General features: G+C 39.1%; 2 protein-coding genes across 4 annotated transcripts in view; both read right to left on the bottom strand.

Moving 5' to 3' along the window:
• Nucleotides 1-3107: 3107 nt before the first annotated feature.
• On the bottom strand, nt 3108-26620 carry BIRC2 (baculoviral IAP repeat containing 2). Its single transcript, XM_061143360.1, has 9 exons — nt 26462-26620; nt 22966-25111; nt 22776-22875; nt 18585-18663; nt 17929-17977; nt 10407-10661; nt 6146-6400; nt 5402-5440; nt 3108-4944 (listed from the first exon to the last, which is right to left on the bottom strand). Exons 2-9 carry the CDS (start codon nt 23864-23866, stop codon nt 4751-4753), a joined length of 1872 nt encoding a protein of 623 aa, XP_060999343.1. The 5' UTR covers nt 23867-25111; nt 26462-26620; the 3' UTR covers nt 3108-4750.
• Nucleotides 26621-63802: 37182 nt separating this feature from the next.
• Nucleotides 63803-72089, bottom strand: part of BIRC3 (baculoviral IAP repeat containing 3) — a 17611-nt gene continuing 9324 nt past the window's right edge. For all 3 annotated transcript variants that reach the window (XM_061143393.1, XM_061143373.1, XM_061143383.1), the window contains exons 5-9: nt 71641-71689; nt 69832-70074; nt 64894-65148; nt 64596-64637; nt 63803-64482 (exon numbers count right to left, since the gene is read on the bottom strand). In XM_061143393.1, the coding sequence (XP_060999376.1) occupies nt 64289-64482; nt 64596-64637; nt 64894-65148; nt 69832-70074; nt 71641-71689 (783 nt within the window). In that variant the 3' untranslated portion in view covers nt 63803-64288. The remainder of the gene's footprint in view (nt 64483-64595; nt 64638-64893; nt 65149-69831; nt 70075-71640; nt 71690-72089) is intronic.

A 72089-nucleotide genomic window follows, 5' to 3' on the forward strand; every position in this document is an offset into this window, starting at 1 on the left:
TGTGCTTGAATCACCTGGAAATCACCCCCCACCCCCCAGGCCACAGAAAAATTGTCTCCCATGAAACCAGTTGCTGGTGCCAAACCTCTTTGGCATACAAACACTGCCATACAAAGTAAACCCAAGGGGGAATGTGCCAAGACACGTATCTATGGCACTTGCATTTCACTAAACCTAAATTTCCACATTTACAATAAAGGGATAACAAGTGTCTTAAGATGTTAAATAAGGCAATAAATAAACCTAAGAAAGCATCTGATATCTGTTTGCTCAACCTAACAAGTCCTGTAATGATACTGATTTATCATTAGAAGGGAACAAGGGACTTATCCAGACAGGGTAAAGCCTACTCTCCGGTCTAGGTACATGTGAGGATTCAGCCAAGTGATAATATAGTAATTAATTACCACTTATACTTTATGCAGTATTTTTACTAAACAAGAAAATATGCAAGTTTTTCTATGTTAAAATGGACTGGCTGAATAACGCCAAATAAGATAAACTCTTAAACAGAACTCAGAAAGTTAATTTTCATGCTGGACAGCAGCACCTGAAATTTTCAAGAATATTGATACAGCTTAATAGGACAATTGCCTAAAAAGCACAAGCTAAGGAGTCAGACAGACCCATATTCAAATTTTACTTTACAGTCATTGAAAGGTACATGGTCTGGCCCTCAAGATGGCTGTTTTCTTGCTCTCTATACATGCCCAGCTTGACCAGGGCCTGCTTCACCTCCACCCTTCTCACCTAACCTTACATACTTGCACCATGCCCCAGCTAATGACTGTTCCAACTTTATACATAGGACATCTCCATTAAGATAGCTTATCAGCTATCAAGTGGCAGTGAGGGGCATGTCCCTCTCTTGGTTTCCCTAGTAACCAGAGAGCTAACCAGACTTCAATTCCCCCTATAAATGCTAACTGCTGCCGTGTCTCTCCCCCTTCTGCCAAACGCGTGGGGTGTCACTCCAGGTCCTTACTTCAGACATGTAATATCCCCCTATCTATTAAACCACTGATGTCTGTGTCACTGAAGTGAAGTGAAAGTCGCTCAGTCGTGTCCGACTCTGCAACCACATGGACTATACAGTCCTTGGAATTCTCCAGGCCAGAATACTGGAGTAGCTCTTCCCTTCTCCGGGGATCTTCCCGAACCCAGGTCTCCTGCACTGCAGGCAGACTCTTTGCCCTCTGAGCCATCAGGAAAGCCCCCTCTGTCACTGACTAGGGCTCTTTGTTCAGTCTTGGTCTCCTGGAGGGGCAATTACAAGGCTTGTGGGCCTGCAGGGTACAGCCAAACAAGAGAGGTAAGGTGCTTCAAGGTATTTAGCACCTTGAATTAGTTTGCTAGGGCTGCCACAACAAAGTATCGAGACTGGGTGGCTTAAACGACAGAAATTTATTTTTTCACAGTCCTGGTGTCTGGAAGCCCGAGATCAAGATGCTGGAAGATGTGGTTGCTTTTGAAGCTTTTTTACCTTGGCTTGTTGACAACCATCTTCCTCGAGTATCTTCACATGGTCTACTGCCTGGGTGTCTGTGCCTTAATCTCTTAGAAGACCAGTCATACAGGCCTGGATCAGGGTCCATATCATCTCATTTTACCTTATGTACTTCATGCGTAGTTGCTCAGTTGTATGCAGCTCTTTGCAAACCCATGGACTGCAGCCCGGCAAGCTCTTCCGTCCATGGGGATCCTCCAGGCAAGAAGACAGGAGTGGGTTGCCCTCCTCCAGGGTAACTTCCCAACCCAGGAGTCGAACCCAGGTCTCCCTCGTTACAGGTGGATTCTTTACCATCTGAGTCACCAGGGAAGTCCCCTTTAAAGGCCCAATCTTGAAATACAGTCATATTTTGGGATACTGGGGATTAAGACTTTATCGTTCATATTTGCGGGACACAACTCAGCTCATAACAAATCTTAATCATTAAAAGAATCTAGTAGCACTGTGCCTGGTACACAGTGGATACTATGTTTCACTATAGTAGAGTTTCAAAAATGATCTAATTCCCTCTTTGAATTCCTTCTGTAATGGCAGGGAGAATCTTTCTCTTACTAACATGGGTCTTGCACCTAAAAGTATGCATTCAGACCTACACCAGTGCATCAGCACATCACGACGAAGGCCAGAGCCAGCTGGTGGCCCGCACTCTCACACACCCCTGCTCCTGGCCTTGCCACACCCATTCCCACCAGCCACGCCCTCTCCTACCTGATGGAACACTTGCTGCAGCGCCCTGCAATACACGGAGCCTCAGATTCCTCACAGGGCCAGACCTGGGCCCACAGAAATATCAGGGAGCTTGCAGGGCTGCTCTCTGCCCAGCAGAGGACTCGGGCTTTCTGGAGACCCAGGCCCAGGCCAAGTGGTGAGTCCCACAACTCACAGAAGAGAGGGGCTGTGCCGCGGGCACCCTGGAACAGGACCTGCCTCCACGGCCCTTAGAGTGCATGCCAGGGCCCTGCAGATACCGCTTCCTATAGAATTCCTGCCCATTTTCACTTAGCCATCATTAAACAGCACCTGTGAAGTCTGACTAAAGAAAAAAAAAGGACAGAGAAATTTTCTTTCTTCCTACTATACTCTTTACTTGAAAGAATCTAATGGAGTTTGGGGATAAGAATTTTTAATACTACACCTCCTTTTCACCTGGCCTCAGAAGTCTGTCAAAGACCCAGCCAGATCTGGGAAAGGTCAAATATGACTGAGCCCCAAAGAAGATACTTACCATTGCCTGTATTCAACCCCCCACCAACACCTCTACAACAAAATGATGACACTATGTTCTTAAATCCCAATGAAGATTTACATAATTTTGTTAAGAATGTTTGATATGGATTTTTAATTCAAACAGTATCTACAATATACAAAGCAACTAGACAGATACTGTCATCTAAAAGAAATTCTCATAAATTCCATTATTATTTAAAAAACAATTTTTGGTAATTTGTTTTATGAATTCAATTTTTTAATAATTAGCATTTGAACTGCTTACAATGTGACAAGTTATTATGCTTATGTACATTATCTCATTCTTATATAACCCTATGAAAGTTTATTATAAGGCAGAACAAAAAAAAAACTGGTGTGAATTGATGTAGTCTTTCTAAAGACCTTTTATTAAGGGAAAACCTTTTATACCACTAAGAGAAAAATCCTTATCTTACAACACAACTGAAAAAGAACCAATGAGAATTTGGCAATATACCTGTGATAAACTTCAGAGTTCCTGGTTTCCAATTCTTTTCAACAATACTCTAAAGTAGTACTCAATGCTTTCAGAAAGAATACCAGATCCAGTCACTTCTAAAATGATACATAACAGCATTAACACTGCTTCTTTAACTTCTCCCGTGTACACACATGTACACTAACACAGCTCAAACATAAATCTTACTTTTCATATAAACAGAGATTAAGATTAAATATCATATGACACCATTTTATTTTTTTTGCTGACAAAGCAGATTTTATCGGGAACAGGTGCCCGGGTGGAGAGCAATAGGGTTATGGAACCCAGGAGAAGAGGTCTGGCAGTCTCGGGTTTATGAGGATGGGATTAGTTTCCAGGTTGTCTTTAGCCAATCATTCTGACTCAGAGCCCTTCCTGGTGGTGCATGCCTTGTTCAGCCAAGATGGATGCTAGAGGTGAGGATACTGGGAGGTGGTCAGACATGTGGTGTCTCCTTTTGACCTTTCCTGAACTCTTCCGGTTGGTGGTGGCTTATTAGTTCCATGTTCCTTACCAGGACCTCCTGTCGTAAAACAACTCATGCAAATGGTTACTGTGGTGCCTGGCCAGGGTGGGCGGTTTCAATCAGCGTGCTTCCCCTAACAACTCCCCACTGAGACTTCATACTCAAGATACTTCTTGGGAATTGGGGCGAAGGTCTCTTTCTTCTGAAACTTCTTCCTGCTGTGCATGAGCGTAGGCCTGCCTAGCAGAGCAGAAGTCTCTCTCTAAATGATCTAAGTGGAGGTATTATGTGCCTGAAACCCTTGTAATAACAGCAATTTAGCTTGAAACTGTTGGCTCCTCTCAGAGATGAAATAGACAGGGGCCAAACAGGTGACCTAACAGGATGGTCATCACTGGTCCCCAGAAACAGAAGGTAACATTTGGGATGAGGGCTTCAGGATGTGTGACTTTTTTCTGATTGGTTGCTGGTGAGGCAACAGAGCAGTGCTCCAGGAATCTTGTATTCAGCCTGAAGTTACCTCCCTCCACCTGGGTGGAGGCCCCAGTTCTGTGGAACTCAAAGACATTGTTATGCATATTTTTTTTTGAGTAGGAACCAGGACCCTGTCTCAATGCTGTACCACTATTTGAAAAAGAACCAATGAGAATTTGGCAATATAACAGTGATAAACTCCAGAGTTCCTGGTTTCCAGTTCTTTTCAACTGTACTCTAAAGTAGTACTCAATGCTTTCAGAAAGAATACCAGATCCAGTCACTCCTAAAATGATACATAACAGTATTAACACTGCTCCTTTAACTTCTTCTGTGTGCACGTAGGTACACTAACACAGCTCAAACATAAACCTTACTTTTCATATAGAGATTAATATTAAATATTATGTATGACACCACTTTTTGGAAACACGAGTACTAGTGCCAAAGAAAGCAGAGAATGTAAATGTTACTAATTAAGGAGTCAGTAATTCATTTTTTTACTTGAAACAACTTCAGACAATATTTTAAAGATTTTTATACATAAGCTAACATACAGCCTATTTTTCTTTTATGAGAGAAATGTACGAACAGTACCCTTAATTATACCTCTGCAAATAGGGCATCTTCTTAGAGAAGGGGCACATTCTTGGCATACTACCAGATGACCACAAGGAATGAATACAATAGAAACTTCTTTGTCCATACACACTTTACAAGTTCTTTCTTCTTGCAGCCTTCTCAACTGTTCTTCCAGGGACAGACCTACAACAACAAAAACCTCAGTGAAATTCAGTTTCTACTTTACCTTCCATTTAAAAATTAAAAGGGTAGGGGCTTCCCTGGTGGGTCCGTGGTGAAGAATCTGCCTGCCAATGCAGGAGACCCAAGTTCAATCCCTGGTCCAGGAAGATCCCACACGCTGTGGAGCAACTAAACCCGTGCACCGCAGCTGCTGAGCCTGTGCTCTGGAGCCTGGGAGCCGCAGCTGCTGAGCCCACGCGCTGTGCTGCTGAAGCCTGTGCACCCTAGAACCTGTGCGCGGCAACCGAAGCCGCCACAGTGAAAAGCCTGTGCCCTGCAATCAGGAGCAGCCTCCACGAGCCCCAACTATAGGAAGCCTGCACAGGAACAAAGACCCAGCACAGCCAAAAGTAATAAATAAATAATTTTTTTAAAGGGTAATATTTTATGTTGGTCCCAAGCCTTAATTTTGTTTTACCTGAGACATCTGCTGGAATATACTTCATATTCTTTTCCACTGAGGAAAGAAAAACATACAAAACACATCACTCTAACACTCAGCCATAAAAACAAAATTCTGTCACATGCAACAACACAGATGGACCAGGAGTATATTGTGCTTAGTGAAATAAGTCAGAGAAACACTACGCTATCAGGTATATGTGGAATCTAAAAAATAAAACAAGCGAATGTGACATAAAAGACACAGACACAGAGAACAAACTAGTGGCCACCCAGTGGGAGTGGGGGTGGGCAAAACAGGGATAGGAAGATTAAGAGGTACAAACTACTATGTATAAAATAAATAAGCTACAAGGTCCGTTGTACAGTACACAGAAAATAGTTTTATAACTATATAAACCAATGTTTTATAACTATAAATGGAATATAATCTTTGAAATTTTTAAATAACTGTTGTACCCCTGGAACTAACACAATACAGTGAACCACCTACACCTCAATTAAAAAAACTTTTTAAAACATTACTCTACCAAATACAAGACTGCTTTGCCTACTACATATTATTTTTCCCCTACTATGTATTGGACACATAGATTTTAGCTATATATCATCGGATATTATTTAGCCAAGCTACTTGGGCAATGAAAGACTTCACTTTTTTAGAACAAGTTAAATGTACACAGTTTGCTAACTGGATTCAATCTGTTTATCAAACACAAAGATGAACACAATTCTAAAAATAACTGTACAACAAACTCACCAAACAAGTTCTTATATAATGTAGGGTCAATTTCCTTAAGACAGTTTTTGAAGATGTTGGCGGCACTATTTCCTTTAACTAGAACAGTATCAATCAGTTCTCTTGCTTGTAAAGGTATCTGTGTTTTTTGCTTAATAATATCATGTTCCTGTTTATTAATTACATTGGCCTTTAAAAGATTATCCAGGATAGGAAGCACACACGTCAACTGTTGAAAGAGAGCCATTCTATTCCTCCGAAGTAATGACAAATCATCTTCAATGTTAAAAAAAAAGAAAAAATGTATTAGATTATAAACTGTTCCAACCACACTCATAGTCACTAACAACCAATCCTATGAACAACTCAGACACTAAATAGGAGCAAGAAAAAAAGAACAAAATTACCTGTCAGCATCTTAATGTCTGTCATTTGGAAAACCTTCAGAAGATTCAGCTAAGGCATAGTATGTAGCACACACATGGCCTCTGCTTTTGTAACCTACTTAAGTCTGTATATTGGGTTGGCCAAAAAGTTCGTTTGGGTTTTTCTGTAAAATGCTACAGAAAAACCTGAATAAACTTTTTTGGTCAACCCAATATTTACCTATCTTAGAATCCTGCTTTATCCTGCATAAAGTAGGAAGAGAATTTTAGAGGATAGTATAAATGTGCCACCTCTATACTTTGCCCCAATGAAATACTGACTTCTCTTTGCATTATATCACATTACGTTTATAAGCATTTTCATATGAATTATCTCATTAGATAGAAAGATCCTATCAATTAAACAAGTCGGTTATGACTGTTTCTTATTTTCATACAGGGTAAGAGAGACTCAGGAGGAATGAGTGACCTGTCCAATGTCACAGGAAGAATCAGTTGCAGAATCAAGTCTCTGAGATTAGTATCTTCAACTTCATGTTTAAGAAGTAGTGAGCAGGATTTCCCTGGTGGTCCACTGGTTAAGAATCCGCCTGCCAATGCAGGGGACAGGGTTTGATCCCTGGTCCAAGAAGGTTCCACATGTTGCAGGGCAACTAAGCCTGTACTCCCCAGCTGCTGAGCCTGCACCCCACAGCCCTGCAGCTACTGAGCCCATGCAGCACAACTTCTGAAGCCCATGGCCTACAGCCAGTGTTCTGCGGCAAGAGAAGACAGCGCAGTGAGAGGCCCGCACTCTGCAAGAGAGAGCAGCTCCCACTTGCTGCACCTAGAGAACGCCGGCGCTCAGCAACAAAGACCTGGGGCGGTGGGGGGCTAGCTGTCCACACAGGCACAGCCACTTAGTAGCTATGTGCCATAACCTTCACACACCTCAGTTTCCTCATCTGTAAAATGTAGACAATAACAGTACCTTTCTCAAAGAGTTGTTAAGGATTAAATGAGACATATGTGAAGTATTTATCACAGTATCTGGCACATAGTTGGCTACCAATATCTTATAAATGTTTAGGTCTATAGCAATTTTAAAAGACTGCATATGAATCAAGCCTAGTCTTTTTTTTAAAGTAATGTTTTACCCTTTAACCTTAAACCACACAAAATCCATTGTTAAATAGACTATGGGCATAAATTCCTGAAATATTTTTCAAAATCTTCCTCTTTTGATGCCCCAATCACTAATATTTAATTGCCTGCTTTCAGCCTTAGAAAAAAAAAGTTGTTGTTCAGTCCTTCCAATAAGTATTCAGGGTTGATTTCTCTTCGGACTAAATGCTTTGATCTCCCTGCTGACCAAGGGGACTCTCAGGAGTCTTCTCCAGCACCACAGTTCAAAGGCATCAATTCTTTGGTGCTCTGCCTTCTTTACAGTCCAGCTCTCACAACCAAACATGACCACCATAGCTTTGACTATACGGACCTTTGTCAGCAGACTGCTGTCTCTGTTTTCAACACACTGTCTAGGTTTGTCATAGCTTTCCTGACAAGAAGCAATCGTCCTCTGATTTCATGGCTACAGTTACCACTCGCAATGATTTCAGAGCCCAAGAAGAGGAAATCTGTCACTATTTTCACCTATTCCCTTTCTATTTGGCATGAAGTAATGCGGCCAGATGCTATGATCTTAGTTTTTTTAATATTTAGTCTTAAGCCAACTTTTTCACTCTCTTTCATCGTCATCAAGAGGTTCTTTAGTTCCTCTTTTCTTTCTGCCATTAGAGTGGTTTCAGCCACAAATCTGAGGTTGCTGATGCTTCTCCCGCCTATCTTGACTCCAGCTTGTAACTCATCCAACCCGGCATGTCTCACGATGTGCTCAGTGTATAGGTTAAATAAACAGGGTGACAACAGACAGCCCTGTCATACTCCATTCTCAATCCTGAACCAATCATTCTATACAGGGTTCTAACTATTGCTTCTTAACCCTCATACAGTTTTCTAGGTAGGCAGGTAAGATGGTCTGGTAGTCCCCTCTCTTTAAAAGTTTTTCACAGCTTGCTATGATCCACACAGTCAAAGGCTTTAGCATTTTGTACATCTATATATTTACAAGTTTAATGAAAAATAAAGAAGTCTATTGTAAAGTTGTTTTAAAAAAAAAAAAAAAAGACCATTTCCTTGGGGTCGCAAAGAGTCAGACATGATTGAACAACCACGAAGTGAAACACACTATTCATCTCAAAATTATCAAAGTCCCTTCTCTGACCACAGCTTAGATCCTTCTACCTTAATAATTCACCTTACTACTAACAGATTTGTTCTTCACCTGATGCTGTATCTCCATGTCATTTCCAACCCTACTAACACAAGAGCTGTCTCCTGGCTTTGCTTATGTCCCTTTCTAAACTATGTATCAGTCAGGTGTTTTAATGATCTTCTCTTATTAGCATTCTAAACTCTTCCTCTCTCTTTTTTTTTTTTTATTAAGAAACAATTTCAAAGCTGTAATTCAAGACTATTCTCTGAACCTTACAAAGTCCAAGAAAGTCACAAAACTATGGTGCCCAGATTTATTAGAGTGATTTCACTTAATCTGTATTTTATTGTTGTTGTTGTTCAGATGGTCAGTCAGGTCCGACTCTTTGTGACCCCATGAACTCCAGCACTCCAGAGGTCCTTCACTATCTCCTGGAATTTGCTCAAACTCATGTCTATTGAGTCAGTGATGCCATCCAACCATCTCATCTTCTGTTGTCCCTTTCTCCTCCTGCCCTCTGGTTAACAATCTCACTATGCCTGGTCCCTTTCTTGCATGAAGACCCTCTCACTTCCCAAGGAAATCTACTTAAAAAAATTTTTGATGTGCTAGGTAAAGGCACTAAACTGTTTTACTTGTAACATCTCATTTAATTCCTATAGCTGCCCCATGCAATTTGTACTACTATCATCCTTGTTTTACAGATGAGAAAACAGAGTTCTGGTTAAATTAATCGCCAAGCTGGTAACTGACAAGAGCCAGGATTTAAACACAAATTTGTCTCAACTACAAATCAGACCTTAAACATTTTGCTACATGGCCAAATGATACAGTTCTCAAACTATTCCTATCATTACTTACAAGCTTAACAGAAAAAGTGTTTTCCAACCCCAACAGCCAAATTTACACTATGTATGTAACCTTCAACCTCTACTGGCCCTGTAACCGTCTTTTTGCATACTAGTTTCCACAGCTAGTCTCTAAGCTCCTTGAAAGTAAGCACCATGAGGAGCACAGTACTTGGTACAGGTGATCATTTTCAGTTAGTATTTGTTAAAGGAATGATTACTCAAAAGACTTGTGGAAGTCTGAAGCTTAACACAATCTGGAAGAATGCCAAAATCAATTCTCTATGATCTTTGGGTTGGGGAGGTGCTTCTTATCAAATCCTAGAATTTCATCATGGGTTCTATTTTTTCTATAAGGATCACTAAGCTAGGATTAGACAGCCAAATACCATATTAAGAATATGACTGAAAGCAACTTTAAAAAAATAAGTAGAAATAAGACAGGCTCCCAGCTTTAAAATCTTGCTTTTTCAAAACAGTTTAAATCTGTTAATATATGAGGGAGAAAGGTAATATAGCTCAAGAAAGAAATTATGACAAAATCCTCTGATTAGCATAAATTAGGGATCTTCCTGGGGAGAAAAAAAACATTCAAAAAGAAAAAACAACTGTAGTCAGTGATACTCAATTAGTGTAATACATTGCTCACAGTGACGGGGATGGAGGTTTGGAATGACCGGTGGCTGTCACCAGCAGTCAGTGGAGAGACATGGATACTCACTGTCCTGCAACACATGAGACAGTCCTATGAGACCTCAGTGAAAATAATGCAGGGGACTAACATTCCCAAATACCTGATGCTGTTTCTTCAGTCTGTCTTTCTTTCTCTTCCTCCTTTTCTTCTTCTCTTTTCTCATCTTCAGCATTGAGAAGTGCTGACACAATATCATTAACTGTTTTGTAATTCTCTCCAGTTGTTAGGATTTTACTCTGAACTGTCCGCTTTACCAGGCTTCTACTAAAGCCCATTTCCAAGGCAGCTTTAACCACAGGTGTATTCATCATGACTGCATCGTCTGAAGAACTTTCTCCAGGTCCAAAATGAACAACTATTTTAAAAGATACATATTTGGGTAAATTCCATAAACATAAAAATACGGGGAACAATAATGACTCTGATAAAATCTTTACTCTAGGGGTGATTATATCCTGGTAATGGAGACGAGCCGTATGCACAAGTTACCTATAACTCCAACCAAAGTTTGAACCTCGTAAGGGTCAAATGAGAGTGCAGCAACAGGCTGCTGTTATTGTTGTTTAGTTGCTAAGTTGTGTCTGACTCTCTCATGACCCCATGGACCACAGCCCGCCAAGCTCCTCTGCCCATAGGAATTCCCAGGCAAGAATGCTGGAGAGGGCTGCCATTTCCTTCTCCAGGGGATATTCCCGACCCAGGGATCGCACCCATGTCTCCTGAATTGCAGGCAGGTTCTTTACCACTGAGCCACCAGGGAAGCCCAGTGATAGGCTGTACTTTAAAAAAATACCAATTCCCACATCTTAGACCTACTCAGAGATTCTTTAGGGAAGGAACATAAAAATATCCTAACAATTCCTCAAATGACTCTGTTGTACACTTATTTTTGGAAACTGAGATGCTACACGAATTCAGAAGTGAGAATAATCTCAATTCAGCTAGGAAAGTGGGAGAAATCAACAAAGACTTAATGAAGAAGATCACACTAGAGTTTGAACCTGAAGGATAGACAGGACCTGAAGAGGTGGACAGATGAAGCAGAAAAAAACAAAGATGGGAAGAACAGTAAAGTGGAAGACTAAGTCACATTGAATACATCTAAAAATGTGGTTTAAAAAAAATGTGATTAAAGAATTAAAGTAATACGACTTCAGATAGCAACACATATTCTGAAGAAAATAAAGCAGAATAAGGTGGTTAAGACAAACTAGGAAGCAGCAGGAGGACAATCAGGATAGGGTGATCAGAGAGGCATTTTCTGCTAACAGGGCCAGTGCTAGCCAATACGGCACTTTTGTGAAAATTATAAAAAGACATCATTCTTCAAGATACTTTACTGCCATCTGCTGGAAAACTGCTTTATAATAAACATAAATATACAATGTGTAAGTGCGCCCTTGCTCAAACACATGTGGAAAACCCTGTCTGAATGGGTAACAGCAGAGCAAACACCTGAATGATAGGGAATGAATGTGGGAATATCTGAAAGAAGTCTTTCAGGCAAAGAGAACAGCCAGTATAAAAGTCTCAAGTCAAGAGGAAAGCTTGATATATTCAAGAAACAGTAAGGTGGTGCAGAGTCAAGAGAGGAGGGTGAGGCCTCGATCATGTAGACCCTTGTGAGGAGTTTATATTTTAAGTCTGCTAGAATATTCTACAACTGCTAAAACTTGATTTGTTTTTTCAAAAGATGATTCTGGCAGCTCTGTGATAAACTTTAGTGAGGTAAAATGGAATCAGGGAGACCTGTTAGGATTTTATGACAAAAGGTGATGGAAGCTTGAATCAGATTAACAGTGGTGATGATGAAGAGAAGTGGTAAGATTTGGGACATATTATAAAGGTAGAGATGAAAGGACTTTTAATAGCTTAAAAATACAAAGTAAAAGGAGGAATCATTTAATAGCTTAAATATACAAAGTAAAAGGAGGAATCAGGGACGATGTCTAACTTAAGTCAATCTCAGCAAGTGGGGACAATTAACTGAGCAGGGGACATCATAGAAGAAGCACATCTGAGGTACGAAGGGCAGGGAGAAAATGTTTGCTCTGGTCCTATTAACTCTGAGAAACCCATTATAAACAAGCAGAGATTTAAACAGGTGGTTGAACATGCTAGTCTGCAGCTTAGGAAATGGATAACTACCTTTGGGCTGAATGCTGAGGGGCAATGCATCACTTAACAAGTCTGAAAAAGGAGTAACCAGCAAAGGAAACTGTTCATGATCAACCAGGGAAACAGAGGAAATCAACCATGTGGTGTCCAGGAAGCCAAGTGAGGACAATACCTTAAGAAGGATACAAGAGAGTAATGATAGCAAGACTGCCAAGTAAGATGCCCCCCATTTGTATCCCCACTCAACAACAATTTGGAATCCATCCAAGGACCAAAGTGCCTTTGTGAGAGGCTCTGTGATTGAGATGTAAGATTTTGAAAGCCTAGTGTATTCCAAAACCAAGGACAGCAATTTTGAGAAGACTGGCTTGTACCCAGGTGCCTGAATCCCTGACTATGGTCCCAGCAATAGATCCCAAAACAGCTCTGTATCCATCAAAATTGACAGAAGAAGGTCCTCACCTAGCAAGACCAATCAGTAAAAACTGGAAATGGCGTTTGCTCCTTCAAATGCACAGATACTATGGCCAGGCTTCATACAGCATATAAATCAGGCACATAGAACACCATCAAAAGAAACTAATAAACATCCAGACTGACCCCAAAGAAATGAAGATCTATGATTTGTCTGACAATGAACTCAACAGTCACCTTAAAGAAACTCAACAGAATTCAAGAGAACAACAGTAAACAACTAAATGAAATGAAAATAACAATGCATGAACAAAATCAGAAGTTTAAACAAGAAAAATAAAAAAGAATCAAACAGAAAACCTGGAGCTGAAGAATAAAAGGACAGAACTGAAAATCAGTAGAAAACTTCAACAGACTTGATCATGCAGAAAAAAAGAATGAGAGAACCCAAACCAAGATCATTTGAAATTAGCCAGTTATAGGAACAAAAAGAGAATAAAGAGTGAAGGAAGACCATGTGAATTATAGGGCACCATCAAGCAGATGAACAGTTACATCACAGGAACCCCAGAAGACAGAAAAAAAGGGTAGAAAGCTTACTTCAAGAAATAATAGCTTAAAACTTCAGTTCCCAAATCTTGGGAGAGATACGGATATCCAGAAATAGCAAGCACAGAAAACCCCAAGCAAGATCAGGCCAGAGAGTATTCCAAGATACATTATAGTCAAAATATTAAAAACAAAGACAAAGAAAGCATTTTGAAAGCAGCAAGAAAAAAACGAATCATTACATACAATGGAACCCCCCTAAGGCTATCCGCACATTTCTCTGCAGAAACCTTGCCGGCTAGGAGAGAAAAACTTAATGTATCAAAGTGCTAAAAGAAAAACAAATGCCAAAAAGAACACTGTTTGGGAAATTAAAAATGAAGGTAGCCTTGTTCAGGCTTCAGAAGTAGGGGAGCATACCTCTAACCGACTTCTGACCTTGCCTGGACTACATGCCTGCCTGCATGCAAGAACACCAATTGTTACCAGCAAGTCAAGCAGCACTTTGGATAAGAAAGGGAGTGGGTCTTGAAACGTTTTTTTTAACGAGTGCTTTATATTTGATTATTTATTCAATTATTCATTTTTGGTAGCACTGGGTCTGTTTGCTGTACAGGCTTTCTCTAGTTGCAACGTGCAGGTTTCTTATTGTGGTGGCTTCTCGTGTTGCAGAGCATGGGCTCAGTAGTTGCAGCAGATGGGCTTAACTGCTCTGCAGCATGTGGAATCTTCCCAGACCAGGAATTGAACTGGTGTCCCTGTTAGTTGGCTGATTCTTAACTACTGGACCACCAGGGAAATCCAACCTTAGAATATCTTAAGCCCCTGGGGACCTAACCTGGCCCCCAGAGCCTAAAGGATTTTATGACTCACAAGGTGAAACAAACAGCATTGAAAAAGTTAAAGAAAAACCACAACTGCACTTTTGCATGCAAACTGTTATCAGTTTGTGGCCTAGGATCACAAGCAGGAGCTCCCAAAGCTGCAATCTGAAGTCTGGCCTGTGTGGTGGAGGTACTAACAGGACCCCTTCCCAGTCAGGACTCCAGTCTGCTGTTACGTGGGACTGCCAGCACTGTTCAGTACTAGATCAACGTGGGTGCTGGCCCAATGCAGAGATGTGTATGTTGTTACTTCTCTCTGCTGTTTCTATTTCTATTCTTTTAATGACTGTACACTGAAATTAAGCCAAATTAATTACTGAATATTAAATACTGAAACTGTTTATTTGTGTGTAACAAGCAGTTTCTTTTGTTAACGAATCCTATGAAACCAAAATAAAAGTACAACTTTCAGCAAAACAAATGCTGGCAAAATTGTCCTTCAGAAACGAAGAAGAAATAAAGACATTCCAGTCAAACAGAAGTTGACAGAGTTCATGAACACGAAACCTGTTTTATAAGAAATGCTAAAATAATTTCTTCAAGTTAAAATGAAGAGACCTTAAGTAATAACATGAAAACACATAAAAGTATAAAACTTAACTGGTAAAATTAAGTATGCAGGTCAAATTCAGAACACACTATACTGTAATTGTATGTCTAATATAAGTTAAAAAAACAGTAATACAGTTTGCACAGCAAAGGAAACCATAAACAAAACAAAAAGGCAACCTATAGAATGGGAGAAAATATTTGCAAAGTGACTAACATGGGATTAATCTCCAAAATATACAGAGAGTTCATGCAGCTCTACGTAAAAACAACAAACCCAATCAAAAAGAGATAGAAGATCTTCTAAAGACATACAGATGGCCAAAAAGCACATGAAAAGATGCTGAGCATCACTAGTTATCACAAAAACAGAAATAAAAACTACAATAAGGTTATCACCTCACACTGGTCAGAACAGCTAATATTAAAGTCTACAAAAATAAATGCTGGAGGGAGAGTGAAGAAAAGAGAACCTTCCTTCACTATTGGTGGGAATGTACACTGGTTATAACCACTATGGAGAACAGTACGGACGTTCCTTAAAAAACTAAAACTGTAACTACCGTATGGCTCAGCAATCGCACTCCTGGGCACGTATCTGCAGAAAACTGTAATTCAAAAAGATACATGCACCTCAATGTTCACTGCAGCACTATTTACAATAGTCAAGACGTTGTTGCTGTTGTTTAGTCACCAAGCTGTGTCCGACTCTTGTGACCCCATGGACTGTAGCCCTCCAGGCTCCTCTGTCCATGAGATTTCCCAGGCAAAAGTTCTGCTGGAGTGGGTTGCCATCCTTCTCCAGCGGATCTTCCCAACCTAGGGACTGATCAAATCCGCATCTCCTGCTTGGCAGGTGGATTCTTTACCACTGAGCCACCTGGAAAGCCCAGCCAGACATGGAAGAAAACTAAATGTCCACTGACACAGGAATGGATAAAGATGAGGTACATACATATAAGGGAATTCACTCAGCCACAAAGAATGAACAAAATAATGCCATTTGAAGCAACATGGATGGACCGACCCAGAGATTAACATACTAAGTCAGACAGAGAAAGACAAATATCATATGATATTGCTCATATGTGAAATCTAAATGTTTTTTTAAAATGATATAAATTAACTTACAAAACAGAAAAAGACTCACAGATTTCAGAAACAAACCTATGACTGCCAAAGGGGAAACTCTGAGGAAACCGATAAATTAGGAGCATGGGATAATCATACACACACTACCATATATAAAAGAGATAACCAACGAAGACCTATTGTATAGCACAGGGAACTCTACTCAATATTCTACTACACACTATATGGGAAAGGAATCTGATGAAGAATTAACATATAGTATCACAGAAGTGCTACACTGTATACCTGAAACTACACAGCACTGTAAATCCACTATATTCCAATACAATTTTTTTTAATAAGGAGTACATATAGAAAAATAAAAAACAATACTAACAACTACAACTCCAACTCCAATAATTTGTTACTAGATGCAGAATATAAAGAGATATAAAGTATGACATCAATAGTGTAAAACCTGGGGTGAGGATAAGTAAACTGTAGAGTTTCTCTAAACAACTGAAGGTAAGTTGTTATCAGCTTAACACAGACTATTATATCTGTAAGATATATTATTATCTGTAAGATTTTTATCTGTAAGAGATATATATATATATATACACACTATTATATCTGTAAGCTTCATGGTAAACAGAAAGAAAAAACCTACAGTAGATACAGAAAATACAATAGAGAAATTAAAGTACAAGGAAATGGCAACCCACTCCAGAATTCTTGTCTGGAGAATTCCATGGACCAAGGAGCCTGATGGGCTACAGTCCATGGGGCCGCAAAGAGTCGGATACGACTGAGTGGCTTCACTTCGCTACAGAAATTGAGTCAGAGATGAAGACAGCAAGAGAGGAAGAAATGAACAAAGGAACTAAAAAAAAAAAAAACCCAATCAGAAAACAATTAACAAAAACACAGTAAGAAGTCCTTATATATCAGTAACTATTTTAAATGTAAACAGGCTAAATTCTCCAATCAAAAGACAAGAATGGCTGAATGGATTAAAAAAACCCACAAGATCTAACAGCATGCGGCCTACAAAAGAATCACCTTAGCTTTAAGGACACAGAAAGACTGGAAGCGGAAAGATATAAAAGGCTGAAAGTGAAAAGATATAAAAGTTCTATGCAAAAGATAATCAAAAGTGATGAGGAGTTGCTCTACTTACATAAACTAAACTTTCAGTCAAAATTAGTGCTAAGAGACAAAGAAAATGACTATACACAGTGATGAAGGGGCCAATTCATCAAGAATACATAAGACAATTGTAAACTTATATGCAACAAAACACTGGTGCATCTAAATATCCAAAGCAAATACTAGCATAACTAAAGGGAGAAACACAGAGGAATACAATAATAGAAGGGAACTTCAATATCCCACTTCCAACACTGGTTAGATCATCCAGACGGAAAGTTAATATGGAAACAGCAGACTAAATAACACTTTACACTAAATGCCTGATGTAGCTAAAATTGAATTATAACCAGAAGATGTATTTCCTACCCTTGCACTAAAATACTACATATCAGGTAAATACCTACTTTTCTAGCCCAGTTCTCAAATCATGTAACCTGGGCCTTTCCAAACATGATAGTTTACAGCAAACGTTCCCTCTCTGGAGGGCTTATTATTTGCTCCTCTCATTTCCTATTCCTATCTTGTCTCCCCAGTTAGAACATGAGCACTTTAAGAATAAAAACTAGAATATTTCCAAGAATCCTCTAAAAATATCATGAATCTTAGAAGGTAGATATGTGCGTATGTGCTCAGTCGCTCAGTCATGTCCGACTCTCTGCCACCCCATGGACTGCAGCCTGCCAGGCTCCTCTGTCCATGGAATTCTCCAGGCAAGAATACTGGAGTGCGTTGCCATTTCCTTCTCTAGAGAGTAGAAAGATACATAATATTTACTAGTTAACTTCTTAGCACTTTTTTCTATAACCTCAGAAATCCTTTATTTACAAACTTTTATTTTTATTATTCTTAAATCCTATTCTTTATTTGGGATATTTTCATACATACTTGGTGGATCAGCATTTTCATCTCCAGGAGTATTTGCAGTTGACAACAGCTATGAAACAGGAAAAAAAAAAAAAGTAAAATCCAGAATCTCAAACAATCTGAGCATAGCAACATTAAGATAAGTTTATCTTAAGTACTATCTATATCTATACACATGCTTTGAAAACTGGGCAATTTACATACTGCACTTTGCTATGTTTTATCTTAATCACCATAAAACATTTCCTTAAACTTCAGCTAATTCCAAATTAGAATTCAAGTATCAGGAAGGCAGGAAAAAGTATTAATGGTTTCTCATTCCACTTAGAAAAAGTTATATTTCAGCTTAACCACTCTCTAAGGTTCCAAAGTCCTAAAATGTTATTTTTGTTTATTTTTCTCAAAATGACGAAGGAGATACTGAAGACTCTTCTCCAACCCTACCAGAAATTTGTACAGGGCCAAGTTCTGTGACTTTTCAAAAAACTAAAAAATAATTTTTTAAAAGCCATGAACAAACATGGTAGTCTGAAAATAAAACTTAAAAGTGTCATTAAGATGGACATAAAACATATAACTATAATTAACTTTAAAAAGATATAAAGATCACTTCTAATCATATTTTGTAATTATTATTCAGGAGAATCCAATGTTGCCAATTATAAAAACATATTTACCTGTTCAAGAAGATGAGGATATCTAGCTTGAATCTCACCAACAAACTCCTGCCCTTTCATGTGTATCAAGAACTCACACCTAAAACATAAGAGGAAAAATTTTTTATCTCTTTTATGTCAAAAATATATTCTGATCATTCTAGAAAAGCGGTTTTCAAACTCTTGGACTATATCCCATGGTACAAACATTTTACATCACAACCTAGTACACATATACACCTACCAGGAACAAAATTCTCATAAAACATCACAAATTTTTACTATGTATTGATACATTCTGATATTTTCATTTGATTCCATTAATACAATAACAACAATAAATGAGTCTGGACCTCAACGGAGAAAAAAGTAAGACGAAAAATGCTGTTCTGGATAATTTACTTTGGGAGTTTAACATAAGTTTCAGAAACTGTAATGTGGTATGCCTAAAATATGATCTTTCACAAAATGACTGCTAATCTTTCTCCACTGTCCACTCTTCCATTATACAGGAAGCACAAACCCCCTAAAAAATTAAGAGTATCAAGTATTTTCATCTATATACACTGTGACAGTGTTTCCCAAATACTTGCTTTCAAATTACTAGAATTTCTCAATGGTTATTCCAGGAAATTCATATAACATCTGTTTCTTCCCTTTTGTTTTTTCAACAAATGGACATAGACAATATTCATAAATATTAGCCTTGATCTATGTCCATACTGTACACAGAAACAAACTAAAAATGGACCACATGCTTAAATACAAATCTAAAACAATATAACTTCTAGAAGAAAACACAGGAGACAATCTTTTTGTCCTTAGGCTAAGAAAAGATTTCTTAGCTAATAAACCAACAGCAAAATCCATAAAAGATAAAACTGATAAACTGACATCATCAAAATTAAAAACTTCTGCTCATCAAATACACTGTTAAAAAAATAAAAAAACAAGTCAGACTGAAATGTTGCAAAACACATCTGATGCAGAACTTGTATCTAGAATACATTAAGAACTCTCAAAACCTAGCAATTAAAAAAAAACTTCTTTAAAAGAGACACTTCATCAAAGAAAATACAGTTCCAAGAACAAAGAACCCACAGATACAAAGGGCTGACTCTACTATGTCATATGAGGAACTTAACCACACATGGATTTTGGTTTCTTGAGGGGAAACCCTGGGAGTGTCCTGGAACCAATTTCTTGCTGACACTGAGGGACAACTTATACAGACAGCAAATAAACATCTAGATAGCAAATAAATATCATTAATCACTAAGGAAATGCTAATTAAAATCACACTGAAATACCACTACACATCTATGAGAATGGCTAAAATCAAAAAGACATTACCACATGTCATTAAGAATCTGGAATACTTGAGGTCTCATACATTCCTGGTGTGAATATAAAATGATACAGCCACTTCAGAAAACAATTTGGCAGTTTCTTCTAAAGTTACAATGGTAAACAAAACTTGCCATCCAACCCACTAATCCCAATTCTAAGTATTTAAAGTATTTACCTAAACAAAATGAAAACAAGTTCACAAAGGTTTACTAATTTTTAGAGTGGCTTTATTCATTATTGCTACAAACTGGAAACAACCCAAATGTCCTTCAAGTGGTGACTGGGGTGATTTAGTAGAGAACATGTAAGCATGCTCATGACTCAAGTTCATCACGCCGAAAACATAGCTTGTCATTGTTCCTGATCTTAATATCGTTCTAAATTATTTTTATTCTAGGACTGATTAACTTATAATCATAATGACTAAAGATAGGAAGTATATTGGCTGTTCTATATTTCCTCTTTCCAATAAATTCTAAGAGGATTAAGATTTTTGTCTTGTCTTATTCACTGTTACATCTCCAGCATCTAAAGCATTCAGAAGGATATACGGAAATAGGTGAAAGGGATTGAGAGATATAAAATTCAATGATAAAATAAATCCGCCATGGGGATGTAATATACATACAGCAAAAAAAAATGTGGTCAAAACAATTATGATGTTGTTGTTGAAGTGTTAGTCACTCAGTCGTGGCCAAGTCTTTGTGAACCCCATGGACTGTAGCCCGCCAGGCTCCTCTGTCCATAGAATTCTCCAGGCAAGAATCCTGGAGTGGGCAGACATTCCCTTCTCCAGGGGATCTTCCCCACCCAGAGATCAAACCCAGGTCTCTTGTATTACAGGCAAATTCTTTACTGCTTGAGTCACCAGGGAAGCCCCAGAAGCAATTATACTTCAAAGAAAAAAATTATTTTAATATGGTCAATAATATTGCAATAGCTGTATAGGGGCAGATGGTTACTAGGCTTATCATGGTAACAACTTCATTATGTGTGCAAATCAGGGCACAGCACACCGGAAACGTATTATGTTAACTATATTTCAATTTTTTAAAAATGATATTAGAAGGGGAAAAAAGATCACCATAGTTTTCCACTGTTACTTCTAACTACTGATTCCTAAGACTCTTGCTAACAGATAATGCTGTTACTGTCATGAATTATCATGCTCAACCAAGATGAATCCCAGTATTCTTACTGGTCTGCTGCAAAATCAGCATTTATCTGCCAGTTTCAATTTCAACCTCATATGTAATAGTACCACAATTTTTGCCTTTCTCTTTAATTTGGTTCTTCTTCGTTTTGCTTTGGATTGACTTTTCATTTGATTCCATGCTGTCGTGTAAATATTAATACTTATGAAAAAGGAAACTCTTTTGAATGGTTATGACTAAAAATGTTAAGAGAGAAAAAACAAAAGTAAAATAGTATCTAGTAGGCATGCACATATTTAATAAGTGAATAAATAAACTGTGTTAAACACAGTGATAACGATTATCCACTTTGGATTTTCATCTTCTGAACTGAAAGACTATCCACAATTGAAATTTGTTGTTTTCAGAAGTGTTTACAAAAAGCACTGGCCTTTCCCCTTATGTAACCATTTCAAGCAAAACACCAATTACAGAAATAAACCAAGATTTTGTTTGGCCTTGCTTTATAAAGGAAAAATTATAACAAATGAAACACTGTTCATCAGAAAGCTGTTTTTGTCTTTTTAATACTATTAAATTCCAAATTACAGAATAAGCCAATTTCATAGGGCCAAGGACAATCAAGTCATTTAAAATTCTGACAACTGGGAATTTACTGGTGGTCCAGTAGTCAGGACTTGGTGTTTTCACTGCTGTTGCCCAGGTTCAATCCCTGAATGGTGACTGAGATCCCAGAAGCCACTCAGAGAGGCCAAAAATAAATACAATTATGACAATAAAACATGATTTTTCCTACAAAAATAGAGATTCCTCATTATTAGGAAAGTCTCTCACCAGTCGAAACATTATCTATATGATATGATTTCACTCTTATAAAGTACCTAAAATAGTTGAATTCACAGAGACAGAAAGTAGAATGGTGGTTGCCAGGGGCTGGGAATATAAGGAATTAATGAAATGAATACACGATTCAGTTTGGGAAGATAAAAAAAGTTTGGAAATTGACAGTAGTAATGAATAAGGAATAAGGTGAATGTACTTAATGCCACAAAACTGTGAACTTAAAAATGGATAAAATAGCAAATTTTATGTTATGTACATTTTATAATTTTTTAAAAAGACAGTATTACCTATTCCAACTTCCTCATTTTATAGATGAGGAAAGGCTCAAAGGGGTCACATGACTTGTCCAATTTCATACAACTACTCAATAACATTCCACCAACAGCACTGCCTCTAAATTCTTGCCAGGCTATAGTAAAAAAATTAGGACATACTGGTAGAAACAGAGTGACTAAAGAGAGATATGTGACATACCACAAAAAGATAAAATTGTTCAGAAAAAAATAATTTACAATTATAATCACTTAAAATTGATTATACAAAAAGGTTTTTATTATATGCATTTTTATATTTGTCCTATTCCTAGATTCATTTAATGTCCCTTCTTGTTTTTCTTTTTCCTTCTTATCTTTTTCTAACGTATCCCCTTTTCGCTCTACTTTACATATTTTTATAATACTTTAAACCAAAATGGAAACATTTTTCTACCAAAATAACTAATGTTACAATTTGGTGTCTTAAATGGCTAATTCTCTAATGGTATAAAGAAGCTTTGTTATACTGAAATGTAAACTTAAAACACGCAAACATGCCTACATCTTTTACGCACAGAACTGTGTATACAAATACCTTTCAAAACAATTACCTTGGAAACCATTTGGCGTGTTCTACCCATGGGTCATCTCCAGATTCCCAACACCTTAAGCCACCATCACAACAAAAGCACTTGACATCATCGTTGCGACCTAAAGAAAACACAAGAATAACTGAATACACATGTTCTAATATATTAATCAAAACGAACTAGATAAACATATAGCTATACATTTTCTTACCTACATAATAGAAACCAGCACTTGCAAGCTGCTCGGGCTGAACTGGTACAGTAGGTGGCCAGTACATAAATGTTCTCAGGCGAGCTGCATGTGTCTGCATACTCAAATTTGAAATGCTGAACCTTAGCGTTTCCAGAGAATTTTCCAAAAATGGACAGTTGGGAAAGTGTCTCTGGTGTTCTAACATAGCATCATCCTTTGGTTCCCAGTTATTTAGCGTCCCACCACAGGCAAAGCAGGCTACCCTGTCTCCAGGTCCTATATAATAAAAGCCAGCTCTTGCCAATACTGATGGTGACAGAAAGGTTAATGGCCACATTTGATAAGTAAGAAATCTCGCTTCTTCAGTACTCATGGCATAACTGTACGGGTTAGTCCTCAATGGGGAAAAGTCTTCGACTGCTCGAGAATTAATAGGGTTTGGTGAAAGGTTGGAATAAGAACCACTGAATGATCTACCATGTTCCAAAGTTGGTGATAATGAGTGAGTAAAACTGTTTCTCATTGGAGAAGAAGCATTCTTAGAAGTGGATTCCAGACTAGTAACAGAAACTAGATTCTGAATAAAGTTACAGCTCGGATACAGTTGTTTATGCTTCTCAATAGGATTGTCTCCTTGTTTCCAGTTATCCAGCATCAGGCCACAACAGAAGCATTTGACCTTGTCATTCACACCAGTGTAATAAAAACCAGCACGAGCAAGACTCCTTTCTGAGACAGGAACACCGGTGGGGAAAGCTGAATACGTAGACATTCGGTAGAGTTCACATGAAAAGTCGTATGTCATTTTTTGTTTGTTGCCAATTGTCCAATTTGACAAGACTGTACTATCTTCCATCACACTCTTAATTTTTTGATACGAGGGATCCAGGACAAGTCTTTGGGAGGTAGTTTTGTGCATGAGTGATTTTTACTTTTTGACAGCAAAAATCCTTTACATGAAATTTTTCTTCTCTTCACATTAGATTTTTTTTTTACCATAAAAAAGAATCAAATGATAGGCTCCTACTCACATAAAATTCACTACACCTTCTTTACTGGATTTACATCTGAATTTACACTCAGGTAGGATGACTTTCTCTCCTATATTATCAAAATACCATTTAATACTCTTTAGGACTATATTAACTCAAGTGCTATCTATTCACTATTTGGTATAATACTAACCTAACAGTCTGAAAGAAGTTGAGGCACTTTTGAAAATATGTTAACACTCCTTGATTTTTCAAGCAAGTTTATATTCCCCAAATTCTAAACAAAGACACAATACTTATGCCTTTAATTTGCTTCTGGTTACAAACTACAAAGCCTGGGTATCAAGCCAATTAATGGCCATCCTACAAGAGAAAAAAAACTATATGCAGACTTCTTTCCCTCCAAGCACTTTCCTATCTTTTTTATTAAAAAAAAAAAAATCTTCTTTTATTCTAGCAAACAATAAGTCTTCATATGGTCACATTATATAAAGGCTAATTTCACATAGCTTATCATCATAGTATTTACTTAAGAAGGTTAAAGTAGCTTCAATTAACACTTTTGGAGGATGTCAACACCTATAAGCATTATTAAACCTAAATCTGTTATACTGTGCACGATGTTAAAACTCACAAGCTGCTAACTCATCTTTGTTAATACTGTCTATATTTGTTTTCATTTCCTGCAGCATCAATATTATGTTGTCTTTCTTCCTACCACTTAATTACACTTTGCATACCACTTAATTACACTTGGTCAGTTGAAGGTATTGTCTCCATAAACTTAACTAATTAACCATAGTTTCTACAGCAGAACCTTTTTACGTAACTCGTCTTTCATTTAAGAATCATGCATCTATAATATCACTCATTTTGTATTTAAAGGTAAATCAAGTTTATCAAGATACAGCTTGACTGTTCTAGTATTATCACAAATGCCTAACAAGTTACTCTATCACCAACACTGCTCATGCATAATATGCCAGTAATTAACTCTACTAGCCCTATTTCTGAAAACCCTTCATATTTTAAAAGTCTAAGTCATACACAAAATTACACTCCACAGAATTCAAACTATATCCCTTTATAAAGTTTTTGGGTGTCCATAATGGGATTTATTACTGCAGGGTAAAAAATGAGGGGTAAAAAGTAGATTCTCCAGGGCTGTAAATCTGAAAAGGAAAAACAAAACCTATTTTAGAAAACTGCATTTCCACAGTGAATACAATTTATATATTCTTTTCAACTTATTCAATAAATTCTAAAAGTGATTTACACTTTAGGTAATACATCTTAAATTTCAGCAATTTGTCACCGAAACTAATTAGAAAAGCACTTTATTAAAATAAATGCAATATATTGCCCATAGCATTAAATATGCATTTCTTTTAACGTACAACTTTGAAGAAAGATGGACATAGAAACCTATTTTGTTTTTGGTTTCCTCTCCTCCTCTGGTGACAACTTTAATACATACTTTAAGGGTATTATCTCTGGCAGTTTGCTAGAGGCAAAGGGGCACTAGTGCTGAAAGAGACTGCACCCATCAGCAACAGTGCAGCAGTTATTTAGACGATATAATAGATGGCAACCCACTCGAGTATTGCATGGAAAATTCCATGGACAGAGGAGCCTGGCGAGCTACAGCCTCTGGGGTTGCAAAGAATCGGACACGACTGCGCGCTCACAATGTTCTTTATTCTTTAATATTAAGTCTCTCCAGAACTCGGAAAACTCACCAGTGAGAGTAAAACGCGTCAGGAACTCATTAATAAATGCTAACCCTTTAACTCTACAATGCCCTTACATTCCAAAGCAACAGCCACAGAAAGCAGCTCAAAAACAACACACCCCAAAGGCCTCTGTGAAACTCTGGCCTTGGGAATGCGACCCCTTGCAAGAAAGCTTCCGTTACACCAGAACTTGGCGTTCTGTATTGACAGACTTTTGTCCACAAGCACCCTACAGTGGTTTGCCCTCTTAAAGCAAACCTGTAGCTTTGGGGGTTGAGGCCAAGAGACAGGTTGCAAGGAGAAAGAAGGGAAACCGGAATTTTAATTTCCCAGCGCTATTTCTCACAACACACAGTGGACCACGAAAGTGGCAGCGGTTGAGGCGATCTCAAACAGAAGACACCGCTCCCACACAACTGTCCTCCTTCCAACACAATCTAAACAAAACAGCACCGAGGGCTAAGTTTAAAACTCTGCAGAAGCTAGACCAACATCTTGGGCTGAGTCCAATGGCCACAAAAGTGGGCGGCGGCCGGAGGAGGCTTGCCAACAGGTCAATTTAAAAAATTTACTTTCGACTACAACTTTTGGAGTTGGGGCTTCCGAATGAAATAGCGTCGGCGAGAGTGAGGAGAGCGGAGAGCTCGCCGCGACCCCCCAGCTCCCGGCCGAAGGGCCCCGGCCCTGTCGTCCCAGTCCTCCCAACCGCAGCCGCAGGGAAACGAGCGCCACAGGCCCGCGCGCCCCAAGCCGCCTCGCACCACGGGGCCCGGAAGGAGCTGCACTCACCGCGGAGCCGGCGCAGCAAACGCGGAAACGGTTCGGCCGCCCGGAGCCTCCTCAGCCCCCTGAACAGCGACGCAGGCAGAAGGGGCGGCCGGGTGGCTGGGCTCCAGCCCTCCTCAAGCTCCCCGCCGGCGCGAGGCCCACGCCGACGCCCGCTGACGTCAGCGCGCCGGCCGGGATCACGTCACGCAGCCCGAGGGCGCCCGGGCGTCTGCAGGCGGAAGTGCGGGTCTGGCGCGGCCCGGGGAGCGCGCGCGGGCAGAGGGCCAGGCCGTGGGTCAGCTGGCGGGGGCGGCGGAGCCGGGCCTCAGCTTGATATTCTGACCTTTCATCTCGCGGCGTGGGCACTTCTGACGTTTCCTTCGCTCGTCGTCCCTGACCTTCTCCTGAGGGGGACGTGACGAAGCGCGAGCCGCGGGAAGCCCTGCAAAAACGCCCCTACAGGGGCGAAGCTCCTCTCCCCGGGGTCGCGCGTTCGGGGTCCTCAGTGCAGGTGACCACGTCGCGGGGTGGAGGCAACCTGCCGGCGTTTGGGCTTCCATTAAATGAATAGTTGTAGCAGCCTCAGCGGCTGCGTAACGTCAACCTTCGACAGCTGGCCGTGGAAATGGAAAAAAAGTGTTGGACAGCAAACAGCATCAGATAATTAATTTTATAATCAGACACTGTATCTTTTATTTTTAAGCTTTTGTTTTTCTGTTCTGGAGGCGGATGCACTGACGAAAGTATTCTAATTTCAGAAAGTCTTCATGAGCAACAGGAACGGTGTTTCAGGCCAGGCCTCACTCCGTTTTTTAATCTGAATGTGACTAGAATGGAATATATACATTCATGCGTTGTTGTTCGGTCGCCAAGTCGTGTCTGATTCTTCGCAGCCCCATGGACTGTAACACACCAGGCCAGCCTGTCCCTCACCATCTCCGCAGAGTTTGTCCAAGTTCATGTCCATTGAATTGGTGATGCCGGCCAACCGTCTCATCCTTTGTGGCCCTTTTCTCTTTCTGCCCTCAATCCCAAGATCAGGATCTTTTCCGCTAAGTGGGTACATTCATACGCGTGTATATGTTAATCATGAAGGAACCACAGAGGAGCCCTTATCAATGACGTTTATATAGTTGTGACATGTTTGTATAGTTAAGTGATACAAAAATTGTAAATACAAAATCTTGGTTTGCTCCCCTCTGTAGCAGTGTGTGAACACAGTGGCATACAGTAAATATTTGCTATATTGCAGCAAGGGAAATTTTTAGTTTATGTTTTGTGAAGACTCTCTTTGTGAATGATATCAGATGATTTCTTCTCTCAGGGGAACCCCAGGGGGGCAAATATTTCAAAAACTTCCAAATAAGCTACTTAATTAGGCAGCCGGGGGAATTCCAAGACCCTGAACCATTTCCCATTTCCTGTCCCTGTCATTTCTGCCTGCCAGTCAGTCACAGAACAGGAGGGCTTCTGTTCGAGTGTTAATAGTAAAAAGAAAGTATTCATAACAGGTTGTGATACAGAGAAAAGAAATGCCGTGACTCCCAATGACTAAAAACTTCCGAATATGCACATGAGGTTTGATAGTAGTTCAGTATTTAGTCCAAGTTACAATTTCTCCGAAAGTTACCCAACTTTCTTTTTATGTGTGGGAAAATAAATATAGCAAGAACTGTTCATTCTGGATTCAAGACTATTTCTCATTTTCAATTCTTGTCCTGACCAAAAAAAGAAAGAACAGTATAAGGGAAAATTCGTATTTCAAAAACTGAAAGTCCTTAGATATTTCCCAAAAAAACTGTGTAATAACATTCAGGTATAATAAATGTAACTTTAACCCTGTATAGCCTTGTGCTGCTGCTGCTAAGTCGCTTCAGTCATGTCGGACTCTGTGCGACCCCATAGACGGCAGCCCACCAGGGTCTCCTGTCCCTGGGATTCTCTAGGCAAGAATACTGGAGTGGGTTGCCATTTCCTTCTCCAATGCATGTATGCATGCTAAGTCGCTTCAGTTGTGTCCGATTCTGTGCGACCCTATGGACAGCAGCTCACCAGGTTCCTCTGTCCACAGGATTCTCCAGGCAAGAATACTGGAGTGGGTTGCCATTGCCTTCTCCAATGCATGTATGCATGCTAAGTCGCTGAAGCGACTGAAGTCGTGTCCGACTCTGTGTGACCCTATGGACAGCAGCCCACCAGGTTCCTCTGTCCACAGGATTCTCCAGGCAAGAATATTGGAGTGGGTTGCCATTGCCTTCTCCAGTATAACATTGTAGTTGAATGTTAAATTTATTGTTGCCCACTGACTAAGTTAATCTTTTTAATATTTACAGTGTAAAATTACTGGTGATTTTTAAAAATAAGGTGTGTATTTCTACTGAGGTTGCTATCCTAATATTTTTCACATTTATGTTGACAAAATATTTACAGGTCCAAGACAATTTTGAAGAAGAATATAAGATTGAAGGGACTTATCCATGAGATAATGAGTTATATAGTCAAGTCATAGTAATTAAGATAGTACTGAATTAGTGCAAGGATGGACAAATAAAGGAACAAGATATGGTGCTTAGAAATATATATATGAACCTGACATTGGTATTATATTACATATCGATGAGAAAAGGATTTAACTGGTCAATAAGTAATAATGAGTGGTCACTCTAATGAAAAATAAAGGTAATCTAGACTGTTAAAAAAAAAAAGTTCTAATGGGTAAAAACCCTAAAGTGAACAGCTATCTGTATGAATCTAGGGATTTTAACACTTTGTGAGTTATAATGTTTTGCAGTTATTCTCAATAGACCAATGGGAGCTTATTTATGTTGGCTCCTGAATCCTTTTTTAAACATTTATGTGTATATTTTAAATACTTATTTATTTGACTGTGCTGAGTCTTAGTTTTGGCTCATAGAATCTTCAATATTTGTTGCAGCATGCAGGACCTTTAGTTGTAGTGAACCCAGGCCCCTGCATTGAGAGCATAGAGCCTTAGCCACTAGACCACCAGGGAAGTCACTCCTGAGTCCTTTAGAAATGGCCCTGGTAGTCTTTGATTGCTTTCCATACTGACTTTGTACATCTCTTACCCGGTAATTATAACAAGCCATTTATTCAAAGTGCTCTGTTTCCTCCAGTGGGAAATGGTATTTAAGACTGTAATCTGACTGTCTGTGGTACTGTTATTCAGTTTTGAAGCCATTTGGTGTCATATCAGAGGCTCTGAAGAGCTGCTAGTCCTCTGTGTCTCAGTGCAGAATTCAGTGAGAGGCAAAGTGATAGATAAGAAGTGATTTATTAGAATAAGATGCTTGTGAGGCTTACAAGCAGGCAGCAAGGGGGTGCCATGCCCCAGGATCTTACTGGGCTAGAGTTTTATAATCAAAGGAAAAATGAAAGAGGGAGAAGAACTTGTTTGTCTTTCTTGAGTAGCTCTCAGAGTACTTTCCACTGAGTAGACTTTATTTTGTGGGGGCTCCAAAATCACTGCAGATGGTGATTGCAGCCATGAAATTAAAAGACACTTGCTCCTTGGAAGAAAAGTTATGACCAACATAGACAGCATACTAAAAAGCAGAGATGTTACTTTGCCAACAAAGGTCCGTCTAGTTAAAGCTATGGTTTCTCCAGTAGTCATGTATGGATGTGAGAGTTGGACTATGAAGAAAGCTGAGCACCAAAGAATTGTTGCTTTTGAACTGTGGTGTTGGAGAAGACTCTTGAGAGTCCCTTGGACAGCAAAGAGATCCAGCCAGTCCATCCTAAAGGAAATCAGTCCTGAATATTCATTGGAAGGACTGATGCTGAAGCTGAAGCTGCAATACTTTGGCCACCTAATGTGAAGAACTGACTCATTGGAAAAAGACCCTGATGCTGGGAAAGATTGAAGGCAGGAGGAGAAGGGGACGACAGAGGGTGAGATGGTTTGATGGCATCACCGACTCAATGCACATGAGTTTGAGTAAACTCCAGGAATTGGTGATGGACAGGGAGGCCTGGCGTGCTGCAGTCCGTGGGGTCACAAAGAGTCGGACACAACTGAGCGACTGAACTGAACTTAACTGAGTAGACATCATGCTTCCATCATCAGTTCCTCCTCCAGGCTGAGCAGGAAAGTTTTCTTGTTCCCTGCATGGTCAATTTAAGTCCACAAGTTATTGTTTTTAATGTGTGCAGAGAGCATGTCCTAAGAATCGTTAACTTGAACTCACTGAGATATATGGGTTTTATGCCAACACTGTTTTATTGTTTGGGGGCATGTCTCATGCTTCTGCTGCATGGTTTTGTTGCTAAGCAAGCCTACTTGGTTTTGTGGTTAAGTAAACCTGCTTTCTTGAGTAATCATTAACTTAAACAAGGGTCGCCCATGTTTTTTCTACTTATAATGTCCTAGTGAGATTAATTATTTAATCACCTACTTTGTCCCTTTACTCTGTTCCCATCAGGTGTATTTTTCTTATAACCTGTTCTGTGGACAAAGCTGGATAACCCTTGATTGTACATCTGTAGCTCCCTTCCTTCACAATGAAAAATCATTTTCACCTCCATTTTCTTCCTGCCCTGTAGGCAATGATTTAAACGTTTTTATGGTTTTTTTTTTATTCTAAAAATTTAATTATGTATATTTATCCATATACTTATTTTTTTATTAGATAAATGGTAGCATACTTTTCCCCACTTTTTCCACTTACTAATTCTGGAGATCACTCAATACTAGTATAGATAGAGTTCTCATTTCTGCACAGTACTCCATTGTATAGATGTAGCACTATATAGTCAACTAGTCCCTGTTGGTGAAAAAATTAATCAGTCAATCTAAGAAAGAAATGGAAAATTTGAGCCAAATTGAGTGTTATAACCCGGGAATAGATTCTCAGAAAGCTCTACGAACAGTTCTGCCCCTTAGAGGTCAAAGCACAGTTATATCAATATAAGTTTTTGAGACAGAGGGCTGTATATTAAATGATGTATTATTGACAGTTTATACAATCAAGTAAGTAATGGGTTATGGGTCATTGTGGCCCCTTCCTAGATTAAGAAGGACTGTTATCTTTTAAGGAACTGTCTTGTTGGTGCTGGGAGAATGTTGCTCTGTATAGTTGAGCAGGTATTTCTGCAAATGAAAAGGTCTGGTCGATGTTTAATGCAGATACATAATGCACAGTGTCGGGAGAGAGGAGGCCAAAGGGCTGAGAAAAATTTTTATGTTTGATTTTTTTCGTGTCTTGCTATAAAATGTAATTTTACTTCATATACTATAATGTATTCAACTACTTCCCTATTGATGGACATCTGGGTGGTTTCCAATCTTTTGCTATTACAAATAATACTATAATGAATAGTCATGAACATTTTGTTTTAGGATATATTCCCAGAAGTTGGATTCTTAGGTGAAATGGCAAATTCGTATGTAATTTTGCTAGACATGATCAAATACCCCTTCCCTTTCATGGAAGTATTAGCATTTTGCAATCCAGTCAGCAATGTATGTAATTTCCTTTTTCCTACATCGCTTCATCCAGGAGATGGGCTTCCCTGGTGGCTCAGCTGGTAAAGAATCCACCTGCAATGTGGGAGACCTGGGTTCAAGCCCTGGGTTGGGAAGATCCTCTCGAGAAGGGAATGGCTACCTACTCCAGTATTCTGGCCTAGAGAATTCCATGAACTGTATAGTCCATGGGGTCACAAAGAGTTGGACACAGCTGAACAACTTTCACTTCACTTTCATCAAGGAGATATGTTGTCAAACTTTTGAATTTTTGCTAGTCTGTTAAATAGTATTTCAGTGCATTAACATTAATTAATTTCATTGCTTTAGGATGAATGAGATTGATAATCTTTTCAGTGCATCAGTTGCATATGTAATGGTTATTTAATTTTTTAGGAAATATAAAAGACTATTAGTATTTATTATGTGATATTATTAAAGAAAAAAATTGTTCTGACACTTGTCAGAAAGGAAGACTTAACTCAAGACTGTTGTAATAAAGCATTGCAATGGGGAGAGAGATCAGACTCAACTGTGAATACCGCAAAGATAGCTGAGAATTTGTAGCCAACCAGTAGAATGAAGGGGTCAATGGATGTAAAATTACTTAGTGGAGACATCAAGGGCTATATATATCAAAGGCGGAGGATAAAGTATTTAATCGGATATTAAGGTTGGGCACATTCTCACTAACATGATTTAGCAGATTCTTGCTAAGACTGGGCTAGACAGGCCAAAGATGCATTGGGGAGTGACAAATGGAGAAGGCACTGATTTAAATCTATGTAGCAAACTTTACCCTGGTTTACTGTGCTTTTCCTGGAAACTTCCCCATAACTGGCCTCCTCACACCCTTCTTTTTGCTTTGAGGTGAAAGTGGTATTTAAGCCTGTGGCTTAGTCCATATCAGGGAGTTACTCAGTTTCCCCAGGGTATCTCCCATGTATACATGAGGTAGATGTGTGAAACTTCTGATGTTTTTCTTGTTAATAGTCTTTTATTACAGGGGTCTCAGCCAAGAACTCAGAAGGGCAGAGGGGAAATTATTTTTTTTCTCCCTTACATCAGTATATACCATAAGGAAGGAAAAATTCTTCCTCTGCCCATCTTAGGTTCTCCAGCTGGGATGCTGGAAACTAGACTGGCCAAAGATAGATTGGCAAGAGAAAAACAAATTTATTAACATGTGCATTACACATGCATGACTAAGAATCCTCAGTGATGAATAACATTAAAGATGGGATTAGAACTTGGGTTTTAATACTAGCAAAGGAAAAGAGGTTTGGGGTTTCTGGGTGAGAATCAAGATATAGGAAGGTAATCGGGAAAAGCATGGTAAACAAGAATTGTTTAGTAAGGTTTGTTTTGCAGATTTGAGTCCTTGTCTTCTCCTTTGATAAGAGTTTTAAGAGTCATTAAGATACTAAAGAGCAAGACAAAATAATCCATTTTCCAAAAGTACACTTTGGGGTGGCATATTCTGGCACCCCTTAATACAGGAATGAAATGTATACTTTCCTGAATTTTTGAAGTATTGTATTTAAAAAATAAAACCCAACACATTAAAAATTTGGAAATTTTGGCCATGTCATAATTTTATTCCCCAAATTCTAGTTACTTACAACATCCCAAGTATTACCTTTCCATCTGTTGGGGGAAAAAATCACTATCTGTATTAAGTTCATGACAGCTTTAAAATTTTGTTGTCTGTAGCAAAAGTCAAAATTTTAATATCAGAAATATTATTTAAAACCTTAATTAGTGAACTTTAATTGATGTAAGTTAGAATATCAGCAGCTCTAATTTCAAAAATCAGTGAGTTAACAGCCATTAAAGACGATGAAATAATTCAATTTGCAGCAACATGGATGGACCTAGAGAGTGTCATACTGAGTGAAGTCAGTCAGACAGAGAAGGAAAACTATCATATGACATCCCTTATATGTGGGATCTAAAAGGAAATGATACAAATGAACTTACAAAACAGAAAGAGACTCACTGACTTAGAAAATAAACTTATGGTTGCCTGAGGGAGGGGATCATTAGGGAGTCTGGGAAGATCATGTACACACTGCTATATTCAAAATGGATAACCAACAAGGAGCTATTGTATAGCACATGAAACTCTACTCGACGTTATGTGCCAGCCTAGACGGGAGGGGAACTCTGGGGATAATGGACACATGTATGGGTGTGGCTGGGTCCCTTCACTGTTCACCTGAAGCTATCGCAGCGTTGTTAGTTGGCTACACCTCACTAAAAAATAAAAAGTTTAAAGTCTGAAAAAAAAAAAAGTTAAAAGTTAGGATGGGACTTCCCTGGTGATGCAGCAGATAAGAACTCGCCTGCCAATGCAGGGACATAGGTTCGATCCTTGGTCCGGGAAGATTCCACATGCCACGGAGCAGCTAAGCCCGGTGCCACAACTTCTGAGTCTGCAGTCTAGAGCCTGTGAGCCACAGCTGCTGAAGCCCACGTGCCCTAGCGTCTCGCACTGCAACTATTGAGCCCGCTTGCTGCAACTACTGCAGCCTGCACGCCTAGATTCTGTGCTCCACAGAGAAGCCACTGCAGAGAAGCCCTCACCGCGATGAAGAAGCCCATGTGCAGCAACAAAGACCCAGTGAAACCAAAAATAGATAAACAAGAAAACAAAAGGGCGATAAAGGTTTATATAAATGGATTAAAGATGTACTCTGTGAACTGGCTGGTGCTCTGTGATGACCCAGAGGGGTGGGATGGGTGGGTAGTGGGAGGGAGGCCCACTAAGGAGGGGATGTATGTATACTTACAGCTGATTCCCATTGTTGTAGAGCAGTTACCCTCCAATTAAAAAAAAGAGATGCCCCATGCCTATTGACTTCATATAACTTTTTCACAGCAGACTCCGACTACTAGCTCAAAATCTTGCCTGTGCCAAATACAAATATTACACATCTGATTAACTATATCCTAAATAGCCATATTTTAAGCCATTTAGATCCTGCCTGTTTTGCATACCCAGAATCCACAAGACAAATCTTCAGTCTAAGAAACCAAGTCCCTGCTGGCCTTTTGAGATCCATGACTAAGCTGTCTGTAGCAGCACTTAGACGCCTAAACCTCCTGCCTGGGAGTTCCCTTGCCCTCTTCCCCTGCGGGGTGGCCCCGCGCCTCTGACTGGAAGGTCACCCACCCTCTGTGGGAACTTCCCCTTGCCCGAAACCTGCCAAGCACACCAGCGGAAAGCTCCTTGTGCGCGACTGCCACCTGCTGGCCTTTTCTTTAATAAGCCCCCAAATCCTCTAACAGTAACAAAAGGAAAAGAACTGCCACTGGAGAAAGACTGTCGTATGCTGGGTCACCCTAGCATACACAAGGCATAGAGAACCTTGTTATACATATTTCCTTTCGGGGAAGGAGAAGATAAAAGACTTCTAGGATCCAAAAAGCTGATGAAGGTCTAGGGGAAGTTTTTCCTGTGGTTTTCCGGAAAGCAATCATGAGAGAGAAATTGAGCAGCTCAATCTAGTAGAATTATTTGAAAGCCTTAGAAAAGTGCAATAAATAAAACTTTAGACGACTTAGAAAGTTGAGTTCTCTTCACAATATAGGTAAACTATATTAAATAGTGAAACATACCATTTTATAAATGACAGTGCAAAATTATTCAAATCTTTGAAGTGTATGGAATATGTCACAATGTATAAAACTTGGGCATTACAGTGAAAGAGATTTTGCTTTAATCTCTGCTGTTTCTCCTTGAGTTACATGCCTATGAACAAATTATTTAACTCTGATTCATTTAAGAATCGTGGAGGTTGTGAAGTAATTAGCCTCCAACTAATAAAAAAAAATAAATAAATAAAAAATAAATAAATAAATAAAATAAATGAAAAAAAAAAAAAAGAAAAAATAAATAAAGATTCATACTGCCTCTAAAACAAAACAAAACAAAAAAAGAATCGTGGAGGTGAGTGGCCAAGATAGCAGAGTAAGAACACCCTGAGCTTATCTCCCACAGGCAAACCAAAACTACAACTACATACAGAGCAACTATTGATAAGAAAGACTGATATCTAGAAGAAAAGATTGTCTACAACTAAAGATATAAAGACAGTGAGATGGGCAGGAGGGGAGAAGACACAGTATAGTCAAGACCCATACCTCCAACTGGGTTACCCATAAATGAGAGGATAATTACAATTAACAGAGGTTCTCCCAAAGGAACAAGGGGTCTGAACTCCACACTGGGCTCCCCATCCAAGGGATCCTATACCTGTAAGATGAACCCCAAAATATTTGGCTTTGAAGGCTAGTAGGGCTTACATTGGGGAGAGCCAAAGGGTTGTGTGAAATAGAGACTCCACACTAAAAGGGTACATACAAAATCTCACATGTTCCAAGATCCAGGACAGAAGCAGTCATTCTAAAGAAGCCTCGGTGAGACCCACCTATTGATCTTGGAGAGCCTCCTGGAGAAACAGGAAGCAAATGGAGTTCACCCTTGTAACATATACGCTGATGACTTTTGGCAGTTCATTCTACCACTAGGACACTGGTGCTGGGAACTGCCATTTTGGAATCCTCCTCTAGCTTATTAATATTAGGACCAAGCCCTGCCCAGCAGGCAAGCTGCCTTAAGACCTGCTGAGGCCATAGCCACCATCATAGAACATGGCCTTGTCCAACAGAGGGCCCCGAACCTGGCTCCATGCACCAGTGAGCCAGCACTAGTCCCAGGAACCCCAGAACACTGCAGTTAGACACCTGGGGACACAGCTCTATGCACCAGTGGGCCTTCACTAGCATTGGGACCAGCTATCCAGCAGTGAGCAGACACTGGCCCCAAGATTCCACGGACCCAAGCCCCAACTATCAGTGGGATAACACACCAACTCCAGAACCCCAGGGCCCTGCAGCCAGAGACCCCAGGACGTAGCTCCAGCTGCCATGCCTGAACCAGCCCCAAGAAGCCCTAATTGCTAGTCAGTACGTGGGCACAAGTCCCAGCACCATTGCAGCCCCACAGACCACCATGGCAGGGCCCAGCCCATCCGTCAGTAAGCCAACACCAGCCCTGAGACACAGCGGACTCTCAGACAGCTGACCCAGGGTCTGGCCCCACCTACCAGGGTGCTGACACTAGTTTCAGGACCCTCAAGGCTTTCACCCAGAGAACCTGGGACACTGCCCTGACCACCACTGACCAGCACAAGTCCCAGGACATCCTGTGTCCAGGCCCCAACCACCAGCATACCAACACCAGCTCTAAGAAACCCTTCAGCCAGCCACCCTGGGATCCAGCCCCACTCACAGAAGGGCCAGCACCAGCTATGGGACACCTCAGAACTTGTAGTGAGCTATATCAGAGATTGGCCTCACCCACCAGCAGGCTGCTACTGTGTCTAGGAATCCCAGCCCTATATCCAGGTTTTACTGAGCAGTGGGCCAGGAGCTCTGGGAGCCCACTGGGTCTCTGCCGCCACCCGCCCAGTGACCCAGCCCCACTAACTAGTGGCTTCATGGGCCAGCCATCCCCATCAGATCACTCAGTGTAGTTAGCCCACCACAACAGAGGACCAATGCACCCCACTCTGGGGCACCACTAGAGCATATAGTTCTGGTGACCAGAGAAGAGTGTGCTGCTTGGATGCATAAGGCATCTCCTACAAAAGGCACTTCTCCAAGGTTGGGAAATTTAACCAGCCTACCAAATACACAGCAATAAAAAGAGCAAATTAGGCAAAATGAGGTGACAGAGGAACATAAAGATGATCAAAGAACTCAGGAGAGGAAAGAATGGACAGAGTGAGATGTTAGATGTTTTTAACAGAGAGTTAGAAAATATAAAGAAGAACCAAAGAGAGATGAATACAAATACTGAAATGCAAAATACAACAAAAGAAATCAAGAGTAGATTAGATGCAGTAGAGGAAAAAATCAGTGAGCTGGAAGACAGAATAATGGAAATCACTGATGTTAAACAGAAAAAAAGACAAAAGAATAAAAAGAAACGAGGACAGTTTAAGAGATCTCTGACACAATCTCTGAGACAATACCAAGTGCACTTATATTCACCTTACAGGGGTCCCAGAAGGAAAAGAGAGAGAAAGTAGCAGAGAACATATTTGAAGACATAATAGCTGAAAAATTCCCCAACCTAGTGACAGAGTCAATTCCTAGGCAGGATGATAAAAAGTCCAGGGTCCCCAAGGAGGAGAAAGGGGTCTGGAATTCTCAAGGAGGAGGAAAGGACAAATGTTTTTTTTCTAAATTCCTTAGTAAGGGTTATATAACAATAATGTATCCTGCTTTTTTGTTGCTATCATAACAAACTGTGGAAAATTCTTCAAGAGATGGGAATATCAGACAACCTGACCTGCCTCCTGAGAAATCTGTATACAGATCAAGAAGCAACAGTTAGAAGTGGACATGGAAAAATAGACCTGTTCCAACTCAGGAAAGGAGTACGTCAAGGCTGTATATTGTCACCTGTTTATTTAACTTCTATGCAGAGTACATCATGAGAAACGCTGGGCTGGATTAAGCACAAGCTGGAATCAAAATTGCTGGGAGGAATATCAGTAACCTCAGATGACACCAACCTCATGGCAGAAAGCAAAGGAGAACTAAACAGCCTCTTGAAGAAAGTGAAAGAGGACAGTGAAAAAGTTGGCTTAAAACTCAACTAAGTTCAGAAAACTAAGATCATGACATCTGGTCCCATCATTGCATGGCAAATAGATGAGGAAACAGTGGAAACAGTGGCAGACTTAATTTTTTTGGGCTCCAAAATCACTGCAGATGGTGACTGCAGCCATGAAATTAAAAGATGCTTGCACCTTGGAAGATAAGTTATGACTAACCTAGACAGCATATTAAAAAGCAGAGACAGTACTTTGCCAACAAAGATCCGTCTAGTCAAAGCTATGGTTTTTCCAGTGGTCATGTATGGGTGTGAGAGTTGGAGTATAAAGAAAGCTGAGGGCTGAAGAATTGATGCTTTTGAACTGTAGTGTTGGAGAAGACTCTTGAGAGTCCCTTGGACTGCAAAGAGATCCAATCAGTCCATCCTAAAGGAGATCAGCCCTGGGTGTTCATTGGAAGGACTGATGCTGAAGCTGAAGCTGCAATACTTTGGCCACCTGATGCGAAGAACTGACTCATCTGAAAAGACCCTGATGCTGGGAAAGATTGAAGGCAGGAGGAGAAGGGGACCACAGAGGAAAAGATGGTTGGATGGCATCACCGACTCGATGGACATGGGTTTGGGTGGACTCCGGCAATTGGTGATGGACAGGGAGGCCTGGTGTGCTGCGGTCTATGGGGTCGCAAAGAGTCAGACACGACCAAGCGACTGAACTGAACTGAACTGAACTGAATGTATCCTGCTTGAGGACATGTTTCTCCTTCCTGAAAACCTTCTGACTCATCCTGTTATCTTAAAAGGTATATTTAAATGGGTCTAGTAAGATCTTTACAACCTTGAGACATGCTTTTGATTTATTGTAATAACCAATTAGAAAGTATATAACTCCCTTGCTAAGACATGGGGGCACTCTCTGCCCCACTTCTGATGTCTGTGTCAGAAGCTTTCTCTGTCCCTTTTCTTACTTTAATAAAACTTTATTACACAAAAGTTCTGAGTGATCAAGCCTCATCACTGGCCCCAGATTGAATCCCTCTTCTCCAGAGGCCAAGAATCCCGATGTCTTTTCACGGCTTGGCAACAACCTTTCACTAGGAAAGGAAACAGGCACACAGGTCCAAGAAGCACAGGCAGTCATAAATGAGATTAACCCAAAGAAGACCAAGACTAAAACAATAAGAACAAGCAAAATATTATAATAAAATGTCAAAAATGAAAGATAAAGAAAGAATATTAAAGCAGCAAGGGGAAAGCAACAAGTACAAGGAACTCCCATAAGGCTATCTGTTGATGTTTCAGGAGAAACCCTGCAAGCAAGAATGGAGTGGCATGATGTACTTAAAACAATGAAAGAAGAAACCCACAACCAAGAATAGTCTACCCAGCAAGGTTTTCATTCAGATTTGATGGTGAGATCAAAATCTTTACAGACAAGCAAAAGCTCAGAGTTAAGCACCACCAAACCAGCTTTACAAGAAATGTTAACAAGGCTTCTCTAAGTGAAAAAGAAAAGGTCATAACTAGAAACATGAAAATTATGAAAGGAAAAATTTGATTGGTAAAGGCTAGCCTACAGAAAAGTTAGGAAATAAAGCATGTACAAAGCTAGTGGGAAGGTTAAAAGAAAAAAAAAATAGTTAAGTTATCTATATCTGCAATAGGTAGTTAAGGGATACATAAAACAAAAATATGTAATATATGATGTCAAACAAGAGTAAATGAGGGGGGAGGAGCCAAGATGGCGGAGGAATAGGACGGGGAGACCACTTTCTCCCCTACAAATTCATCGAAAGAACAATTGAACGCAGAGCAAACTTCACAAAACAACTTATGATTGCTAGCTGAGGACATCAGGCATCCAGAAAAGCAGCCCATTGTCTTCGAAAGGAGGTAGGACAAAATACAAAAGATAAAAAGAGAGGCAAAAGAGCTAGGGACGGAGATCCATCCCGGGAAGGGAGTCTTAATAGAGGAAGTTTCCAAACACAGGAAACCCTCGCCCTGGCGGGTCTGGGGGAAGTTTTTAAATCTTGAAGGGCAACCTATCTGGGAGGGGAAAAATAAATAAAACCCACAGATTACATGCCTAAAAGCAACTCCCAGCAGAAAAGTACCCCAGATGCCCGCATCCACCACCAGCAAGTGGGGGCGGAACGGAGAGGAGCGGACGGCATTGCTTAGGGTAAGGACCGGGCCTGAGTGCCCGGAGGGCAATCGGAGGGAGTTTTTGTGAGTTACCAACTTAAACTGTGAGACAGCAAAAGAGAGAGAGAAAATTAACCGGCCCGAACACACTGCCGGCAGTTCACAGAACAAAGGGACCGAGCAAGTCCAGAGGAGCTAGACGGCTGCGGACCGGCCCAGCCCCACCGCAGGAGGCAGGAGGCAGCGGGGAGGGGAAAGGGGCAGGCTCGGCCCCAAGGACCGCATCGCCTACCACACTGCAAACAGGTCTCCAGTTTCTAATCAAAGACCTCCTGAGATTCTGGATGGTCGACATCCGCCGGGAGGGTCGCGGCGAGACACAGGGTGCACGCACCCAACTGGCGCGGGCGGGGACTAGGGCTGGGGACGCGGAGGGGAGAAGGCGCACGCACCCGACTGGCGCGGGTGGAAACTGAGGCTGGGACCACGGAGGAGATAAGGCGCGCCGCACCCGGGGACAGTGAGCCTGTCAAGCTCCTGGCTGTCTGAGTCGCTCGGGCGGGGAAGGCACAAAACTCAGGTGCAGCCGAGTCCGCGTTTTTGTGGAACACCCGAGGTCTGGAACCGCGCGCAGCTCAGGGCCCACTCCATATAGAGCAGCCGGGAGCCTGAGCAGCGTAGACGGGGAAAGCAGCGCCAGCCCCTCCCCGCAGCGCGATGGAACTAGCAACCTGAACAAGAGACCACCTCCGCCCGCCTGTGTCAGGGCGGAAATTAGGCACTGAAGAGACCAGCAAACAGATGCCAAATAAACAAAGGAACCGCTTCAGAAGGGACCAGTGAAACAGATTAAAATCCCTGTAGATAACACCGACTGCACCGGAAGGGGCCTGTAGATATCCAGAAGTGTAAGCTGGAACGAGGAGCTATCTGAAACTGAGCCGAACCCACACTGACCGCAACAGCTCCAGAGAAGTTCCTAGATATATCTTTACTTTTTTTTTAATTAAAAAAATTTTTTTCTCTTCTTTTCTTGTTTATTTTTTCTCTTTTATTTTCTTTTAAAATTCCCTATTACTCCATTACTGCTTAACTTTCATTTTCATAGATTTTTACGATTTTTTTAATTAGGAAAAAAATTTTTTTCTCTTGTTTTCTTTTTTCTTTTTTTCTTTTTATCTTATTTCCTTTTAAAGTCCTCCATTACTCCTCTACTACTCCTTAATTTTCATTTTCATTTCACTATAACCTTGCAAAAAAAAAGAGAGAGAGAGAAGCCCTATTTTTAAACCAAACTTCATATATATTTCTAAATTTTTTTTGTGTTTTTGTTTTTGTTTTTAATATTATATTTTTAAGAGTCTAACCTCTACTCTAGATTTTTAATTTTTGTTTTTCAGTATGTGATATAAATTTTGGACATTTAAGAATCCAATATTCAGTTCCCATTTTTATTCAGGAATGTGTTGATTACTCTCTTCCAATTTTGACTCTCCGTTTTCTACCTCAGAACACCTCTATTTCCTTCTTTCCCCTTCTCTTCCCAACCCAATTCTGTGAATGTTTGTGGGTGTCTGGGCTACGGAGAACACTTAGGGAACAGACAACTGTGTAGATCTGTCTTTCTCCTCTTGAGTCCCCCTTTTTCTCCTCCTGCTCATCTCTATCTCCCTCCACCCTCTCCTCTTTTTCATGTAACTCTGTGGACCTCTCTGGGTGTCCCTCATGGGGGAGAATCTTTTCACCATTAACCTAGAAGTTTTATTATCAGTGCTGTATAGTTGGAGAAGTCTTGAGACTACTGGAAGAATAAAACTGAAATCCAGAGGCAGGAGACTTAAGCCCAAAACCTGAGAACACCAGAAAACTCCTGACTACATGGAACATTAAGTAATAAGAGACCGTCCAAAAGCCTCCATACCTACACTGAAACCAACCACCACCCAAGAGCCAGTAAGTTTCAGAGCAAGACATACCACGCAAATTCTCCAGCAACGCAGGAACATAGCCCTGAGCGTCAACATACAGGCTGCCCAAAGTCAAACCTAACACATAGACCCATCTCAAAACTCATCACTGGGCACTCCATTGCACTCCAGAGAGAAGAAATCCAGTTCCACGCACCAGAACACTGACGCAAGCTTCCCTAACCAGGAAACCTTGACAAGCCAATTGTCCAACCCCACCCACTGGGTAAAACCTCCACAATAAAAAGGAACCACAGACCTCCAGAATACAGAAAGCCCACTCCAGACACAGCAATCTAAACAAGATGAAAAGGCAGAGAAATACCCAATAGGTAAAGGAACATGAAAAATGCCCACCAAGTCAAACAAAAGAGGAGGAGATAGGGAATCTACCTGAAAAAGAATTTAGAATAATGATAATAAAAATGATCCAAAATCTTGAAAACAAAATGGAGTTATCGATAAATAGCCTGGAGACAAAGATTGAGAAGATGCAAGAAATGTTTAATAAAGACCTAGAAGAAATAAAAAAGAGTCAATTAAAAATGAATAATGCAATGAATGAGATAAAAAACACTCTGGAGGGAACCAAGAGTAGAATAAGGGAGACAGAAGATAGGATAAGTGAGGTAGAAGATAAAATGGTGGAAATAAATGAAGCAGAGAGGAAAAAAGAAAAAAGAATCAAAAGAAATGAGGGACCTCTGGGACAATGTGAAATACCCCAACATTCGAATCATAGGAGTCCCAGAAGAAGACAAAAAGAAAGGCCATGAGAAAATACTCGAGGAGATAATAGCTGAAAACTTCCCTAAAATGGGGAAGGAAATAGCCACCCAAGTCCAAGAAACCCAGAGAGTCCCAAACAGGATAAACCCAAGACGAAACACCCCAAGACACATATGAATCAAATTAACAAAGATCAAACACAAAGAACAAATATTAAAAGCAGCAAGGGAGAAACAAGAAATAACACACAAAGGGATTCTCCTAAGGATAACAGCTGATCTATCAATAGAAACCTTCCAGGCCAGAAGGGAATGGCAGGACATACTTAAAGTAATGAAAGAGAATAGCCTACAACCTAGATTACTGTACCCAGCAAGGATCTCATTCAGATATGAAGGAGAATTCAAAAGCTTTACAGACAAGCAAAAGCTGAGAGAATTCAGTACCACCAAACCAGCTCTTCAACAAATGCTAAAGGATCTTCTCTAGACAGGAAACACAGAAAGGTTGTATAAACATGAATCCAAAACAACAAAGTAAATGGCAATGGGACCACACCTATCAATAATTACCTTAAATGTAAATGGGTTGAATGCCCCAACCAAAAGACAAAGACTGGCTGAATGGATACAAAAACAAGACCCCTACATATGCTGTCTACATGAGACCCACCTCAAAACAAGAGACACATACAGGCTAAAAATGAAGGGCTGGAAAAAAATATTCCACACAAACGGAGAACAAAAGAAAGCAGGAGTCGCAATACTCATATCAGATAAAATAGACTTTCAAATAAAGGATGTGAAAAGAGACAAAGAAGGACACTACATAAAGATCAAAGGATCAATCCAAGAAGAAGATATAGCAATTATAAATATATATGCACCCAACATAGGAGTACCACAATATGTAAGGCAAACGCTAACGAGTATGAAAGAGGAAATTAATAGTAACACAATAATAGTGGGAGACTTTAATACCCCACTCACAACTATGGATAGATCAACTAAACAGAAAATTAACAAGGAAACACAAACTTTAAATGACACAATGGACCAGCTAGACCTAATTGATATCTATAGGACATTTCACCCCAAAACAATCAACTTCACCTTTTTCTCAAGTGCACATGGAACCTTCTCCAGAATAGATCACATCCTGGGCCATAAATCTAGTCTTGGAAAATTAAAAAAAAATTGAAATCATTCCAGTCATCTTTTCTGATGACAGTACAGTAAGATTAGATCTCAATTACAGGAAAAAAATTGTTAAAAATTCAAACATATGGAGGCTAAATAACACGCTTCTGAATAACCAACAAATCATAGAAGAAATCAAAAAATAAATCAAAATATGCATAGAAATGAATGAAAATGAAAACACAACAACCCAAAACCTATGGGACACTGTAAAAGCAGTGCTAAGGGGAAGGTTCATAGCATTACAGGCTTACCTCAAGAAACAAGAAAAAAGTCAAATAAATAACCTAACTCTACACCTAAAGCAATTAGAGAAGGAAGAAATGAAGAACCCCAGGGTTAGCAGAAGGAAAGAAATCTTAAAAATTAGGGCAGAAATAAATGCAAAAGAAACTAAAGAGACCATAGCAAAAATCAACAAAGCTAAAAGCTGGTTTTTTGAAAAAAATAAACAAAATTGACAAACCATTAGCAAGACTTATTAAGAAAAAAAGAGAGAAGAACCAAATTAACAAAATTAGAAATGAAAATGGAGAGATCACAACAGACAACACTGAAATATGAAGGATCATAGAGACTACTACCAGCAGCTCTATGCCAATAAAAGGGACAACTTGGGAGAAATGGACAAATTCTTAGAAAAGTATAACTTTCCAAAACTGAACCAGGAAGAAATAGAAGATCTTAACAGACCCATCACAAGCAAGGAAATCAAAACTGTAATCAAAAATCTTCCAGCAAACAAAAGCCCAGGACCAGATGGCTTCACAGCTGATTTCTACCAAAAATTTAGAGAAAAGCTAACATCTATCTTACTCAAACTCTTCCAGAAAATTTCAGAAGAAGTTAAACTTCCAAACTCATTCTATGAGGCCACCATCACCCTAATTCCAAAACCAGACAAAGATGCCACAAAAAAAGAAAACTACAGGCCAATATCACTGATGAACATAGATGCAAAAATCCTTAACAAAATTCTAGCAAACAGAATCCAACAACATATTAAAAAAATCATACACCATGACCAAGTGGGCTTTATCCCAGGAATGCAAGGATTCTTTAATATCTGCAAATCAATCAATGTAATACACCACATTAACAATTGAAAGATAAAAACCATATGATTATCTCAATAGATGCAGAGAAAGCCTTTGACAAAATTCAACACCCATTTATGATTAAAACTCTCCAGAAAGCAGGAATACAAGGAACATACCTCAACATAATAAAAGCTATATATGACAAACCCACAGCAAGCATCACCCTCAATGGTGAAAAATTGAAAGCATTTCTCCTGAAATCAGGAACAAGACAAGGGTGCCCACTCTCACCACTACTATTCAACATAGTTTTAGAAGTTTTGGCCACAGCAATCAGAGCAGAAAAAGAAGTAAAAGGAATCCAGATAGGAAAAGAAGAAGTGAAACTCTCGCTGTTTGCAGGTGACAGGATCCTCTACATAGAAAACCCTAAAGACTCTACCAGAAAATTACTAGAGCTAATCAATGAATATAGTAAAGTTGCAGGATATAAAATTAACACACAGAAATCCCTTGCATTCCTATACACTAACAATGAGAAAACAGAAAGAGAAATTAAGGAAACAATACCATTCACCACTGCAACAAAAAGAATAAAATACTTACGAGTATATCTACCTAAAGAAACAAAAGACCTATACATAGAAAACTATAAAACACTGATGAAAGAAATCAAAGAGGACACAAACAGATGGAGAAACATACCGTGTTCATGGATTGGAAGAATCAATATTGTCAAAATGGCTATACTACCCAAAGTAATCTATAGATTCAATGCAATCCCTATCAAGCTACCAATGGTATTTTTCACAGAACTAGAACAAATAATTTCACAATTTGTATGGAAATACAAAAAACCTCAAACAGCCAAAATAATCTTGAGAAAGAAGAATGGAACTGGAGGAATCAACCTGCCTGACTTCAGGCTTTACTACAAAGCCACAGTCATCAAGACAGTATGGTACTGGCACAAAGACAGAAATATAGATCAATGGAACAGAATAGAAAGCCCAGAGATAAATCCACGAACCTATGGACACCTTATCTTCGACAAAGGAGGCAAGGATATGCAATGGAAAAAAGACAACCTCTTTAACAAGTGGTGCTGGGAAAACTGGTCAACCACTTGTAAAAGAATGAAACTAGAACACTTTCTAACATCATACACAAAAATAAACTCAAAATGGATTAAAGATCTAAATGTAAGAACAGAAACTATAAAACTCCTAGAGGAGAACATAGGCAAAACACTCTCTGACATAAATCACAGCAGGATCCTCTATGACCCACCTCCCAGAATATTGGAAATAAAAGCAAAACTAAACAAATGGGACCTAATGAAACTTAAAAGCTTTTGTACTACAAAGGAAACTATAAGCAAGGTGAAAAGACAGCCCTCAGAATGGGAGAAAATAATGGCAAATGAAGCAACAGACAAAGGATTAATCTCAAAAATATACAAGCAACTCCTGCAGCTCAATTCCAGAAAAATAAATGACCCAATCAAAAAATGGGCCAAAGAACTAAACAGACATTTCTCCAAAGAAGACATACAGATGGCTAACAAACACATGAAAAGATGCTCAACATCACTCATTATCAGAGAAATGCAAATCAAAACCACAATGAGGTACCATTACACGCCAGTCAGGATGGTTGCTATCCAAAAGTCTACAAGCAATAAATGCTAGAGAGGGTGTGGAGAAAAGGGAACCCTCTTAACTGTTGGTGGAAATGCAAACTAGTACAGCCGCTATGGAGAACAGTGTGGAGATTCCTTAAAAAATTGGAAATAGAACTGCCATATGACCCAGCAATACCACTTCTGGGCATACACACTGAGGAAACCAGATCTGAAAGAGACACGTGCACCCCAATGTTCATCGCAGCACTGGTTTATAATAGCCAGGACATGGAAGCAACCTAGATGCCCATCAGCAGACGAATGGATAAGGAAGCTGTGGTACATATACACCATGGAATATTACTCAGCCATTAAAAAGAATTCATTTGAATCAGTTCTAATGAGATGGATGAAACTGGAGCCCATTATACAGAGTGAAGTAAGCCAGAAAGATAAAGAACATTACAGCATACTAACACATATATATGGAATTTAGAAAGATGGTAATGATAACCCTATATGCAAAACAGAAAAAGAGACACAGATGTACAGAACAGACTTTTGGACTCTGTGGGGGAAGGCGAGGGTGGGATGTTTTGAGAGAACAGCATCGAAACATGTATATTATCTATAGTGAAACAGATCACCAGCCCAGGTTGGATGCATGAGACAAGTGCTCGGGCCTGGTGCACTGGGAAGACCCAGAGGAATCAGGTGGAGAGGGAGGTGGGAGGGGGAATCGGGATGGGGAATACGTGTAACTCCATGGCTGATTCATGTCAATGTATGACAAAACCCACTACAATATTGTAAAGTAATTAACCTCCAACTAATAAAAATAAATGAAAAAAAAAAGAGTAAATGAGGGGAAAGAGGAGTAAAACTGCAGGGTTGTTAAAATGCATTTGAAATTAATAGACCACAACATAATATTATACTGTATTATATATTATATCACATTATATATGTGTGTATATATATATATATATATATATAAACCTTATGGCAACTGCAAACCAAACAGCTATAATAGATACACACACACACACACAAAGAAAGAAATCCAAATGTAACCCTGACGATGATAATCAAATCACAAAGAAAGAGAAGAAGATGAGACATCAACAACTAAAAAAAAAAAAAAAACCCAAACAAAAACTACAGAAAAAAAATCAAAATTAACAAAATGGCAAGAAGTATATACCTATCAATAACTACTTCAAATGTAAATGTACTAAATCCTTCAATCAAGACATAGAGTGGTTAAGTGGACACAAAAGCAGGACCTATATTTATGTGGCATACAAGAGACACATTCAGATCTAAAGGCAGACATGGACTGAAAATGAGAGAATGGAAAAAGTTATTCCAAGCAAACGGAAATGAAAGCTGGGGTAGCAATATTATTGTCAGACAAAATATATGTTAAAGAGTGTAACAAGAGACAAAGGAAAGCAACATAATGTTTAAAGGATCAATCCAAAAAGAAGATATAACAATTGTAAATATGTATGTACCCAACATAGAAGCATGTAAATACAGGAAGAAAATATTAACAGACATAAAGAGAGAAATTGATAGGAACATAATAATAGTTGGAAACTTAACACCCTATGTACAGATCATCCAGGCACAAAATCAATGGGGAAATGCATGTCTTAAAATGACACATTAGACCAAATTGACTTTACACATATATACAGAGAGAGAGAGCATCTCACCCACCAATGGCAGAATACACAGTCTTCTCAGGTGCACATGGGACATCCTCCAGGATAAGTCACATGCCAGGCCACAAAACAAGCCTCAATAAATTTAAGAAAACTGAAATTATATCAAGCATCTTTTCTGAGCACAGTGCTAAGAGAAAAATAAATTACAAAGAAAAACCTGCAAAACCCCCACAAATATATGAAGATTAAACAACAAGCTACTAAACAACCAAAGGATAAGAGAAGAAACTAAAAAATATCTGGAGACAAATGAAATGGAAACATTATAATCCAAAATCTATGGGATACAGGGAAAACATTTCTAAGAGGGAGGTTTATAGCAATAAAGCCTACCTCAGGAAGCAAGAAAAATCTCAAACTACCTAAACTTACACCTAATGGAACTAGAATAAGAAGAATAAACAAAATCCCAAATTAATAAAAGGAAACAAATTATAAAAGTCAGAGCATAAATAGAAGAAATGGAGAACGAAAAACCAATGGGAAAGATCAGCAAAACTAAGAAGCTGGTTCTTTGAAAAAAATAAACAAAATTGATAAACTGTTAGCTATGTTCATCAAAAAATAGAGAGGGCCCAAATCAATAATATCAGAAACAAAAGGAAAGTTACAAATGATACCACAGAAATTCAAAGGATCATAAGAGATTACTATGAACAATAAAATGGACAACCTAGAAGAAATGGACAAATTCCTAGAAATGCATAATCTCCTAAGACTGAGTCAGGCAGAAATAGAAAATAAGAACAGACCAATTACTAGCAATGATATTGAATCAGTAATTAAAAACAAGCAAAGAAAAAACTTAAACAAAAATCCAGGACCAGATGACTTCATCTATGAATTCTATCAAACACTTAAAGAAGAGGTAACATCTATCCTTCTCAGACTATTTCAAAAATTTGCAAAGGAAGGGACACATCCCAACTCATTTATGAGGCCAGCATCACCCTGATGCCAAATCAGATATTGCAAAAAAAAAGAAAAAAGAAAAGAAAATAGCAGGCCAATATCACTGATGAACATAGAGGCAAAAATCCTCAACAAAATAACAAACCAAATCCAACATTAAAAAGATCATTATCAAGTGGGATTTATACCATGAATGCAGTGATGATTCAATTTCCACAGATCATCAGCATGACATATCACATTAACAAACTGAAGAATAAAAAATCAAATGATCATTTCCACAGAGGCAGAAAAAGGTTTTGGCAAAGTTCAAATCTACAAAGTTCAAATATGATAAAAAAAATTCTCCAGAAAGTAGACATAGAGGGAACATACTTCAATATAATAAAGGCCATATATGACAAACTGACAGCTAATATTATACTCAATGGTGAAAAGCCAAAAGCATTTCCTCTAAGATCAGGAACATGACAATGATGCCCACTCTCACCACTTTTATTCAACATAGTATTAGAAGTCCTAGCCACAGTAATCAAACAAGAAAAATAACTATAAAAAGTCCAATTCAAAAGGAAGAAATAAAACTGTCTCTGTTTGCAGATGATTGATATGACACATAGAAAATCCTAAAGATGTCCCCAATAAACTACTTGAGCTTATCAATGAATTTGGTAAAACTGCAGGATACAAAATTAACAAATAGAAATCTATTGCATTTCTTTACACTAACAATCAACTATCAGTAAAAGAAATTAAGAAAAAAATCCCATTTACCATCACATTAAAAAGAATAAAATACCTAACTAAGGAAATAAAAGACCTGTGCTTGGGAAACTGTAAAATAATGATGAAAAAAATTAAAATGACACAAAATGGGAAGATATATTATGTTCATGGATTGAAATAGTTAATATTGTTAAAATTCCCATACTATCCAAGGCAATCTACAGATTTAATGCAATCATTATCAAAATACTAATGGCATTTTCATAGAACTAAAACAAATATATCTAAAATTTGTATGAAAACACAAAAGACCTTGAATAGCTAAAACAACCTTAAGAAGAACAAAGCTACAAGTTTCAAACTATCCTACAAAACTACAGTAAATAAAACAGTTGTGCTAGTAAGGCACTAGCACAAAAACAGACACTCAGATCAATGGAAGAAAACAGAGAGCCCAGAAATGAACCCACACTTATATGGGTAATTAATCTATGACAAAGGAGGTAAGATTATACAATGGGAAAAAAACAGCCTCTTCAATTATATTTTGTGAAAACTGGACTGCCATATGCAAAAGAATCAGAATGGACTACTCTCCCACTCTGTGCACAAAAATAAATTCAAAATGGACTAAGCTGGTAAAGAATCCACGTGTAATGCAGAAGACCCTGGCTCAATTCCTGGGTCAAGAAGATCCCCTGGAGAAGGGAACAGCTACCCACTCCAGTATTATGGTCTGGAGAATTCCATGGACTGTATAGTCCCATGCAAAGAGTCAAACATGACTAAGCGACTTTCACTTCACTTTCAAAGACTTAAATATAAGGCTTGAAACCATAAACTTCTAAAAGAAAACATAGAAAGTACACTCCTTGACAACAGTCTTTATAATATTTCTTGGATCTCTCTCCTTGGGCAAGGGAAACAAAAGCAAAAATAAATGGTACTACATAAAAAAAAAAAAAAAAAAAAAAAAAAGGCTTTGCACAGCAAAGGAAATAACCAAGAAAACAAGAAGGCGACCCATTGAATGGGATAAAATATTTGCAAATGATATATTGATACGTGGTCACTATCTAAAATACGCAAATAACTCATACAACTGAACATCAAAAAGACAAACAATCCATTTAAAATTGGGCAGAGAACCTGAATAAACATTTTTCCAAGGAAGACAGATAGGTGGCCAACAGGCACATGAAAAAATATTCAACATTGCTAATTAGTGAAATGCAAATCAAAACAAAAATTAAATTATCATCTCACACCTATCAGAATGGCTATCATCAAAATAGACACAAATGTTGATAAGAATTTGGAGAAAAGGGAATCCTGTACTCTGTTGGTAGGAATGTAAATTGGTACAACTACTATAGAAAACAGTACAGTAATTTCATAATTAAGGTTCAACAAGAAAATCACAAAATTTTACATCTCCCCTTTATTTATTTACTAAAGATATTTCAAAAGCTACCACAACCATCACATAAATTTACATAGATTGGCCCTACTTATATATAGGGATTTCTCTTTGGAAAAAGTTGATTTGAGAGAGGATCAATTACATGCCCTTTGAAGTAAAAATAGGTGTGTCTACAAAAAAGAAAAAAAAAAAAACAGTATAGAAAGCCCTCAAAAACTTATGACTAGAATTATCATATGATCCAGCAACAGCACTCCTGGATATTTATCCCAAGAAAACAAAAACACTAGAATATATATGCAATCCTGTGTTCATTGAAGCATTGTTTATAATAGTCAATGGAACAACCTAAGTATCCAGCAAGAGATAAATAGATAAAGATGATGTGGTATATATACACACAGTGGAATATTACTAAACCATAAAAAGGAAATATCTGTTATCTGTGATAACACAGAGGGTATTATGCTAAGGGAAATAACTTAGACAAAGACAAATATCATATCATTTCACTTACATGTGTAATTTAAAAACACAAAATAAAAGAAAAAGCATAAAACATAAACAGTTATAGTACAGAGAACAGCAGGTGTATGCCAGTCGGGAGGTAGGTACGGGGAGGGAAGAACTAGGTGAAGGAGTTTAAGAAATGCACATTTCTAGTTGCAAAACAAATGAGTCATGGGTACGAGAGAGCTTATTCTTAGGTAGGTTGGTAAGACCAGGACCCTTAAGGAGGAGAAAGTGACAAACATTTCTTTTTAAAATGCTTTGTCTTAGTCACATAGTTCAGTTCAGTTCAGTTGCTCAGTCATGTCTGATTCTTTGTGACCCCATGGACCGCAGCACGCCAGGCTTCCCTGTCCATCACCAACTCCCAGAGCTTGCTCAAACTCATGTCCATTGAATCAGTGATGCCATCCAACCAACTCATCCTCTATCATCCCCTTCTCCTCCTGCCTTCAGTCTTTCCCAGCATCAGAGTCTTTTCAAACGAATCTGTTCTTCACATCAGGTGGCCAAAGTATTGGAGTTTCAGCTTCAGCATCAGTCCTTCCAGTGAATATTCAGGACCGATTTCCTTTAGGGTGGACTGGTTGGATCTCCTTGCAGTCCAAGGGACTCTCAAGAGTCTTCTCCAATACCACAGTTCAAAAGCATCAATTCTCCTAACTATCTATTTTACATATGGGAATGTATATGTTTCAATGCTACTCTCTCAATTCATCGCACCCTACCTTGGAGAAGACTTCTTAGAGAAGACTCTTGAGAGTCCCTTGGACTGCAAGGAGATCCAACCAGTCCACCCTAAAGGAAATCAATCTTGAATATTCACTGGAAGGACTGATGCTGAAGCTGAAACTCCAATACTTTGGCCACCTGATGTGAAGAAGAGACTCATTGGAAAAGACCCTGATGCTGGGAAAGACTGAAGGCAGGAGGAGAAGTGGATGACAGAGGATGAGATAGTTGGATGGCATCACCAACTAGATGGACATGAGTTTGAGTAAACTCCGGGAATTGGTGATGAACAGGGAGGCCTGGCATGCTGTGATTCATGGGGTCACAAAGAGATGGACACGACTGAGCGACTGAACTGAGTACTAGGAATGTAACATGCAACATGCAAATATAATTAACACTACTGTATGTATGTTATACGTAAAGTTAGATTTAGTCCCTAGAGTTCTCATCATGAGAAGAACATTTTTTTTCTGATTCTTTAATTGTGCATCTATATGAGGTGATAGGCTTCCTAGGTGGTAAAGAACCTGTCTGCCAATGCAGGAGACATAAGAGATGTGGGTTCAATCCCTGGGTGGGGAAGATTCCCTGGAGGAGGGCATGGCAACCCACTCCAGTATTCTTGCCTGAAGAATCCAACAGACAGAGGAGTCTAGCAGGCCAGAGTCCATAGGATCGCAACTATCAGACATGACTGAAGCAACTTATCATGCATGCATGCATGAGATGATGGATATTTATTAAACCTGCGACAGTCACTTCATGGAATATGTAAATCAAATCATTATACTTATCTTAAACTTAGATAGTACTGTATGTCAAATATATTTCAGTAAAATTGGGGGGAAAAGAATCATGGAGTACATATCACCTGCACAAATTCTAAGGACAGCAAGAATAAAAAACAGTCCCTTCTCACGAGCTCACAAACTAGCAAAAGAAACCAATAAACAACCCCATAGTGAAACTGGCTCAGTTTTGTCCGACTCTTTGTGACCCCATGGACTATACAGAATACAGGAGGCCAGAATACTGGAGTGAGTAGCCTTTCCCTTCTCTGGGGGATCTTCCCAACCCAGTGATCAAACCCAGGTCTCCCGCAGTGCAGGCAGATTCTTTACCAACTAAGCTATCAGGGAAGCCCATCAAAACAAACCCCATACAATGTCATAAACACTAGCATAAATTCAATCACAGGGACAATAAATGATCATCAAGGAAAATCAACTATACTTTAATACAATTATTTTAAAAATAGAGCATTAAGGAAACTTTCAATCCAGACCAGAGGAAAAGGAGGTGATTGTGCATGGACAGAGTAGTTTTCTAGAGAAGACCATGTTTTATAGTACAAACTACCTTTTAATAAACTTTGATGAGTCCCTACTGTCTTGAAATGATAAAATTAAGAGCAATTATATTATCTAGATCAGTGTTGTACAATGAAATGTAATTTGATCTACATGAGTAATTTAAAATCTTCTCATAACCATATTAAGAAAAAAACAAGTGAAATTAATTTTAACAATATATGTAACCAAATATATCTAGAATATTATTTCAACATGTAATCAATATAAATTACTGAATATTTTATAGTTTTCTGTACTAGGTCTTCAAAATCTACTGTGTCTTAATACTTACCACTTATTTCAATTCATTAAGCCACATTTTAAGGGCTCAATGTACTGACTAGCCAACACAGAACTAATTTGAATTACTAGTTCTCAATATTTTCAAGTATAAAGATCTCTCAAAATATTTTGAGGATATCCACTTTATAGCTTGACACTTTTATTATCCCTTCCCTCGTGGCTCAGTTGGTAAAGAATCTGCCTGCAATGCAGGAGACCCTGGTTCAGTTCCTGGGTCAAGAAGATCCGCTGGAGAAGGGATAGGCTATGCAATCCAGTATTCTTGAGCTTCCTTTGCGGCTCAGCTGGTGAAGAATCTGCCTGCAATGTGGGAGACCTGGATTCGATCCCTGGGTTGGGAAGATCCCCTAAAGAAGGGAAAGGCTGCCAACTCCAGTATTCTGGCCTGGAGAATCCCATGAACTGTATAGTTGATGGGGTCGCAAAGAGTTGAACATGACTGAGCAACTTTCACTTTCTTTTCTTTCTTTGGCCTGACAAAACATAGATCACTATTTTTAGGCATCACCTAAGTTCTATCATATCCACCTCTATTACTATAAGATCAATAAAGCTGCCACATGAGCATTTTTGAGAGGTTCCTTACAGAGATGATCAAATATTCTGGTGCCACAATGATTATTAAAGAACTCCTAGAGAGAACAAGGGGAGAAGGCAATAACACCCCACTCCAGTCCTCTTGCCTGGAAAATCCCATGGACGGAGGAGCCTGGTAGGCTGCAGTCCATGGGATCACTAAGAGTTGGACACGACTGAGTGACTTCACTTTCACTTTTCACTTTCCTGCATTGGAGAAGGAAATGGCAACCCACTCCAGTGTTCTTGCCTGGATAATCCCAGGGACGGGAGAGCCTGGTGGGCTGACATCTATGGGGTCGCACAGAGTCGGACACGACTGAAGTGACTTAGCAGCAGCAGCAGAGAGAACAAGATGGTGGAGGAGTAGGTGGATGTGGCGCACTTCTCTCTCCACGGATACATCAGGATTACACCTTCAGACACAGCAGTTCATGCAGAACACCAGCTGAGAGTGGACAGCAGTACCTGATAGGTGGAAAAGAATATATAAAGCCATGCAAAACTCAGTAGGATGAAGGAACTAGGGGGAAAAAAAGAGTGTTAGTAGGACTGGACCTGCCCTCCACAGTGGGGAAACTAAAGCAGGGGTCCAATCCCCACATCGGGGCAATTGTCTGAGTCAGAGGAGAAACATTTAAGGGTGAGAGTGAGAAAGCTGATCTATGGCAGCCTAAATGGAATGAGAATCACAGTCCTTGCCACAGCCATACATACCCCAGACAGGGACACAGGTCCCCTGGAAGGTGCAGCAGCTGGGACCTGGAGCTTAGGGATGTGGAGCAATCCCAGGGCAAGGGCTGCTGTTGACTGTGGAGAGACGGATCCAGGGGATGTGAGGGAGGAGACTGTGGTGGGAAATGCCTGTGGAGGAAAGCCAGGCAGCCATGGAAGCAAGATGATACTACTGAGTCACACGTAGGTGAAGCCATCACCATAGCCTCTCTCTCCCCACACCCCTGCACTGGCAGCTGAATAATTTAGAGGCTGGCCCATCAAGTGCCTGATGCCTAAACTACAGAGAAGGACCCCATCCAGGGTGCCCCTTTAAGTGTCTGACATGCCAGTCTACAGCGTAGGACCCCAGCTAGGGGGGCCCCTCTATGTGCCAGATGCCTCGAACAACAGAGAAGGACCCCAGGCAAGGGAGCCCTCTGAGTACCTGAACAGGCAGAGCTACAGAGAAAGACGGGCCAAAGAGGCCTTCTGATCACCAGCTACAAGAGGCTCGAAAAAAGACTCTTATAGGGCCATAACTCCTGCGGCAGAGGCAGGCCGTGTCCCTGCACACTTGGTGCTGCCAGGATCCTCGCGACCCGGGCAGCTGTGCCACCTTCACGCTCAACCCTCACTGGGGAAGAGCTGCCACAGACAAAAAAAAGTCTTGTGTCTAAGCACGGAGGGTTGCTTCAGTTGTGTCCAACTCTTTGCAACCCTGTGGACTGTGGCCTGCCAGGCTTTTCTGTCAGGGGGTTCTCCAGGCAAGAGTACTGGAGTGTATTGGCCAACACTGGTTGCCATACCCTTCTAGAGAACTATATTTCCTCCTGCCCTCACTGCAACTCCCCTGAGTACCTGGTGCTGTCAGAATCCCTGTGAGCCAAGCAGCTGCACCACCTCTTATGAACAACTATATGGCAATAAAATGGATAACTTAGAAAACATGGACAGATTCTTAGCACTGAAATTGAGGCTGTGATCAAAGATCTCCCAAAAAACAAAAGCCCAGGACTAGATGGCTTCACAGGAGAATTCTATCAAACATTTGGAGAAGAGCTAATGCCTATCCTTCTAAAACTCTTTCAAAAAATTGCAGAGGAAGGAACAATTCCAAACTCATTCTATGAGACCACCATCACCCTGATACCAAAGCCAGACAAAGACAACACAAAAAAAGAAAACTACAGACGAGTATCACTGATGAAAACAGATGCAAAAATCCTCAACAAAATTTTACCAAACAGAATTCAACAACACATTAAAAAGCTCATACACCACAATCAAGTTGGGATGCATTCCAGGGATGCAAGGATTCTTCAATATATGCAAATCAATCAATGTGATACACCATATTAACAAATTGAAAGATAAAAACCATATGATAATCTCAATAGATGCAGAAAAAGCCTTTGACAAAATTCAGCACCCATTTATGACTGCAACTCTTCAAAAAATGGGCATAGAAGGAACCTACCTCAACATTGTAAAGGCCATATGTCATAAGCCTACAGCAAACATTATTCTCAATAGTGAAAAACTGAAAGCATTCCCTCTAAGATCAGGAACAAGACAAGGGTGTTCACTTTCATCACTATTATTCAACATAGTTCTGGAAGTCCTAGCTACAGCAATAAGAGAAGAAAAAGAAATAAGAGGAATCCAGATCAGAAAAGAAGAAGTAAAGCTCTCATTGTTTGCAGATGACATGTACTGTACATAGAAAACCCTAAAGATACTATCAGAAAATTACTAGAGCTAGTCAGTGAATTTAGCAAAGTCGCAGGCTACAAAATCAGTACACAGAAATCACTTGCATTTCTATATACTGCTGCTGCTGCGTATCACTTCAGTTGTGGCTGACTCTGTGTGACCCCATAGGCGGCAGCCCACCAGGCTCCCCCATCCCTGGGATTCTCCAGGCAAGAACACTGGAGTGGGTTGCCATTTCCTTTTCCATTCATATATATACTAACTATATATACATATATACTAACAATGAAAAATCAGAAAGAGAAATTAAGGAATCAATCCCATTCACCATTGCAACAAAAGCAATTAAATATCTAGGATTAAACTTACCTAAGGAGACAGAAGAACTATACAAAGAAAATTATAAGACACTGATGAAAGAAATCAGAGATGACATTAACAGATGAAGAGATATTCCATGTTCCTAGGTAGGAAGAATCAATATTGTGAAAATGACTATACTACCAAACACAATCTACAGATTCAATGTAATCCCTATCAAATTAACAATGGCATTTTTCACAGAACTAGAATAAAAATTTTCACATTTCATATGGAAACACAAAAGACCCCCAAATAGCCAAAGCAGTCTTGAGAGAGAAGAATGGAGCTGGAGGAATCAAACTTCCTGACTTCAGATTATCCTACAAAGCTACAGTCATCAAGACACTATGGTACTGGCACAAAAACAGAAATATAGACCAATGGAACAAGATAGAAAGCCCAGAAATAAACCCATGCACCTATGGGTACCTTATTTTTGACAAAGGAGGCAAGAATATACAATGGGGCAAAAAGACAGCCTCCTCAATAAATGGTGCTGGGAAAACTGGACAGCTCCATGTAAAAGAATGAAATTAGAACACTTCCTAACACCATACACAAAGATAAGCTCAAAATGAATTAAAGACCTAAATGTAAGACCAGAAACTATAAAACTCTCAGAGGAAAACATAGGCAGAACACTCGATGACATAAATCAAAGCAAGATCCTCTATGACCCACCTCCTAGAGTAATGGAAATAAAAACAAAAGTAAACAAGTGGGACCTGATTAAACTTAAAAACTTTTGCACAGCAAAGGAAACTATAAACTATAGAAAGGACAACCCTCAGAATGGGAGAAAATAAAAGCAAAGGAAACAACTGACAAAGGATTAGTTTCCAAAGTATACAAGCAACTCATACAACTCAATACCAGAAAAACAAACAACCCAATCAAAAAGTGGGAAAAAGACCTAAACAGACATTTCTCCGAAGACATACAGATGGCTAACAAACACATGAAAAGATGCTCAACATAGCTCATTATTAGAGAAATGCAAACCAAAACTACAGTGAGATATCACCTCACACCAGTCAGAATGGCCATCACCAAAAAGTCTACAAACAATAAATGCTGGGGAGGGTGTGGAGAAAAGGGAACCTTCTTGCACTGCTGGTGGGAATACAAATTGATACAGCCACTATGGAAGATGGTATGGAGATTCCTTAAAAAAAACTAGGAATAAAGCCACCATATGACCCAGCAATCCCACTCCTGGGCATATACGCTGAAGAAACCCAAATTGGAAAAGACACATGTATCCCATTGTTCATTGCTGCACTATTTACAATAGCTAGAACATGGAAGCAACCTAGATGTCCATCAACAGATGAATGGATAAAGTTGTGGTACATATACACAATGGACTATTACTCAGCCATAAAAAGGAACACATTTAAGTCAGTTCTGATGAGGTGGATGAAACTAGAGCCTATTATACAGAGTGAAGTAAGTCAGAAAAATAAAGATAAATATCGTATACCAATGCATATACATGGAATCTAGAAAAATGGTACTGAAGAATTTATTTACAGGGCAGCAGTGGAGAAACAGACATAGAGAATAGACTTATGGACATGGGGAGAGTGGAGAGGGTGAGATGTATGGAGAGAGTAACATGGAAACTTACATTACCATGTGTAAAATAGATAGCCCAAAGGAATTTGCTGTCTGGCTCAGGAAACTCAAACAGGGGCTCTATATCAACCCAGAGGGGTGGGCTGGGGAGGGAAATGGGAGGGGGGCTCACAAGGGAGGGGATATATGTATACATATGGCTGATTCATGTTGAGGTTTGACAGAAAACAACAAAATTCTGTAAAGCAATTACCCTTCAATTAAAAAATAAATTTTAAAAAAAGAAAAAAGAACTCCTAAGGTCTCTTCCAATTGATAGTAGTATGAGTTCTCCTTCCAACTCTTTCACTTACCAGCTATGAGACCTTGGGAAATATACTAAACCTCTCTAAACCTCTGTTCTTTCATCTTTAAAAAACAAGAACAGTATCTACTTAGTATTTGTTGAGCACTCCAGGCATCTTACAGCATCAGCTCTTTAAATCCTCACTGCAATCCCATGAGAAACATCTCATGGGAGATGAGATGTTAATCTCATCACAGGACATGAGATGATAACATAGCAACAAGTATATTATCCCCATTCCACACAGATGCACTCAAGAGGGACAGAGGTGTTAAACAATTTGTCCAAGATTACTCAGCTATAATTTGAACCCCAAACTTGCATTGTAAGTCCCTGTGTTATATACTGTCTTTTTTAGGTTACAGTGATTCTCTAATGAGATAATGTCTATAGACACTTACTACATGCAAGTTCAATACATGTCAATTATTGTTATTATTAAGATTCTAATGCCCATATTTGTAGCTTTTTTAAATGCTCTTTCCAAACTTGAAATCATCTAGAAAATAATTGCCTTGTTTCATCATTCAGAAAATAATTGCTAGTCCCATTTCCTACATAAATCTTTTTTTAACTGAGTTGATTGCTCTTCTCTAAAACTTCCCTTTGATATCTAAAGGACTGCAGAATTTGGCCCATGATTCTACACCAATGATTATGCCTTAGTACTTTATCAACAGTGATAATTATGGAGGAAGAAATTCCTTCTCATATCCCAACCCTGCTCATAGAAAGTCATTCATTCACTCATTCAGTAAGGGCCTATTCTATGTCAGGCTCTGAGTTAGGTGCTAGACATGTATGGCAAACAAAACACACGGTTCCTTTTCTCATGGAAATTTTTACAATAAACATGACAACACAAATAAATGTATAAACACAAATTGTGATAAATTTCATAAAAAAATAAAAGAGGCCTTTGGAAAGACAGTTTAAGTTCAGTTCAGTCGCTCAGTTGTGAAGACAGTTTAAGGAATATAATCTAGCTGTAAGAAGTAAGAGAAGGCCTCTCTGAAGAACTAACATCTAAGCTAAGACTTGAAAAATGAGTGAAATTTTTCAGGGAAAGAGTGAATGAAAGAACAGTCCAGTCAAAGACCCTGAAGCAAAAGACCTGCCATGTTTAGAAACTGAAGAAAACCAAAGTAGCTGAGCTATAGTGAGCAAGAAAAAAGTGGCAGAAAATGAGGTTGTAAACTGTACAGGGCCAGGTGAGAATCTGATGAAGAGCAGGTATATTGCACAACTTGGGGAAAAAAAACCTACTACTGTATTTGCTTAGTACATACCCAGGAAATTGGACCTTGCCCATCTCTTCTTGACTAGAAGGGTGGGGATTGGCATAGTTTTAAAAAGAATGAGTAATCCTGACCTACTATTTCAAGGGTACTAGTGTTGCTTCTTGGAGAAGGCAATGGTACCCCACTCCAGTACTCTTGCCTAGAAAATCCCATGGATGGAGGAGCCTGGTAGGCTGCGGTCCATGGGGTCACTAAGAGTCAGACAAGACTGAGCAACTGCACTTTCACTTTTCCCTTTCATGCATTGGAGAAGGAAATGGCAACCCACTCCAGTGTTCTTGTCTGGAAAATCCCAGGGGCGGGGGAGCCTGGTGGGCTGACATCTATGGGGTCGCACAGAGTCGGACACGACTGAAGTGACTTAGCAGCAGCAGCAGCAGCAGTGTTGCTTCTAAAACAGTGAATCCTTTAAACAACCTTTCATTTTGCCTAGAACTTACACAGCAAACATTCACACTGTCTACTATCATGTGAAAGCCATCAAAACAAGGTAAAGATGGTTGAATAACATTGCCTGTGATCACAAAGGCATTTACAGGCTAATAGTATCAAGTAATACAAGAAAATGAATAAAAAGAATGGATGGAAGTTTAATAAGCGTAATCTAAATAAGAAATTAAGCCCACTGCAAATTCTGAATTGTAACACTTAGTGTATAATGTATATTGAGGTTTAAATTATCTACTCAGTTATGGGAATTGGAAGGCTAGGTTGGGTGAGGGATGAAGCTGGAGGGAATCAGATGAATGACTGAATGTCAAGCATCTAAAAACATGCCTGATACCTGACATGGCAACAGCAAGTGAAACTACATTATTATCTACAGTGACTTTGAAAAAAACTTTTTTCAATTTAACTAACAGGGTAATAACAAAACATCTGAATAAATAATTTGGTTATGTTAGCTATACATATACTACTAAAATGAGAAATGAACAAGACTTTTACAGTGGATATGGAAAAGTTCAAATATTAAGTGCAGCATGCAGTAAGAACTAGATATAAACATAGCTGCTGTCAGAAGTGTATATACTATCTAAATGTTTATCTTAAAAGGCTGAGTTGGACCATAAGGAAGGCTGAGGGCTGAAGACTTGATGGTGGTCCTTTTGAACTGTGGTCCTGGAGAAGACTCTTGAGTCCCTTGGACTGCAAGATCAAACCAGTCAATCCTAAAGGACATCAACCCTGAATATTCACTGGAAGGACTGATGCTGAAGCTGAAGCTCCAATACTTTGGCCACCTGATGCAAAGACCTGATTCATTGGAAAAGACCCTGATGTTGTGAAAAAGTGAGGGCAGGAGGCGAAGGGGGCAACGGAGGATGAGATGGTTGAATGGCATCACTAACTCAGTAGACATGAGTTTGAGCAAGCTGCAGAAGACAGTGAAGGACAGGTAAGCCTGCGGTGCTGCAGTCCACGGAGTCGCTAAGAGTTGGACACGACTGAGCAACTGAACACCACCACAAATCATCTAAGCAATAATCCAACTGATTCAGCCTCGCACCCCTGCAGGACACTGTGGTTAGCATGAGGCTAGCCAATTTAATATTCAAACAAAGATGCAAAATCAGCGGCATCATATGCAGCCTCCCAGCAACAGCCTGAAGAGACGGAATCTCCCCTTACTTGGTTCCTAAGCTTTCTCTCTATGGAACTCTAGCAGCCATTTAGAACTAGTTTAGATGACTGGCTTTTTTGCTTGTCTCTCCAGACTATTCTGAATTACAGAATCACTTCTGGTTTTAAAGCCCTAAAAACTCTACAGGAAACAAAGGCTAGAGAATTACGAATTGGACACACAGAGTACCCAGACGTAATGTAAAGGAGGAAATCTTTCTGCACTGGCAGAGCAGAACAAACTGACTTACAAGCTGTTCATTCCAAACACTGCTACCAGTGTATGTCTCAAATCCCAGAATTAATACCAAAGTGGTGAGAATAAAACTAGGGGCCTTTCCCAATAGGCAGGACAGGCATGAGACTTCCTGAATAAACCAACAGACAAATGAATACACAAACTTAATGGGAGGATATTTGATTTTGACTCAGACGTCCCATAAAATCCTATGGATTAAAGCCAGCTGTGGTTGACCGCTGTGCTCTACAAGTACAAATGAAGAAGCATCTTACAGAAAGGGATCTAAAGCAGAGCTCAACATTCAAAAGGTCTTAGGGAGGTATGGAAGGAGCGTGGGAGTCAGTACACTATCTGATATCATAGAAATGAAGCTATCAAGAACAACAGTAATTTTGATTGCTTTATTAAAATGTTCCTCATAGAATTCTTTACAAAAACATTATGTCCTAAAAAGTCATTCAACAAATATCAAGACCTTCTATGTATAGGACATTGATGGAAAAAGCAAGAGAATGTGTTCCTGATTCTTAATACAACTAAAAAATATGCAAAATTCGGAAAGGTCTGTTCAAAAGCTTAAATTTTACATCACTTACAATTTCAATAATGCTGAAATTTTAATTTAGAATTGTGCTTATAGTGCTATCCCTGTATTTTGTTCATAAGAACAAAAGCCCATCATTCCCTGCTATATAAAATATGCATGTTCATATTTTAGATATATTTATATAAATATATTTATATAAAACAAAATCTTCTGAGTTACAGATAAATAAAAAATCTTAAAGAAACCAAAACAGTATCAAAGTTAAAATTATAATATATTTCATCCATTAATTCTAGTATAAGTTTAGACAGAGTTTTAGATCTTCTTCATGAAAGAAATGTACGAACTGTACCCTTGATTGTACCTCTACAAATAGGGCATTTTCTTAGAGAAGGGGCACAGTCTTTGCAAACTACTAGATGACCGCAAGGAATAAACACTATGGACACTTCTTTGTCCATACACACTTTACATGTTCTTTCTTCTTGTAGTCTCCTCAATTGTTCTTCCACTGGTAAATCTAAGAAGACAGAAAAAATGTTAATAAAAGGCAATTTGCTGCTTCTCCTCCAATGAAAAGCCAAGAAAATAAAAAATAATGTTTTCTTCTGGCTTAAATTATTAATATTTTACCTGAAACATTTTCTGTAGGAATGTATTTTATGTCTTGTTGCACTAAGGGAGCAAAAGCAAAAACATTACTATTACAAATAAGGTTAACAATATTCAGTCACAGAATATATATTTTTAAACTAACAGTTTGGACTCTAGCCAAACACTATAAATAATTTTCATAATGTCAAGGCAATGAAAGCCTTTTTGTACAATTACTAGTTTACAAATTAAGTTATTTTCAGTAATCACAAATTATTAATATGAGCATATTTTCAATTGACCTAGAAAGTTTCAAAAGTAATTTTTCAGCACTCACCAAATAAACGCTTGTATAACATGGGATCAATTTCTTGTAGAGAGTTTTTGAATATGGTGGCTGCAACATTTCCTTTCACTAAAATAGTATCAATCAGTTCTCTTGCTTGTAAAGACGTTTGTGTTTTCTGTTTAATAACATCATGTTCTTGTTCACTAATCACTCTGGCAGTTAGGAGACTATCCAGAATTGGAAACACACAAGTCAAATGCTGAAAAAGTGCCATTCTATTCTTCCGGATTAATGACAGGTCATCTTTATAGAAAAGAACACAAACATAATCACATTCAAATTCTGCCCACAAACCTCCTTCCACATATACACATATAACTGAATGAAAACAACCATAATTCAGTATCAGTTAGCACTGAAGTTGATTGCTAGCTTGGCAGTACCAAAGTAGAAAATAACTCTACTTATAATAAGAACTAATGCTGAGCACTGTGGTAGGCACTTCATATGTATTAACTCATTTCATCTTTACACAGCCCAGCTCAGTCAATAAAGAATCCTCTTGCAATGCAGGAGACCCTGGTTTGATTTCTGGGTTGGGAAGATCTGCTGGAGAAGGGATAGGCTATCCACTCCAGTATTCTTGGGCTTCCCTTGTGGCTCAGCTAGTAAAGAATCCACTTGCAATGTGGGAGACCTGGATTCGATCCCTGGGTTGGGAAGATCTTTTGGAGAAGGGGAAGGCTACCTACTCCAGTATTCTAGCCTGGAGAATTCCATGAACTGTATAGTTCATGGAGTCACAAAGAGTCGGACAGGACTGAATGACTTTCACTAGCATCCTTATTTAGTAGATGAGAAAACAGAGGCACAATGAGGTAAGTAAATTGCTAAAGTACATAAAACTAGCAAAAGTTAAACCAAGGCAATTTGGTGTCATAATCTCTACTCTCAACAATTCTGCAATACTGCTAATCCTTTAACCAAATAAACCTTAAAGCCAAATGAAATTGAAATTTCAATCCAATCTAGCCCAAGTGGGGAAAGGCAAAATCAAGAGAATTAAAATGACAGGTTTTTTCTTAAATTATCAGTTACCAATAAAACTTCTTTAAAATTCCATTTAATTATTAATTATTTCCCCAAATTATACATGATATCACCATTAGCTCAATATTTTATAACAATGGGGAAATGGTACTAACATTTTGAAAAACAAATCCTACTTGTCACACCTTCCTGTGCTAAAGGATCACTGTATTCTCCTTAAAAATCTAGATTTTGTATCTACTAGTAAAATATTTTATATTTGAAACTCTGCAATTGTATTGTCTTTTTGGAATATGACTTATGAATCTAGGTTTGTTAATTAACCATCATATAGTTCTACCATGATCCATTTAGCTTTACTACAAAAGAAAAAGAGAAGTTGAGTTGTCTAAAGAAGGATTATTTGAGGGGAGATGATTGATAGATTTTAGAAACTCTGACTCTATCAAATAGGACATGTAAATAAAACCATTTAACAAGGAACACTGTTTAACTAGTGCCTAGTCAGATGGTCCAGGCTGAAGATATACATTTAGAAGAGGATTGAAGCTCTGAAAATAAATGAGAAAATGAACAAAACAGTGTCTGGTAAAATGTCAATGTTCCACACATACCTGCTGAATAAATGAATGATCAGGGCTCAGCAATTTAAAGAGCAGTAGAAACAAAGAAGTTTGAAGTAGATTACAGCAGAGGGAGGGATGGAAGAATCAGAATTAACCATATTGTTAAGTAATCTATGATTAAGAAGTAGTGATATATTAGAAAATTAAAATATAATTTTATATTGAAGTATATTCATTTTAAAGTTTTTTATTTTTCTAATTACATTTTATTTAAACTAATAAGTTCTCTGAAATTCTTAAGATTTCCAAAATTAGACTGCTACTGACTGAGGGAAATAGTCTCACTTCAAAGTTATAGGCTATATTATGGCTTATAAGAAAGTAAAGACTTGAATATACCTTTGAAACATACTATTCTTTTATTCTGGAAAAAAATATCCTAAGTTGCCTCTTTAATTGCACATTTGTAAAGAAATCACTCACCTACCATTCTGGGAAACTAGAAATTAATTAGTAACAGAAACATAAGAATTTTCATTGTCATTCAAAAAACTATTTCTTGGGCACAGACTGCAGACACTGTGTTAGGAACTGCAGCCACAGCAGCGAGCTGAGAAGTTACTAGATCTTTTTGACAATGCAAGTTATCTTATACCATTGACTTGGAGTCATCTGGAAACTGTTGATCTTTTTTTGAAGAAAAATAAGTATTTTATAGCTGGAAGGCTTTAGACTTCATAGGGTTTTTAAACAGTTGTGGAGATGAGGGTTCTCTTCTTTAAGCAGTTGCTCACTGACAACCAGTGTTAAGAATGTGACAACTACAGGAAGGACATGCAGCCTTATCTTCCCTTTAAAATGAAAAAGAGAACTCGGTAAGGCTGGGCAAAGATAAATTTGGACTATACTACTGCTATACTGGTGACATGTACAACTGAATAAGTAAGGCACACTTTGTTAAATAGAGGATGCTGTATCACTACGATTTGATGTCTATCTGGGTTGGCCAGGGGTAGATTTATCCAGGAATGGAGGGGACAATCTCACAGTCAACCATCCTGGGAAGAAAGAGGTCTCAGATGGCCATGGACAAGGGCAGGGGTGCAAACCTTTCTCATTCTGGGCTTTGCGGATATTTGGGGGCCTCCTGAGAAATCTGTATGCAGGTCAAGAAGCAACAGTTAGAACTGGACATGGAACAGCAGATTGGTTCCAAATTGGGAAAGGAGTACGTCAAGGCTGAATATTGTCACCCTGCTTATTTAACTTATATGCAGAGTACATCATGAGAAATGCTCGACTGGATGAAGCACAAGCTGGAATCAAGATTGCCGGCAGAAATATCAATAACCTCAGATATGCAGATGACACCACCCTTATGGCAGAAAGTGAAGAACTAAAGAGCCTCTTGATGAAAGTGAAAGAGGAGAGTGAAAAAGTTGGCTTAAAGCTCAACATTCAGAAAACTAAGATCATGGCATCTGGTCCCATCACTTCATGGCAAACAGATGGGCAAACAATGGAAACAGTGACAGGCTTTCTTTTGGGAGGCTCCAAAATCACTGCAGATGGTGACTGCAGTCATGAAATTAAAAGACGCTTGCCCCTTGGAAGGTAAGTTATGACCAACCTAGACATCATATTAAAAAGCAGAGACAGTACTTTGCCAACAAAGGTCCGTCTAGTCAAAGCTATGGTTTTTCCAGTGGTCATGTATGGATGTGAGAGTTGAACTATAAAGAAAGCTGAGCATCAAAGAATTGATATTTTTGAACGGTGGTGTTGGAGAAGACTCTTCAGAGTCCCTTGGACTGCAAGGAGATCCAACTAGTCTATCCTAAAGGAAATCAGTCCTGAACACTTATTGGAAGGACTGATGTTGAAGCTGAAACTCCAACACTTTGGCCACCTGATGCGAAGAACTGACTCATTTGAAAAGACCCTGATGCTGAGAAAGATTGAAGGCAGGAGGAGAAGGGGATGACAGAGGATGAGATGGTTGGATGGCATCACCGACTCAATAGAATTGAGTTTGAGCAAGCTCTGGGAGTTGGTGATGGACAGGGAGCCCTAGTGTGCTATAGTCCATGGGGTCGCAAAGAGTCGGACATGACTGAGCGACTGAACTGAACTGAGCCTTGCTTGAGACTTTCCTAGTCATTTGTGTAAACTGGCCAGAGCTACAAAGAGATGAATCAGGAGCTAGGTAGAGAGATTCATGAGGATGGGGATAAGGAGCACCAAGAGAGCACACATACAGTTATAGCTGTCAATTGCCATGTGCGATATAATGTCCTTCTGTGATTCCTAAATCTCCAGTAAGAGCTTGTTAAGAGTTGTAGTCTGTTTTCGGCTGTGTTGAAAGGACTCCTGGATCTAGTCCACGCTTCAGAAAGAGTAGCAAAGGAGAGATCAACATTCTCCTTGTCCAGGCCAAAGTGATGATGGAAGCAGAGCAACCAGATGAGAATGAAGATGATGAGAAGAGAGGGTTTTCTGAAGAGCAACAGAGCAGAGGTAACAAGGAGAACACATGGCTAGCAGGTAAGGTCATAGGCAACTTGTCTTGAGAGAATGTGAAACAGTATCCCGGCACTAAGACACTCCAAAGGGGAACTCAGATCTTGTGTGGGCAAATAGGAAACTTAATGATAATTTGTACATCACTTTTTAGTCAGAGGTTGAGACACACTGTTATGCTACTATTAACAGTTGTCCCTGATCCCACCCCAATTTACAGCAACGAGGAGTGAGCAACTAGTCTGGGATCAAAACTGTGCCATGGCTTCCCTGGTGGGCCAGCGGTTAAGAATCCGCCTTGTGGTGCCGGGGACGCTGGTCCAACCCCTGGTCTGGGAAGACGGCCCAGGCCAAGGAGCAACTAAGCCTGCACACCACAACTACTACGCATGCACTCTGAAGCTCGAGAGCTGCAACTGCTGAAGCTCGAGTGCCACAGAGTCCATGCTCCACAAGAGGAGAAGACACTGCAACGAGAAGCCGGGCACCACAACTAGAAGCCCAAGGAAGACCCAGTGCAGCCAAACATTTTTAAAAAAACAGAACTTTTTTTTTTAATGTGCCATGAATAGTTATATACACAATCAATTATTCAGAGTAAAAACAGAAATTAAGCAAAGGCAGGAAAATTTGCTTTCACTCAATATATACAATTTCAATTTACTAATAAGCAATCAAATATATTTTAATGTGAAGAAAGTTTGCAAAATTCAAACGTAGAAGACTGAACTTAAAATCCAATTGGATTAATGAGTATATTGTCAATAACATATACAAAAAAAAAAACAAAAAAAAAATAACATACAGTGACATCCTTATGGAAATAGAGACTATAAATAAATATGTGTACCTGATTCTTTTTCCTCAGTTGCTCTTTCTTTCTCCTCTTCCCTTATTTCATCTTCTGCATTAAGTAAATCTAATACAAGATCACTGATGGTTTTATAATTCTCTCCAGTTATTAGGATTTTACTCTGAACTGTCTGCTTTACCAGCCTTCTACTAAAGCCCATTTCCAAAGCAGCTTTAACCACAGGTGTATTCATCATGACTGAATCTTCTGAATGGTTTTCTCCAGGTCCAAAATGAATAACTGTATGAAATAAGGAATTTAACACATTATGGGAGAGTTTGTATATATTCTTAATTGCAACTTGTTACAATATCAAAAACATAAGGCCCAGGAAATATGCAGGTACTGTTTTTGTACTACCTTTTGTAAATTTAAAATAATGATATACATGTTCAGTCACTAAAATAGGAATATGGAACATTGTATTCAGATACAAAATATGCATTATCTGGCGTAACTATAAGTGGGAGAAAGAAATAGAATGTTGGTGCTGGTGGATCATCCCAACCAGTATTGAGATTCTTTTTTCCCCAAGTTGAATGAACAAATGAGCTTTCTAAATTAAAAATATTTTATATAATTTTGAAATAGGCCAATTGTCATCACTCATCCCTATTACTGCAGTGGCCTTCTACAATACTGTTCCTATGTAATTTATTCTCAATATTGTAATCAGAATGACTTTTTAAAACCACAAATCTGAACTTCTATAAATTCCATCCACAATTCCTTTGCTTTTAAGGTAACATTCAATTGTGCCTTATAAGATCTTACACAGTATGGACCCTAATCCCTTCAGCCTCATCACTTGCCACTTACTCATTTGCCTTCTAGCCCAGAAGTCACAAACTGACAGCTGCTGGGTCAAATTCTGCCTATTGTGCTGACCACTGTTAAGCCAGCCTGTCTCATTCATTTATCTGTTCACAAATCCTACTTCTATCCATACAAAAGTTTGTTCAGTTCTTCTAATGTGCCTGTTCTCCTTTGTCACTTAAGTCTTTCACGTGCTGTTCTCTCTGCCGAGAATATTCTTTTCCTCCCTTTGTTACTTTGTTAACTTTCATTCTTCAGTAGCTTCCGTTCTAAGACAAATACTTCTTTTGGAAAGGCTTTTCTGATCTTCCAAGTCTGGGCTAATTGTCCCACATGTGCTCTCAGAGCCCACTTTATTTTCTGTACCATTATCCTATCCATGTATTTTCCTGTATCCCTCAGACTAGCAGCTCAAGAGAAAAGGTGTTACATTTATTCTGTTCTTTATTCGTTTCTCAGAACAGCAGAAGCACAACAAATATTTATTGAATTGAATTTAACACTAGATAATGGAGAAGGGCTTATTCAAATATTGGCTCTATCATCTTTTAGGTTGAGGTGATGGACAGGTCACTTAACCTCTCTGAGCTTCCAAGTCCTTATTGAAAAATTGGGAATATTATTTTCTACTCTCTCCATTTCATAGAAATAATATGTATGCAATCTAATGTCATAGTGCACCTGTTCCAACACTGGTCTGAAAACTGGATGTATGCAGTTTGTTAAAACTAGAGACAGTCAAGCCCCACTTTTAGATACTATGATTTGATTCAGTAGGGTTAAAGTGAGACTAGAAATCTATATTTTTTTGGAGTTCCTCAGGCAATTATGATATGCACTAAGGTTTAAAAAATATTATGTGTATTTGAAAATTCATTGTAAATTATAAATCATAACATAAATGTATATTATGTAATTATCAGCTTTCAATCTTAACAGTATCAAATGGTTCTAGTATTTAAATGTAGCAATTATTATTAGTATACATACTTGGTGACTCTGTATTTTCATCTTCTGGATTGTCTGAAGTAGACAACAGCTACAAAAAAAGGTACATAAATTAAAATGTAAATTTTATCTTGTTCATTGCAATAAAAATTAATCAAGAGACTTATTCAATTTATTGCAAACCAACTTGTTTATTGGCAACATGGTTTTTTATGTCAAAAGCAGAATCTTATTTACGTTCAACAGCAATTCTGTAGGCCATAAACTAGTAAGACTTTCTTCATGTGTGTATGTATTAACAAATAAAACTCATTTTCAATAAGGCACAAAAAGGGTTATACCTTTTCAGTGATCTACCAGACAATCATTGTTAACCTATTATCCCAAAGATCTTCCATTTTCTGGGTGTTTCCTTGGGATAAGCTGGATCTAATATTAGTTCCACTGACCATGGCTAGAAGTGTTTGACTCTCAAGCTATTCTATAAGTTC

This window comes from Dama dama, chromosome 1, assembly GCF_033118175.1.
Source record: "Dama dama isolate Ldn47 chromosome 1, ASM3311817v1, whole genome shotgun sequence".
In the NCBI taxonomy this organism is placed as follows: domain Eukaryota; kingdom Metazoa; phylum Chordata; class Mammalia; order Artiodactyla; family Cervidae; genus Dama; species Dama dama.

Excerpts from the sequence above, each read along its gene's own strand:
- BIRC2 (XM_061143360.1), bottom strand. The coding sequence starts at position 23,866 with ATGCACAAAACTACCTCCCAAAGACTTGTCCTGGATCCCTCGTATCAA. Across the intron at positions 22,876-22,965 it reads TGCTGGTTTCTATTATGTAG|GTCGCAACGATGATGTCAAG; the intron begins GTAAGAAAATGT and ends TGTTTTCTTTAG. Across the intron at positions 10,662-17,928 it reads TGAAAATGCTGATCCACCAA|TTGTTCATTTTGGACCTGGA; the intron begins GTATGTATGAAA and ends CTTTTAAAATAG.